We start from the raw sequence: 72,089 nt of genomic DNA, 5'->3' as shown, positions 1-72,089 counted from the left end.
AAACTGAGGCATAATATTATTAAAATTACACTTATTTTTTCAGTTTATTCATGTTATTCACATCTTTTGAAAGGGTAGTTTGTAGATGTAAACCTTTTCATAATGTAAATTTACTTTTTTTTGCTTTAAAACATAGTGAAAAGTTTGGAGTTGACTTTATTATATATATATACTATTATGTTATTATTTTACAGGTTCGCCCACTGCTGATCAAATTTGGATGAATGTGGCCCCTGAACTAAAATGAGTTTGACGCCCCTGCTCTACAGTGTTCAAAAGATAAGAAAGCCCTTCATGTATTGCCTTTAACCCTTTCGTGCATGAATTACGTGAATCTTAGTCAAGATTTTTTCTTGAGTGTTGTTATTCCTCCTTAGGCATGAAAAAAACAATGCAATTGAGTTTTTTTTTTAATGGTTACAAAAAGATCCACTCAGCTACACATGCATTGAATTTTTGAAGCAAAAAAACATGTATTTAAAAACCAAAATTTAGAAAGAGACATTAAAACAATGAAAAAAAAAATTTTTTTAAAGCTGCTAATCGGATGTTTTTTCACATTTTAGCGTATTTTATAACTAGTTATTACTGACTTCATGGAGATAATATACAAAAAACCCTTTTTGTTTAAAAAGCAAACAAACAAAAAAAATTTAATTACAGTCTAAAAATTAGCAATTGATTTACACTCAAACATGTTACTGCAGATCAGGTTTATCAAGAACAGCAAAGTTACCGTAATGGTATAAATTGCAGTGTATGGGATGATGCATAAGCGTCCACTGTGTTGGCTGATATGGAACTAAAATGATAAAATTCATGAATACTGTATATGAGAGAACAGCTGTAGACTAACTGTCCACTGTAGTGAGCAATATGCACGAAAGGGTTAATTTCTGTTTAAGATGAACCCCTGTTTTTTTTGTTTTTTTTTTCATTCTTAATTCCTATATACTCATGCCTCTATGGGAATTCTGACATAGTGACATATATGCCATGTTTGTTAACTTTCAATAAAAAAAAAACAAAAAACAAAAAACAAAACACTTTTTTCATCCACTAGATGGCAGCAGGTTACAAACACGGGTCAGTTCTGCCATAAATGAAGAAGTGCACCTCGGCTCCAGTGCGCTGCTGCCTCTCAGCGTACAGAGCAGCATCCAGTGGACCGGTCTGTCCTCAAGATTGGTCTATTTAGTTTTATGTTAAGGTCTATGAATTCATGTCACAGTAAGATTAGTCAACATTTTCTACGGATAACACACAGAACCCGTTTGAGAAAAGCCAAGACGAATCGAGGGCGAGTGGGAGTTGAGAGTTTTGACAACGATCCCTCTGGTCTGCCTTCACTCTGCTCGTTAGCTTTTGCCAAGATAGTTATTTTTCTGCTGCCGGAAGAACCATGAGCTTTCTTTTGTGAGTAACATTTCTTTAACAGACGCTTATCTAGCCCTGACATTTGGTTTTGTTTTGAAAACGTTAGTGCTAATCTGTTAGCTAATGCTAGCAGTAGCCTTGCTCGGGCTAAGACTACTTCCTGGATTCTCTATCGAATGCCTATTTTGATTAGCAGGGCTCTCTGTAGGTAATTATGAAGCTAAAGAGCATCAGTATCAGTGCACGATTCTTTACAAAGCAGTATCTTTAAAGAGTCCTCTGTATTTTGTACTTCCTCCAAAGATTAAATACCCAGCCCAGACTTGAGATCAAATGTAAAAGAAACAACCCCCACTGTGGCCAAGATATTTGCTGGCTTGAATACTTTTTCGTTACAGGCTAAAGCAGTCTAGCATTGAACAAGACGCACCATTTTGATATTTAGCGTTTTATCAATATAGTAAGAGCTTTAAAGGATTATTAATATGTTGCTTGTAACATTTAAAGCTTATTTGTCGATTACCCAAAATACAAGGCGGAGAAGAGAACCTGAATGCGACGTCTATGAGGATTGAAATGTTATTCTGTAACTGGATGAACTGTATTAAGTAAAAAAATCAATACCCAGACCCAGCAATGTATTTACGAGTAAGTCAGTATATACGAAAACTGATGTCCAAGTAATCTGATTTACAGTGGCTAACTTTTCTGTATCATTATACGACACATTTGCAAATTTAGAAACATTGTATTGATGTGTATGGTCCTGTTCATCATCATGGAGACTCCAGAGGTTCAGTTTCACAGCGGAATCCTATTGGTTTAATGCTAAGTTTTCAATTTTATTTATGTCATTAATAGTTAATGGACAACATTTACTTAAAAGTGTCTGAAGTAACAAAAATACCTCTTTGTTTCCTCTATAAATAATTAAGTAAATTACCTATCCTGAAGACATAAACTGAGCTTTGTAGATAACTGCACTCTAATTAAAGAGAGAATTGTGTTAGTGTGTAACAACATGTTATGGTGACTCGCATAAATTCTTGTTAAATGGGGCAGCAAGAAGTATTGAATCCAGTACCTCTTCAGATGGCCTCATTACACACTATAAACAGAGACACTCTGTTCTAGTCCCCCATTCTGTTTTGACCAAATCCAGCAAACCATCTGAACTTTTCCTCCAGCTTTATAAAAGCATTCTAACTTTTTGATAGCAAAAGTCTTTAATTTAGCATTTATACTAAGATTTGTCATCATATCAGACTGCTCTCATACTCATCACACCCTTTTCTTCCTCTTCGAAATGTGACTCACAGTGGAAAAAGTTCAAACAAGACATTCAAGCCCAAGAAGAATATCCCGGAGGGTTCTCATCAGTACGAGCTGTTGAAACATGCAGAGGCTACGCTGGGAAGCGGAAACCTGCGCATGGCAGTCATGCTGCCTGAGGGGGAAGACTTAAACGAGTGGGTCGCAGTCAATAGTAAGCACTGGTTTTACCTCCCTTTTCTATGATGCAGCCTTTTTGTTTTAGATTCCTGAAAGTGTGACTTTCTTTTAAAAGGCCTTAGGTTCTTATAACTTGTCATTCTTTTTCATCCTTCTCATTTTGCATGCATCTCGGTAGGCCATAAATGTCAATTAGTCCACATAAAGAATTAGATAAGAGTGAATTATCAGGGTGTAAGATCTTGGCATTGCCTCTAAAGAGCATGTGTACTAATGCTGGAAGACCACTGTGAATGTTAAATAGACGTTATTGTCCAAGCTGTGAGAGCCTGGTTTACTTTCTCCTAAATTGAGAAGAATGGCTTAAATGCTTAATTTCTCCCCGCCTCAGAGTTCCTTTAGGGTTTGAGATGTTCAGAGGTTTGCTGTGTTAACAGCTGACCAATGGTTTTATTAATAAGAGTTTCCTATAGGTATTCAGAGAATGTTGGTGCTGTTTGGGTTTTAGGTGGCGGTTGCAGCGATGAAGTTAAGAATTAAGGAAGTTATTTTAATTTTTTCTTTTTCATGTTGTCTTCAGCCACTATCTTATGATTATACTATATTATTGTAAAGCCTGCCCATGTTCGTATCAAAAATACACGGAGGCAAACTGAAAGAGGGAAAAATTTTCAGTTAAAATAATACGATTTCAAATCACTGGACCATTACTATCTGTTAGATATCTGTTATATTGTCATATCTATGTTAGCTAGTGTAGGTAATTAGAAAGTAAACAACAAATAAAAACTTTAAAGTAAAACAAGTTGAAGAGGTCCACTGGGGCCAACATCAAGAATTATTTCTGGGAAAAGTCATTCAGTGATTTGATACACTCTGCTTTGACTTTACATTAATTTGGCTTATGTGGTCCCCAGATTGGCTTGGCAGCTGCATGTCTTATAATGGTAGTGAAAACCCTGCACAGCTTTTGCCATTTCACACTGTAAAATGAGGAGGATTAAAACTTTATGTGGAACTCTTACTTTGCAACGTGATTACATTTTTCAGTTTAGCGTTCGCTTTAATTGAATTTTAGTTAGCTGAACGACAGCATTTTCACAGAAATTCAGCGCGTTATAGACCACCTTTCTAGCACAAAATAATGAGCTATTAAAGCTCTTATTAAAATGCTGTTTTGTTGTTTCTTAGGTTGTTGGGACAGTGTGTGTAGTGTTTGCATAAAAGGAAAAAAGAACGAATATCACACTAATTATGTCTATAAAACTTTATTTTTTATTATTATTGTAAAAGGTATATTGCACCAGGATGGAAAATTGAAGAAAAGGCCTAGTACACAACCCCCTCTGTCCACTCCAAGTTTAAATTACTTTCCTCATGACCTTTGTTAACAAAAAGCTGTTCTCTTGAGATACAATACTAGCAGTTTATGCTTTTTCATTAGAGCCTGTGCTGCTGTACTGTGGATACACTTCTGTTTCAGTCTCAGGCATAAACAATTTTATAGCGTTGAAAATTTTCAACACATGTCATGCCAACACAAGGGATTTTTAATGAGCCACTTCTCTATGAGCAGCTGTGTGTCATTTCATAAAGAATCTGGCATTTTACTCAGTGACTTTATAGTGCAATAACACATTTGCTAAACGGTGTAAACATTATGAGGATTTTGTTTTCATATACAATATGTTTTTTCATCATTTAAAGTAATATATGTCACTGTAATGACATGTAAGTTGATGATTATTTGTCATGCATCGTATAGGCATACTTTACACACATACAGTACACTTAATGAAAAACACAATTATCATGATTATGCAAAATAATTGCATAATGATAGCTGTGACAGACCATATTTAACTGACCTATTCGTCCATCTGTTTTTCAAACATCTCCACTGTTTGCTCTGAGATACTATGAAAGGCTGTTACAACTCCAACCAGATGAATGGCTGTAAAAAGCAGCGTGGGCTCGCAGCTCTTGACTTGAAAGTGGAGAGCATGAGTACAACTTGTGGGATCCAATGTGTTTTATTTCAAGGCTTTCACTGATTGGGAGAAAATCCATGTAGGCTACAAGTGGTCCAATGTAGTTAACACAGAATGGAACTGGTATTTTTTTTTTTAGATTCTTACACAACACATACAGCACGGCTCATCAGCTGTTCAATATGTGTTTTTATTTCTGTGAAATTGCAACTGGAGCAGTAGTGCAAATGCAGCCAGCTCTTTAGTTGGATGTCTCTGTCTGTTGGGGAACCATTGTTGGCATTGTGCCTTAGGTACTGAGTGATAACACAATTTGTGCCAGATAATTAGAGGGTGCACTGGTGTGCACTATGGACTGGGTAGTGGATTGTGGTGGGTAAAACACTGTGGGGAAACTTGATGCCAGCTATTGGTGCTGGCTAATATGGTATGTGTCTCATGCACTTGTTCACACTATGTTCTTTTTTTTTAGCTGTGGATTTCTTCAACCAGATTAACATGCTATATGGCACCATCACAGACTTCTGCACTGAGGAAAGCTGCCCAGTCATGTCAGCTGGTCCCAAGTAAGTGCATTGTCAGATTTGCACAGGTTATAGTCTCTTAAAACCCTCCCCAGTGGCTTTTATTTCACTTATCATGCACTGACCAGGCTCACCAGGGGCTTGTGGGTTAGGATATTTTGTCATTTGGAATATAATGAAATAATGACTCTTTCAACTATGTTATCAGGGAGCATCACTAATAGGACTGGAATTAAACCTTTAACTTGGTTATGAACTGCAGCACACTGATAATCTCACAGTCTTACAGTTTTACTCTATCTGCGAAATTTTTTAAAATGCTATTTTGGTATTCAGTAAATGATGTCATCGGTGAATGGCACTTAGTACTTGCACTTGGTACTTAGATTAGGTTTATCTACAAACGAGCCACTCTACATAGTTCTAAAATCTCTGATCTCTGTGTGTGTAGGTATGAATATCACTGGGCTGATGGAACCAACATCAAGAAGCCAATCAAATGCTCGGCTCCCAAGTACATTGATTACCTCATGACCTGGGTGCAAGATCAGCTGGATGATGAAACACTCTTCCCTTCAAAGATTGGTATGCTCTTTGTCTGCTCTCTCTTGTCTTTAAAGGGCACTTTTTTTCTGTTTGGTTTTAATATTTCCTTACTGCTCTTTGGTCCTTCTGATAACATTGATAGACCTGCTGAATGTCCAATGATTAAGTTTATGCCGACTATTTTACTGAAATCCTTTCTCAAAGTCATTTGAGAGTCATTTGCAACTTTCATAAAGAGTTCTCACTAACAAGTAAACTTCTCTTCCCCTGAACACACCTACAGTGACAAATTAATGCCAAAATGAATAAGCTCCTAATTATGCATGTTAATTTTTAGCAGCAGAATTAATAAATGCCATAAATATACATAAATCACGTTGACTAATTTATACCTAATCAGTCTTATTTGTTTGATTGCATTCTATTGAACAGTTGATATATTAAAAGCAAAGGAAGTAAAAGAAAATAGTATAGAAAAGTAACAGAAGTGGATCAATGATTGTGTAAGTTCCAAACTATACTTGGATGCTTTAGACAATGTTAAATGCAGGTAAATTACACATACCAATAGGTACCATGTTGTCCTTAAACTAGCTGAGGCTTGTTCTGTGTAGTGTGAAGCCTTAATAGAGTTGGACGAGGGCCAGTCATGCTGTATAAAGTCTGTTCTGTCCTTCGGTACACTATTACAGAAGCAGCTAATGGGTAAATGTGTTTTGCTGAAGAAACAGGCCACCTTCATTTACTGTATGTCATCTTAGATCTGTATTTCATCCTCTCCCGGTTCCTTTGTTGCTTAAAGCTTCACAGCCAACTCGATTAAAACTGTATCTTTGGACAAAAGGTCATTGATTACCCAAAGCTTGCTCTCAAATGGACTAACAGAACTATATGAGTGAGACATGTTGATGTGTCGACAAGTCACTGAAGTCAAGGAGGACTCAGTTGTCACCAGTTTTTCCTGAACAACCATTAACTGTACCCCAGGAAACTCTCCACCAGACGTTTCTACGGTGCGTGTCGACTGACGGGCTGTTCTGTGGAAAGGAGAACTTCATGAAACGTCTGTGTTAAAGAGTATTGCTGTTGTAAAAACATGGACGTTTCCTAAGTACAGATGAACACTCGGCACATTGTTACGATTGGGCGGTTCCATGCTGCTGTCATTATTGTCTGCACTTCCCTTAAATCATGCTGCAGCCTGCCTGTAAAAACATTTGCCATCCAAGAGAACATGCTGGAGCTGCCTCTGCCTCCACTGCTCTGAGCTTTTCAAGTTTGTCCGTATTAAGATTTTAGCCATGTCTCATAATCTATCAATAGAGTTCCAGCGGGGTCTGAGAAAGCCTTAAAAGTCTTGAATTTACACATCTGTATTTAATACCTTTAAAAAAGCCTTTAAAAGGTATTAAATTTGATATGGTAGGTCTTCAGTTATGTTGCCATAAAGTTGTTCACTGTATTGTGTTTAAATGTGGCCAGGTTGTTATTGGAAATGAGAATCAGTTCTCAACTAACTTGTCTGGTTAAATAAATAAATGTGTCTGTTAAATGTCCAAGCTGCAAAGAAAGTAACAGTAGTCGACTCGGTTCCACTCATTCCAACCTGATGATTCATATTAAAATGAGGAATCGATTATCACTAACTTTCTCTGGTGAGGAGTGACTCAGAACTGGTGGGAATCAAAACGTTGGAGTAAATTAATGCATTTTCCTAAATTCTAGGAGTTGTGAATTTTTGCCAGTATGGCCATGACATGGGTATTAAATTCTGTTCTAAGTAGTCTTAAAAAGTCTTGAATTTAACTTGTAGAAACCTGTCGGAACCCTGTATGGAACTTTAGTGCTCTTCATTATGAGGGTGAATAACAGCTTCTCCTTCTCACCTTCTGTTGTCAAGGTGTCCCCTTTAAGCGCAACTTTATGTCTGTGGCGAAGACCATCCTGAAGCGTCTGTTCAGGGTCTACGCTCACATCTACCACCAGCACTTTGACTCTGTCATGCAACTGCAAGAGGAAGCCCACCTCAACACATCATTCAAACACTTCATCTTTTTTGTTCAGGTAAACTGTACTGATTAGATTCACGTTTCTCCAGTGACACACATATATATCATCACTATTGTTTAATGATGTTTGCCTCCTCTCGTTTCTTTTTAGGAGTTCAACCTCATCGACAGGAAAGAGCTGGTCCCACTACAGGAGCTGATTGAAAAACTGACAACCAAGGATAGATAAACAACAATGTTTCCTTTATTTTATTGGTCTCCTAGTTTTGCACAGATACCCACCCCACCCTGGCTGTATGTATGCAGTATATACTATATTTCCATTTGGGGAAATGTTTTTAATAAGGCCAGGACTAAGGAAGGGTCTTGATAGGTTAAGGCACCAGGACTAAGGCTATCAGGGATTACACACTTAATTGAACAAAACCACATATTAACATATTGGAGAAAAATGTTTTAGCTATATGGAGATGTTCCCAGTATTCAGCCATGACTTAGAATAAGTAGTATAGACCCATATTCTTTTGGTTTTCATTTAGACTGCACTTTTCTTTTTTTCTTCCCCCATTATGATTTATGGTGACACAAGGCTATTTCATACACTTGAAGTTTTCTGTCTTTTCTGCAGGGGGAGAGTTGCGCGTTGGCGGGGTTGCTGTATTATAATAAAAGAGTTTGGTCGGTTTTACAAGATTTAAACCAGCCTTTAAGCCTATTCATCAACAGTAGCTAGCTATCGTTTATCTGCATAGTGGGAGCTTGGTTGTGGTTTGCTATGGTTCACATCCGTTGCCCTCATCTCAGTACATTTAAAGAATCCTAAGTGCCTAGCATGGCTCATAATCACCCTATATCAACAGTGACGACTGCGAGAGGAACAAGGCCACATAATCCTTTCTTTATTAAACCACTCTTATTATTGACGCCACAGAAATTTCCACCTCCCCTCTTCTAAAGTTCCTGTGGCTCTGACTTCCTTCTTATACCCCTGTTGTACTGTAACTGTTTTTTCCCCCCTCTCATACTTGTCGCCAACTTTGTCTTTATTTAGTTAGAAAGTTTGCAAAGTGCGCCGCGCAGGTAATGATAAATGAATGTGTTGAGGCTAGAATATTGTCATGTTGTAGCAGGGGCTGAAAATGAACTAAGCTTAGTGTTTTCTAGTGACATACTCCCTGTGTATTATTTTCCTCTCCCACTAAAGCTGAGTAGCTCTGTCTTCAACAGCTCGAAAACTTTAAATTGTATATAAAAGCCCTGAAATAGAAGTAGTGAACTGTGTAATTACAAGCATTTTTTTTTTTTTTTAAAATCGGATAACACCACATCCCCTGTTATCTCACTCGCCATAAAGCACTTTGAACAATTTTCCTGACCTCTCTTGCCTTGAATGTCTCTTCTGCATAGGCCCTGCTTTGTGAGAAGCTGTTACCATGTGACCGATCATAGTTTGGTTCCTCCCTCATATCTCCCCAAATGAATGTCGAATTGCTTAACCTCCTCCCATAAAGGCACAAGTGAGATTTCTGAACGCTTTTGTACTGTCTGAGTTGTTTGCGGCGGCGCTTCAAACAGCAGATGCATGTCGTTTCCCCACGTCCGAGTGTAGGTTTCTATGCAATAATTGACACAACACTAAAAAGGGTCCCCAGTCGGCTCATTCATACTTTATCCAATGTTATTTCTTCTTTATAATGCTTACTGTCCGGTGTGTGTGCGTGTGTAAGGATCGACTTGCTTATCTTTAAGGTTTTTGGTGACATTTTATAAATCTTACTCTGAAATTTTCTGAAACACAAAAATGCACACATGTAAATACTGCGAGTTTGACCTGTCTTAAAATAAATTTCAGTGAGCATGAAGTGGTAGCTTTTGGTAAAAATGAATGCTTTGAGTCTTTTTAGAGGCTGCTTTCCCCTCCCCTCTTTTTTGGATATTAAAGTTTTGTTTGTTTTAATTGTTAAGTATTTTTCTTCCAGTTCATCAGCTAACTATTATGAATGTTACTGCTCACCAGAAAACCCCAAAAAATGTAATAGAAAACCAGTGAACCTGAACGCATCTCATCCTTTATGAAATGCCCGTCACATAGCAGATCGCCTACAGTTTTTTTTTTTTTTTTTTCCTCTCTCTCTCTCTCTCTCTCTCTCTCTCTCTCTCTTCCTCTTTGACTGTAATAATTGATGAAATGTTTGTAAATAATGGCTTGGTAGAGGTTTTCAATGCTACTGAATTGAATTATGCTGTTCACAAGGCGAATAAAGGTGGTCTTGAGTCTTTGAGAAGTGTGTGTGGTGTGTTCACTGACGCAGAGGAGCAGCTGGTTCCTGGGCGGAGTCACATCTGTGTACCCGCCACTTCCTTATGTTTCTACCGCCAAACTTTAAACGGGGAGCAAAGACTCAGCTGCTGCACAAGCTGATTATTAAAAGGCGACTTCTTTTGACTACATAAAAATGTCTTTAACTCCAAAAAGACCCCGATCCGGTGCGATGAACGATTCCATGGAGAAAAGGATAAAGCGCATTTCAATTGAGGGAAATATCGGTGAGTATGAACACAGCAAATGCATCAATATTTACTGTAAAATGAGATAAAACTGTTATTAACTTTAAACATTAAGGAATGTGTGAGAATGGGTGTCTTTGCGGAATTGGTTCTTCATCGATAGATTTTGTGGGAATTTATTTTTAGCGCCATTTTTTTTTTAATGTATTCATAGCTCGATTTTTCCCCTGTGGTTGCACTTTAAAGTACGCATGCGCAATGGCAGTACTTAACACAATATAAATAAGTGCTTCTCTGCTGTTGTGGAGCTTGAACGTGTGCATCTTTTGTGTTTAGCGGCGGGCAAGTCCACATTTGTGCGCCTTTTGGAGCAGGAGAGTGCAGACTGGGAAGTGGTGCCAGAGCCCATCGCCAGGTGGTGCAATGTTCAAACAAATGGCAGTGACTTTGAGGTACAGTAGAATCCTCCAAAACAAGAAATGATTGTAACCTGCATCTGTTATGTGAATATTTGAGTAAAGGTTGTGACTAGGGTTAAAGTCAGTCAGTGAATATGGCTGATCCTCCACTCATCTGGTCCAGTGTCCACTAAACGTGGCCTCTCTCTGCCCCTGGTTCATCCTCATGTCAAGATGACTGGGAGAGTCTTCATCTGTATTTAGAGTGCAGCTGCCATCTGTCCATATATCTGCACTGATGACCACCACACACCCACAGGAACAGATGGTCTCACTCTAGATCGCTGGGAAAAACATCTCTACCTCCCGTACAATTTGCAGGCATAGCTTCAGACCCCCAGACTCAAGTGGTTTAACACACCCAGATTTATCACCTCTGCTGCTGCTGACCTACTAAAGGTCACCAGGGTTTCATTTATATGATCTAGCCCAGGGGTGTCAAACACACGGCCCAGAGGCCAAAACCGGCCCGTCAAAAGTTCCAGTATGGCCCGCGGGATGAATTTGCAAAGTGCAAAAATTACACTTAAGATATTCACAATTAAGGGTGTCGAACTCATTTTAGTTCAGGTTCCACATACAGAACAATGTGATCTCAACTAAAATAATAGCATAATAACCTATAAATAATGACTCCAAATTTTCTTAGTTTAATGTGAAAAATATAATATTACATTACACCTCTAAATAATGACAACTCCAAATTTTTCTCTTTGTTTTAGTATAAAAACTTGAATTAAATGATGAAAATATTAACATTTACAAGCTATCCTGAATGTGAAAAACCTAAAACCTGAAAAATGAAATTTTAACATTATTTTTCTTGTTATTAAATATTTGTGCCTTTGTAGAGCCAATCCGTAATATGCATGTATAAGTGGCAAGTTGAGGTGTAATATTGTTAAAATTGTGCTTATTTTTCTCAAGAAATTTCAGTTTTTTCAGGTTATTCACATTTTTGTTTTGATAGTCTGTAAATGTACATATTTTCATAATTTAATTTTGATTGCACTAAAACAAAGAAAAAATTGGAGTCACCATTATTTACAGGTTATTATGCTATTGTTTTCCTGGTCCAGCCCACTGGAGATCAATTTGGGCTTAATGTGGCCCCTGAACTAAAATGACACCCTGATCTAGCCAGTAAATCTAAACATGCATCCGTATCACACTGTGGATGGAAGAAGTAAGGCAAGGTAGATTTATTCATACACAGGGCAATTCACAGTGCTTTACAAACATGGAAAAGAGACAGGTTAAAAACACACAATTACAAATAAAACATAAATAATCAATTAAAATAAAGTAAAACAGAAGTGTGCAGATGGAAGCCTTTCAGTTGTTCTATGCACAGTTGAACAGAGCTGTTTTCAGCCTGGACTTAAACATTGTCACAGCAGAGGCCTGTCTCGTGTCATCAGGAAGACTGTTGCAGAGTTTAGCTGCATGGAACTGAAACACAGCTTCACTCTGTTTAGTCCTGACTGTAGGCACCAGCAAAAGACCTGTCCCTGAGGTTCTCAGGGTCCCAGAGGGTTCATATGGGACCAACATGTCAGAGATGTACTTTGGCGCTAGACCATGGACAGACTTATGTTAAGTAATTTATTTTTTATTTTTCCATTCTTTGTTTATTCGGAAAAGCAAATCATGTAAAACTTCCCTTTCGGGTACAATTCAGTGTACACACCTCAAATGTGAATGAGAGAGTAGTTGTTGCTAATCCAAGTTTTTTAGTAGAATAAAGAACAATTATAATGAGTGGGCGGGAGGGGGTTTACGCTGCTTCTTCAAGATAAAACACATTAAGTCGTGTATGTTTACACTAACTTAAACAGAAATGTAGATATACCATGCAAATGATTTCACATAACCGATATATTCAATTCACAGCAGTTACGGATTTTACATAGTTTGTCCATTTTGACCAAACAGTGAAAAAAGATTCCCTTTGACCCTTAAAAGAAAATGTCAACTTCTCCAAAATGTAAATGTCCTGTACGATATCGATCCATTCTTCCATTCTGTGGGTGCTTCAGGCTTTAACCATTTTCGAGTTATAGTCTTTTTACTTGCTGCCAAAAGCATTAACAACAGTTTTTTTTATCTCCCTATTTTAAGTAATATTTTAATCATTTGTAAATGTAGGATGAACAGATTATGTTACACATGACAAGACTTTATCACAGAATTTGTTTCCTTGTAGCTAAAAAATGTAATTTTATTTTAACAGTTCATAGAGTTTTATGTGAGTATGAAGAAAGTAAACCCAAGATCATGACAAAGCTGTGAAGAGTTTCTGTACTGCACGGTGTCATGCTCAGTGCAGCTCCACACCATTTGGATGAGTGTAAAATGATATTATGGGGGTATTATCAGTATGGACAAATGTTAGGTGTCCTCTATACAGGCTCTTTTGCTGCCTCAGCTTTGTTCTCTACAGTCATTTGGTCATGCGCCCTCTGCTGATTATAGTGCTGAGCTGTCAGGTTAAAGAGTTAGTGCAGATTATAAACCCCAAAAAATCAAGTTTATGTTGTGATGTACTAATAATATACCTGCTATGTCCTTGTCATGATTGAGTAACCTTTTTGCAAATGTGTAAGTTATTGTCTTTAATTTAGGTAAATTCTGACATGACCAATTACATTTGTGAATGCAACAGGTAGGAATAAGCTTCAAATTCTTAAACGAGCAACTTTGCAGAAAACACTTGAAGTTGAGCTGAAAACATCAGGAAGGGGTTTTCTGTATGTTCAGGGTTTGTACGGGTGCTTGAAATCCTTGAAATTGCTTGAATTTCACTGTTGTGTTTTCAAGGTCTGGAAAGTGTTTGAATTTTAGTTTAAGTTTTTGAAAGTGCGAGCAATTATAACTCTGTGATATGATTTGTTTATTTATTTTTAATATTAGCTCTGCTAGGTTAAATGCAGAGCCCAAGCTACTTACAGAGAGGTGATACGTTTAGAAAGATAAAACTTTATGTCAAAAAAGAAAATTTCAGGTGTTCTCTGGTCGACTCCAGGTACATTTTTATCCTTAATCTTTTTCTCGGTGTGAGTGTGTCTGAAGAACACCAAGTAGCTTCCTTTTTTGGGGGGGGGCATAAAACTTTGTATTCTCCTTTAGTTTCTAAACACTTTGCAATTATAAACATAATTTTACATGTTTATAGCATAATACAATGTACATTGTGATAGAGAGTGAAAAAAATAATCATGAGTATATGTATTCCTGTAGATATGTATTTTACCCCAAATAACAATAATAAGGTGCTGTGCTGGAAAAATTTGAGAATGACCCTTAACTCTTTATAAGGCACTCATAGAAATACTCTGAAATTAAAAACGTCAACCATAGTGTGTTATTGGAGGATGTAAGACTTTACTACTTTTGTGAAATTAAAAAAACAAAACAAAACATGTATTGTTATATAGAAAATCAAGGTTAATGAAGTTACGATGTTTGGTCCCTTGCCCATAAGTGGCCAAAAAAAAAAAAAAAAAAAAATCCAAGAAGTATATATAAAAAATATAAGAAAAACACATGTAAGGTGAAAGGAACATGTATTTTAGAACATTAGAACATTGGTTTTAGAACATTAGACCAACATCAGTGCTGATCCAGACCCCTGTCCATATCCACATTATCCCTTTGAACATCATTCCTTACATTAGTACCATTACTTCATGGTACCTAACAAAGCAGGTACACTCACTGTTCATGCAGAGGTGGACTTTACAGACCCTGTAGACCACATTGGACCTGAGGTTATTGCCTCACTGTCATCACTGTAACTGTTGCTGTCACTGTCTTGTAATGTGTGTGGAAATGACCAAAAATAGCCACTTGTGTGATAAAGGGTTAAAAGTGCTTGAATTTGACCTTGAAAAATGTGAACAAACCCTGTCTGTTCTTTGTTTAGTCTTTGTTCAACACAGATGACAAACACTAGAAATATTATGGGATGCAAACAAATATGTGGAAAACACATAAGCCCAGATACATATAATTAAAATGGTTGTCTCTATACGCTGATTGTACCCGTTTGGTTGTTAAATCCTTCCATCCCTCGCTCCTAGGAGCTGACCACATCTCAGAGGAGTGGAGGCAACGTGCTGCAGATGATGTATGAAAAGCCAGAGAGGTGGGCCTACACCTTCCAGAGCTATGCCTGCATCAGCCGGGTACGAGCCCAGATCCGGTCTGCCAACGGGAAGCTCAGAGACGCCGAGGATCCGGTGCAGTTCTTTGAGCGCTCCATCTACAGTGACAGGTACCAGTAACAGAACTAATCCAAAGACTTGAGTGACATTTTTAAGAACAGTACTGGAACGGTGGCATGTTTTAGCCACTTAAGCACTGATATTACATCACAGATTAGGTTCAGAAGTGTTTTCTGAACTTTTAGGCTGGGTTAGGGCTGATCCACCACGGCACACACATTTGGTATATATCCCTGTCAATTGGACATTTTTATGTGGACTGTTTGATAATTTACAAAGGGTTTGTGCAGGTGCTTGAAAATGCTTGAATTTCAATGTTGTGTTTTCAACGTCTGGAAAGTGCTTGAATTTTAGTTTAAGTGCTTTAAAGGGTTTGCAATTCTAACTCTGTCATGTGATTTATCTAACTATTTTTAATATTAACTCTGCCAGGTTAGATGACAAGCCAAAGCTACTTATAGAGAGGCGATACATTTGGAAAAATGAAACTTTATGTCAAAAAAGAAAATTAGCGGGTGTTCTGAGGTTGACTCCAGGTGCATTTTTATCTTAAACTTTGGCTCGGTGCGAGTGTGACTGAAGAACGATAAGTGGCTCCTCTTTTTTTTTTTTCTGCTAAAATTTTGTATTCTTTAATTTTTAAACTTTTTGCTCTTGTGAAACAGAATTTTAGATGTTCGTAGCATAATACTATTGTTATGGCCTGGCTCAGAGGCCACAACAAAGAGGAACACACTATGAATGAAGTTTAACACAAAGATGCTTTATTAAATCAAATCAAACCTAATTAGGCCAAATTGGGAAAAGACAAACTAAGGTATATTACAGAATGTAAGTGAGTCATCAGTAAAATCAGTTGTGTAGATGTGCATGGGTGAACATGTGTTGAAAAGTGCAGAAGAGAACAAAACACTAAAACAACATGACCAAGTCAAGGGCTGAAGAACCAGGGACCTGTGAGGGCAGCACGCAGAGAGAGAGTCCTGCAGGCAAACTATTTAAGGGCAGGAACTCCTGGGTGTCACAGGTGTTCCTGATTCCCCCCCATCAGGTGCCTCTTAGAAGACAAGGGTTGATATAGTATAGCACCCCCAAGAGGACCCCAGGGGCCGTAACATAGTAGATACGTCATTGTGACAAAAAAAGTGGAAAAAATAATCATGAGTTTATGTATTTGTGTAGATGTGTATTTAACCCCAGCAATAAGGTGCTGTGCTGGAAAATTTTGAAAATGACCCTAAAAAGTGCTTGAATTTGACCTTGAAAAATGTGTACGAACCCTGTTTATACTCTTCAGACACTCGTGTGCATTTAATATTAGTATTGGAAGATCGTCTGTAATACTTCAAAGTAGTTGCAGTTTGTTTATCACTTTAAAAAGACTATAAACCCAACATCTGTTCATGCTCCCGTTTCCCTCATGTCTCAGGTACATTTTTGCCTCCAACCTCTACGAGAGCGAGTGTCTGAATGAAACGGAATGGTCTGTGTACCAGGACTGGCATGGCTGGCTCCACAGCCAGTTCGGCAAACACATCGAACTTGACGGCATCATCTACCTCAGAGCTTCACCAGAGGTACTCTACCATGTCTCCCAAGCTTCTTCTTCTGTATTCTTGTAATTTGAATTGCATCTCAATACAGGACTAAAGCTGCGACTATCGGTTATTTTTGTAATCAATTAGTATGATTATTTTCTTCAATTCGATTAAATGATTATTTGAATAGGCAAAAAAATGGTAAAAAGTGAAAAAGACATGTCTGAATTCCAGAAAAATTCCACAATCTGCTGAAAAAACAACCACAAAAAGTATAAAAGTAAAACAGGTGCTTGTGCAGGTCTTAAAAAGTATGGAATTTTGAAATGCTATTTTCCAGACCTTGAAAAGTCTGGAATTTTGTGTGAAAGTTTTAGTAAAGTATTAAAAAAAGTTTCTCTCATAGTTGAATTTTAGAGTATGCTCAAAGGCACATTATCCTGTAAAGTAAGAAATACATGAGGAAAGGATCTAGAAAACACATGATTTTGCCAACAGGTCTGTACTGGAAGGATTCTAGTGAAGCTTGTTTGTGTGACATTCATGCATTTTTTGTGATTTTCATATGTTTTGAAAATGTTTCTGTCTGTAAAACATAATTTGCTGCAAATTATTCATTCATTCATACATTTATTAAAACGAACTTTTCTAATACACACAACAGGCACAATCTCAACCAAAAAAGTAGGCATGCGGGTATACAGGGTGGGGAAGCAAAATTTACAATGAACATTTAGTTGTTTTTTCTCAGCAGGCACTACGTCAATTGTTTTGAAACCAAACATATATTGATGTCATAATCATACCTAACACTATTATCCATACCTTTTCAGAAACTTTTGCCCATATGAGTAATCAGGAAAGCAAACGTCAAAGAGTGTGTGATTTGCTGAATGCACTCGTCACACCAAAGGAGATTTCAAAAATAGTTGGAGTGTCCATAAAGACTGTTTATAATGGAAAGAAGAGAATGACTATGAGCAAAACTATTACGAGAAAGTCTGGAAGATACTATTAAAGAAGAATGGGAGAAGTTCTCACCCGAATATTTGAGGAACACTTGCGCAAGTTTCAGGAAGCGTGTGAAGGCAGTTATTGAGAAAGAAGGAGGACACATAGAATAAAAACATTTTCTTTTATGTCAATTTTCTTGTGGCAAATAAATTCTCATGACTTTCAATAAACTAATTGGTCATACACTGTCTTTCAATCCCTGCCTCAAAATATTGTCAATTTTGCTTCCCCACCCTGTAAAAGTACATAAAATCAAGGTCGTGGGGAAAATTTTTTATTTGGATGAAGAGCAAGCACCCTGTAAAAAAGATATATAAAACATATCTAGATAGAAATAACAGCAATAACTACAAATATAAAAATATCAATAAGTACGTAGAAATAATAACAACAATATCATAAAAGTATGTATGTGTTTAGTGGCAGCGAAATTAAGGAAACAAAGCTTGATTTGGGAAAATTCAAATTGAAAAACTGTTGTCAGAAATTCTGGTCGATGAATCATTTTTAATCTATACAGTACTTTTTTTTTAAATAGATTTTTAACACTTAAGCAAATAAATAATTATTACTCCACCATACAAAGATGTCATTACTTTCCTCCTATTTGTTGTGTGTTTACAGAAATGTTTAGAACGACTGCACCTAAGAGGCAGACAGGAAGAGCAAGACATCCCTCTGGAGTATCTGGAGAAGCTCCACTTTAAGCACGAGAGCTGGCTGCAGCACAAGACGATGAAGTGAGCAGCACATGCACATGCACACGCACACGCACACTGACGTTCATAGTATCTTTGCACCAGAAACTCAATCCACTGTTTGAATACAACACATGTATTTGTGTAAGGGAAATAAAGGGTCTGGGGGGAAAAAATGTCACACCATGACAATAATTATGAAAAAGACTCCTTTCATTTGGTAACCAAGGGCAAGGAACATGGTCAAACATGGCCAGATGCATGTGACCTCCATCTGCTCTACTGATGACTTATACACAAAGAAGAAAGTCTGTTACAGCTGCATTCCTGTAGAAAAAAACTTGCCATCACATTCATTCTTTCCGGTTATTGTTCACGTGCTCTGATCTTAGAAATAGACGGATTAGTTAGTTTGGGAGATTTATCAGCAACACTTTACAAAATTGGGGCCAGTAGTGGCTAAAACTAGGTGTCTTAACTGGAAATACTGATACTGACACAGAAAATACTAGCAAAAAAGATCCAAATTTATCTTATTTATACTTTATTATGTAGGTTTGTTTCAGTTCCACAGTTGTTTCTTGTGTTTTTTGTCTCAATGACGTATATGTTCACCTCACCATTTAACTAGTTTCTGATAAAGTGACAGATAGCTCATTTCAGACACATGAAAATTGTCTTTTCAATGTCACAAATTTTATGGCTGAGGTGGGAATGATATCAGTCATGTAGCTAGTGGTTGGCTTTTTCTGCTGTAATTATTATTATTATTATTATTATTATTATTATTATATCCAGGGTTCTTACAGGTGCTTGAAATCCTTGAAAATGCTTGAATTTCAACGTTGTGTTTTCAAGGTCTGAAAATAGCTTAAATTTTAGTTTAAGTGCTTGAAAGTGCTTGCTATTATAACTCTGTGATGCAATTTATTTATTTTTAATATTAACTCTGCCAAGTTAGATGACAAGCCAAAGCTACTTACAGAGAGGTGACACATTTGTAAAAATAAAACTTTATGTCAAAAAAGAAAATTAGCTCCTGCTCTCAGGTCAACTCCAGGTACATTTTTATCTTCGTCTTTGTCTTGGTGTGAGTGTGTCTGAAGAACGCCAAGTGTCTTCCCTTTTTTGGATAAAACTTTGTGTTCTTCTTGAATTTCTAAACTTTTTGCTATTATGAAACATAATTTTAGATGTTTATAGCATAATACAATGTACATCATTGTGATGAAAAGTGGGAAAAAAATCATGTGTATATGTATTCCTGTAGATATGTTTTTAACTCCAGTGATAAGGTGCTGTGATGGAAAAAATTGAAAATGACCCCTAAAAGTGCTTGAATTTGACCTTGAAAAAAGTGTACGAATCCTGTTTATCAGCCTTTAAAAATCCACCATCAGTGGATGTCTGTGCTATACTACACTACAGTACTATTTAGTATTCTAGAAACACATTTAGTATGTCCTTGTATGTGTCAGATTATGCAAGTTGTGCTCTTTTGCAGAATCCTGTGTATGTAACTGTTAGAGTTCAGTAGGTGGCAGTAAAAGATATAATATGTCCTACTTATTGTCTTACTCCATGAAATTGCACATACTTGATAAAAGAAGCTGTAGCATGTAATTAATGTAAAAAGAAAAACTATTTAATTTGGAATGCAGACAGTGTTATATGTGACTTATTGTGTGTTCATTGTCACCTCTGTCCCACAGCATGGAGTTTGAGTATCTCGGTGACGTCCCAGTCATGACAATAGATGTAAATGACGAGTTCAAGGACAATAAAAACAAGTGTGCTGACATGATTGAGAAGGTGAGTCATGGTCAAATGAGCAAAATTGTCCCGTAAGCAGAGGTAAATTATAATGTAAAGATGTTCAATAAAAGAAAGAAAAGCAAAATAAGAACTCAAAAGTAGTTCCATGCAGAACATATACTCTAATCCAACATTATATCAGTGAGTTGTCACTGTATTAAGTTGAAATATATAAAGTAATGCTTTCATTTTATGATAATATTGTCATGTGGTGTGCTATTGTCGCCTTTTCATGTAATTGAACACAGTTTGGATGTACCGATTTGCAGATTAGTCAGTGCAAGGCATTAGCTGAAGTTAATCTTATCCTTCTCAACTGAAAATACTGACTCAGATTGGAAATAATATTTTTTTACAGCTGGGTTAATGTTCATTCCAGCCTTTATTGATTAATTGCTTTGAGTTTGTTGTTTAACACATAGACCCAAACATTCACCATCGACCAAAATCATCTACTGACGTAAAATATTTAATAAGTGCTGATCCAATAATCCTATCAATCCATGTAAATAATTGGTGTAAAATACAGTTTATCATCTTTTCATGGTCATCAGATATGACCCATTTGGACGTTCAGAGTCTTCATAGTGAACGTGAAAACGCCGTTATCTTCTACAACATTGATTCACCAGTAAAACCCATGGATCAGTGACAGTGGATGGACACACTGGGTTCATGTTCAGTTAATGATATAATTGCTTAGAAAATCCCTTTTTCTTCAGTTTTCTCTGTTTCTGTTACAATAACTCTCTGCTTTAATCAGAGCTGTAAGGAACATCGACATGATCAGTAAAGTAAATACAGGAAAATAGGTGATTTTCACTGAAAAAATGTAAAATACAGAGGATAGTATAATGAATGGTGATAAATCACTTAAAAAAGGTGAAATCTAGACAGAAATTTATTTGGGAACTACCACAAAAGTAGCCCTGGGTCTTTATGGGTTAAAGATTCAGATTTATTTAGGTAATTGTTACTCTGACTTACTGTTTAGTTCAAGAGTCAGTCTGTTTTTGAGAAAGTGAAAGTAATCAATATTGGAAGTGCATTGTCATTCTCAGCTGATTACTCATTGATTACCTACAAATGTAATCAATGAGGTCTATATTGAGGTTACTGTGGGTAAAACGTGTCTCTGAAACACACTCGAAGCTGTGATTGTCATTACAGGTGAAAGAGTTCCTGACCACGTTGTGAAGATACCAAGTGGAGGAAAATACCAACGGTGACCAAACAAATCATAGAAATGAATGGAGTTTAACTCTGAAACAATGAAATGCCTTCAAGTGCAGCTGAAGTACTTACTCTGAGTGGTTTTCTGAAAACAATCTAGCCTGTAGCTTCTTTATAATCATTTTATTGCCAGCGCTTTTACTTGTTTATTTATGTATTTGTGTGAATGAGGATAAGAATGCATGTCAACTGGTGTTAACAAATGACAATAAATGGGAAAAACTTGTTTAGAATGTTTTACCTTTAATATCCATGTATATCAGTTTAATATGTTAACATGTAATTGACCCAGAACAAAGGAATATTACAGAACACGTTATGAAAAAATTCACAATATCACAACAATAAAGTAATATTTTGAGGGAGAGTTCACATTATTACAAGAATAAAATTGGAGTATTTAGAGAAAGAAGTAATTCTAAATAAAAAAATTAGTTTGTCAAAAGTAACACTTGAACAGTAGTCCAACTCCAACAGCTACAGTTTGTATTGAATCATAGATTTACTTTAAAACAATCACAGGTTTTATTAAGTTTTTGATGCTGTACGATTCCTTAATTTCACACAGACAAAACTGCAATATTCTTTTAATATCGGGACTTATTTCTCAATATAATATGACTTGCTTCTCAAAATAAAATAAAATCTGCTTTCACATGTCAGCCACAAATATCCATATTGTGAATGAAAAACAGCAGAAAGAAGAACGGACTTATATTTTTTTTGCCCTTTAACAAAATACCTGTGTTTAGGGAAAATGTAAAACAACTGAAGTAAGACCAAATTAATTTCCTGTTTCATAATTCCTTAATATACTGGATTTAATGGATTTTTTAAAGACTATTTGACCTATATTGTTTTATATCCTTGTTAAGATTGTTCCATAAATTGACTCATTTTACTGAGATACACTGTTCCATCACTGTAGTTCTGAATCTGAGTTTTGTTTTGTTTTTTTTTACCTCAGTGTGGCCCTACACTTCCATAATGAAATGATCATTGCTGTAAAAATGAAGTATTGGTGTAATCCTCCTCCAGCAGATGTCGCCACTCACTATAAGAGCAGTCCAGTCAATTGTTGACCACTGCTGATCCTGGCTGTACCTAGGATTTTCAAGAAGATTCCCGTGATAGGTGGTTTATTTTGAGTTAATGATGTATTTTAATTATAGAACACAAGAAAAAAAAACAACAGTTAAAAAAAATAAAGATAACACAAAATATATCCTGTTAAAATACTCAAGTATGAGTTTAGTTCAATTAATTTTTGTTTTTCCTTTTTCAAAGTTTAAGTTAAGGTGTATTTACAGTTTTTTTTTTTTTTTTGTTGTAGTAAATATCAAATTAAAAAGCCATCTTTACGCTTTACTTTAAAATGACACCATATTAAGTGACTCCAAATGCTGAACCTGTGTGCTATTAAAACACACGAAAGTCTAAAAACATGACATTTAAGGTGTTATTTAGTCTCTCCATGCACGGTGAAACATTTGGATAAGTAGGGGTTTGTGCGCCACCCAGGAGTAACTTTGTGACCTCCACCCCTCCGTGGCGTCACGCAGGAGGAGGGATGGCACTTTAAATATGGAAAAAGACACGCTGCGCTCCGAGTCTCCACGCGTTTGGAGCCAGACTCAAAAGCAGCCTTTTCTCTGAAGATGATATCCACGCAAGACCTGATCGAATCCAGCACGATATGAGGATTGTTTGTCCTGGGTTAAGTTTGATTTGTAGAGTCGAAGAAATTATTCCAGCGAGAGAGATAGAGCTCCAGCTCCTCGACTTCAGTTTTACTTTTTATCCACTGAAAGAAAGAAAAGGAAAAAAAAAAGAAAAGAGCGCGTCAGCTGCAGAAGGTGAACATTTTCCAAACAGAGACTACAAACAGAACCTGAGCTGAGGAAGACGAGTGGAGATCACAACCAAGACTGTCACCATGAGTTCTGAAAAGACCAAGTAAGTTATCTTTGTGTTCCTTTCATGTTAGTGCTTTTTTTACGCAGCTGTTTCCGTACTCTGCTTATGTCAATAACTCTAACGTTGGCTGCAGTTTCCAACTCATCAGTCAGATCCACCTTATGGAGAGTCCAGGTGGGGAAAAAAATATATATAATAAATATTCCCTAATGAAAACCTGACACTTTATCCTTTCATCCTCTGGTGCGTAAATGTGTCCTATCACTTATGTGTCTTTTATTTTAATCACACTTTTACTAAAACTCATGCGACATATGTATTGATTAGTCTTCTACTCGTGCTTTTGTTTTGTTTTGTTTTTTTTTTTTTGTTTCATTCATCTGAACCCATGTGACACCTTGGGTTGGATAAGCCACCGTCGCCAATGCTCGCTCTGGCACTGAACGCAGCCGATAATCTAATTTCCAAGAAGCTGTCACAGTGAATTAGACAGACGCAATGATCTCAGGTGAAGTAACTGTCTCAGCTGTGACTTTATGAATAAAGCCGTGTGTCGGGAGTGATTGCGTCACACACACACACACACACACACACCATGTGGCGTAAAAGTTGAAACTTCACAAAAAACATCTTTCAACGTGGGCCGGTTTGTGCGTCGACGTTGCGCCATGACGCAGAGCGGCAATGATAAACACGAAAACGTGTGCTGGTGTTTAACCTGGAGTTGATTTCATTTCATCTGTACTTCTAAGTGATCCCATTTGAGTGTTTTTACAGTGTCTCATACTGATACTAACACTCAACAAAGGATGTGGGAAAAGCCCAGAGTAGAGCCCTTCAGCCAGGTGTGAACCCTGCCCTCTGTTCACAATAGCAGCTGAAGCTGTAATAGTACATGATAATTCCTCATACCTCTGCCTTTTGTGAAGGTGCTGAAATCTGGTTGTGCTGGCAAAACGTATTTCTTCATCGCTTTGTGCCATCTATATTCTTGTCACTGTCCTTTTGTTTCATAATTGCACCACCTGGAAACTTGTTGCATAAAAACTCTATTGTGCCCTGCAGAAGGATTTCTAGAAAACATCCATTTCCTTATCCATTCAGAGGAAATTCCAAAAGCTAAGGTGAACCGAAAAAGGAGGCAGATCATTGCATAAGAGGAGCAGAATAACCTGGGGATGGCATTTGCATTTGATCACCTTTCTCTGTCCTGTTGAACCCATAAAGACCCAGTGCTACTTCTGTGGCAGTTTCCAAATGATTTTTTTTTCTCTATTTTTAACTTTTTTTAAGTGATTTATCACTATTCATTCTAATAATATGCTCAGTATTTTACATTTTTAAGTAAAATTCAGGTGGCTCAGTTGGTAGAGCGGGTTGTCTAATGACTGAAGGGTTGGCAGTTTGAATCCTGCCTCTGACTGTCTACATGTCAAAGTGTCCCTGGGCAAGACATTGAACCCTAAATTGCTCCCAGTAGAGCCTGGCAGCACCTTGCATGGCAGCAACCGCCTACTGGTGTGTGAATGGTTGAATGTGAGGCTTTGTAAAGCACTTTGGCCACCATAAAAGTGTGGAAAAGTGCTAGATATGTACCAACCATTTACTACTTATTTATCCTATTGTATGCTGCCTCTTGGCCAGATCATTATTGTAAATAAGAATCAGTTCTCGGCTAACATACCTAGTTAAATTAAATAAAATTTAATTTACTGATCATGTAGAGAGTCCATAAAAGCTTGCATTAAAGTTGAGGGTTATTATCAAAAATAGAGAACATTGAAGAAAAAGTGACATGTGCAGTAAAATCTATCATTAACTGAACATAAACCCAGTGTCTCCATCCACTGTCATTGATCCAACTCCATGGGTTTTACTGGTGAATCAATGTTGTAGAAGATGATGGTGTTTCCATGTTCACTACGGAGCCTCTGAACGTCCAAATGGGTCATATCTGATGACCATGAAAAGATGACAAACTATATTTTACACCAATTATTTGCATGTATTGCTAGAATTATTGGATCAACATGTATTAAACAGTTTAGATCAGTAGATTTTGGTCACTGGTGGATGTTTGGGCCTTTATGGGTTAATAGCATTAGATTGTTACAACTCCAGCTCACCTTTATCAGATATTACCTCCTACTAATATTAAATGGTTAAATGTATCCCATGGCCATCACTTGTTTCTTACAGACATGATCCATGTCTGTGAAAAATGTTTGGTTTGTGTAATGTGATAACACAGCCTTAGTGAAACCTACTTAAACTTTTCAATGCTCAAATCCACTTTAACTGCTTGAACAGAACCCCATCCAGACTCCCTTCTGCTTCCAAAAGTCTGGAGCTGCCTCACAACTCTTGACCTCAGTTCTTCTAAGTCATCTTTGTGCCGTTTCGTCATCCTGAGTTACACCGGGGCACCCTCCCTCACGCTGAACCTGGCCGGTGGGATTGGATGCGTCATTCTGTAAAGAGATGGGGATGATCCCTGATCCCGAGCAGCTGATCCCGGCTCCTCACGCACTCTCAGGTTTATCCAGCTTCATGAGGTCATCAGGAACCTAAGTGAGAAGTTAACCAGTGATACGCCTACAGCTGGACGCTCCGGCTCTCACCCGGCTTTTTTTTTTTTTATTAATCAGATGGACAGGGTCAATGTAGGAAATGAAAAAGAAGATCAAGAAGATTTTCCGTGTCTCCAATATCGAATCATCTGCCTCATGTTTTGATGCACACGTAAAAGTTACTCATGTAGCTCCATCTCCAGCTCTTTTATGTTTATGTTTATGTTTATGTTTACGCATTTGGCAGACGCTTTTTTCCAAAGCGACTTACAGGGGAAAACCAATTAAATCACTCAATCAATCAAATTTTATTTATATAGCGCCAGATCACAAGAAAGTTATCTCTTGACATTTTATATATAGAGTTGGTCAAAACCAGACTCTAAGTCAATTCTACAGAAACCCAACAGAATCCTCCAGGAGCAAACACTTGTGACTGGTGACAGTGGCGAGGAAAAACTTCCCTTTAACAGCAGAAACCTCGAGCAGACCCAGACTCCTGGAGGATGGCCGTCTGCCTTGACCAGTTGGGGTTAAAGAGAGAGAGTAGAGAAGGGGAAAAAGAGAGAGCGATAGAGATAGGGACTGGGGGAGAGGGGGAGAAGGGGGGAGTAGGGGGAGACACATGGAGGCGGTTGAGGATAAGTGAGTGGTGATGATGAGGGCAGGGAAGAGGCCGGACCACCGCAGCAGGTCCAGAGATAATCGTGAAAGAATCTGTGGTTGTCCTGGGAAAAACCTTATTAGAATATTTAAAATGGAATGTTTGAAAGTGCTAGGACAGGAGGTGCTCTCGGAAGAGCTGGGTCTTCAGGTCTTCTTTTGACTCTGTTGTGTTTTTAATTTGCTCTTCACATTTGTTCCACTTTTTACCCCGGCATCACCTCATCCTCTGCACATTCCATGTTCCATACCAGTCTACTTTCTGGATTTGGTGCGTCTTACTCCTCTTGTGTCCTGGATATGCTTTTACCACCTGTGCTATGCTCCTCATGAGGGTCTTCCTGACTCAGGTCTTGGTGTGGGATGTTTATCGTAGCTCCTTTGGCTGGGTATAGCCAGTAGTAAACATGCAACCTGAGCTTCCCTTGTTCTCCTGTGTGTGTGTGTGTGTGTGTGGCCGGTTTTCTGAAGGCCCTCTGACTGTGTGTTACTTGACCTGCCCCCATGAGACAACACTTTGGTACCTGAGTTAAATGTCACATTACTGATAGACTCCTTCGTATGCTTTCCATGAATAAGATGCAAAATATATTTGAGGACTATGGATGGAAAATAGCTCCCAGCTAAATCCAGCATATTCACACCAAGTAATGTTTTTATTTGTAGTCAGTGTTCATTAATGTGCACTGTCCTCATCAAATAAATAAATAAATAAATGCTTTGGCAAGAATTTATTGATATACTTTGCTTATTTTGGCAACTTGATGCAATAAAACTTTAATGATCGATTTAAAATTTTGCACAATCAATAGATAAGAGAATAAACATAAACAGCACTTCATTTTAATGGTTAAATTCTTGGAAATACAGAAGAAATATCTGTTTTTAGTGCTGACTGTTAACAAATTTCATTCAAATATTCGTTGTTTTCTTCAGATCACACAGCTCTTTGACAAACTTTCACCGTAGAATTTCAATCCACAATCTGAGTCACCGTTTTTGTCACTAGTATGAAATGTAAACCAGTTACAACCACACAGTACCATACCAGTGGTATGGTAGTTTTATCACATTTTTTGATTAAAAGTGCCTTATTTTTGCATTATTTAGGACAGATATTTTAGACCTGAAACAAGTTAGATCATTGATATAGTCAACACTATTCCCACATGGTCTTAATTGTACATATAGTACCCATGTCTTCTCATTCAGTGGTTTTTATTACTTTCTAAACTGTAGATTATAACTGAAGACATCTGACAGAGAGAATGCCAAGACTGTGCAAAGCAGTCGTCAAAACAAAATGTGGAAACTTTCAAGACTGTAAAATGTAAAACATACTCTGGTTTGTGTAACGCTTTTTTTAAAACCACATAATTCCACATGTTTCCCTTTAATGTCTTCAAAATTAACCCACAATGTCAAAATAAAGGAAAACCATAGAATGAGAAGGTTTTGGCTGGTACTGCACATCTGTTGCAGGTGCAGTTTTTAACACTACTCATATAAACTGTAATCTAATTTGTCCCATCTGAGTTTTATAATGAACAAAGATAATTTTGCACTTTTTCACCCTACACTGTTGCCCATAAAGTCAAAATAATTTAGTTTTTAGACTCATTCCTCTTTTTATTCCTGTTTCTACACATTAGTGATCACCTTTGACCGGGTGCAATGATTACAGACTGAGTCTTATTTACGCTTTATCTATTAAGAAATAAATCACATGGTTACTATCATTTCATGAGAAGAGGTAAAAATATTTTATCCCAACTTTGTGGGCAACAGTGTATTTTACACCATTACTTCAGTAAAAATAAAGAAGACTGTATGAGTTGCTGGTTCAGCTTCTGAACTGAGTTGATGGAATTCACTCTGAAGTCATCATTTCATCAATCTTTTTTTTTTCGTTAACTGCAGAAAAAACACACTTTACACAAAATGTGCAAGTTAAACTATCCTAAGCTAACACTGTTAGTGTGGACAGACAGTATGATGGATTTTTTTACAGCTTCTTTGACTAAATAGTTTGCACTTTTGCAGGATTTTGGAATCATGTTATTTATTTAGGCAATGACTTGCATAAACCAAGGTGGACAGCACTTATTTATTCCCTTGGAAAGCTCTAGATCACAGGTGTCAAATATACTGATGGTGGTTCCTAGAGCCAGAACAGAGTTGGGTAAGACTGCATTTCAATATGCTGCCCCCTCTGCATGGAATGTCCTGCGAAGCAGCCTAAACCTATGTGAACTTGTTACTATTGGTGAATTTAAAACTACTTTAGAGGAGCGTGAAGTCAATAAGCTTGGTCAGTGTAACTGTTTTTAAACTTGCACAACTAATTGTTTCGTAACTATTGATTGTAAGTTCTTGTATTATGTGTTGATTATGTCTTGTCTTGTCAGAAACTGTGTATTATGCTGCTTTTTTTTGGCCAGGTCACTCTTGAAAAAGAGATTTGCAATCTCAGTAGGCCTTTTTTAGCTGGTTAGATAAAGGATATATGTATATGGCCTGTGGGCCAAAACTGGACTGTCGAAGGGTCCAATCCGGCATGTGGGGTGAATCTGTGAAATGCAAAAATGACCCTGAAGACATTGAAAATCAAGGATGTTATCATTATTTTAGTTCAGGTTCCACTTACAGACCAGTTTAATCTAAAGTGGGTCAGACCAGTGAAATACTAACATAAAAATCTATAAATAATGACAAGTCTAAATGTTTATTTTTGTTTTAGTGTAAAAAAAAAAAGTAAAGTTACATGAAATTGTTTATATTTACAAACTATCCTTTCACAAAAAATGTGAATAACCTGAACAAATATGAACAACCTGAAATGTCTACAGAAAAATAAGTCCAATATTACCGATATTCTGCCTGTTGCCAAATGTTTTGTGTATTTGTAGATCCACTGTGATGTGTAAGTTGCAATGCATGTGTGTAAATGATAAACTGAGGTATAATATTGTTAAATTGCAATTTTTTTTAAAGAAATTTCAGGTTGTGCATGTTCACATTTTTAAGGAAACCTTTATAAACATTTTCACAATGTAATTTCACTTTTTTCACTCTTATTATTTTAATGCTCTGGCCCACTTCAGATCTTATTAAGGTGAATGTGATCCCTGCGCTAAAATGAGTTTGACACCCCTGCTCTGGATCATCTGTGATATAAGGTTGTCAGATTGTCCAGCTCTTGTTACATATAATACACATTCCCTATAAAAGACAGCAGTAATCTCCTAAAGCTGCTTGTATTTCTTGTACCTGTGTCCTTAAGAGAATGAAGACAGGGCACAAACTGATCAAGAAACAAAGAAGTCTGCCGCTAAATGATAGAGTGGGAACTCGACCTTTCTTTTTTTTCTTTTTGTAAATAACAGTGAGCAACAAAAAACTCTGTAAAGAGGCTAGACTTCCATCCATCCTGGTCACTCTTCATTTTGAGCTGAGAACTGGTGGTTTGACATCACGTCGGCTCTCAGTGTTATTCCGCTATCTCTCCTGCAGCTCTGATATGGTTGTATCCACATGGGAAATTCAGATGAGCATTGCAATCCGAGGAACAAGTTGTATCCTTCCTGACTTTGTTTATTCAACAGTTTGTGTACACTGCTTCCATCCCCTCATTTTGTGACCTGTGTCATTCTCAGTCTGGAATTGTTTGGTGCCAAATGGAAACTATCCTTAAGTTTATCCACATTCTTGATATGCACCATAAATGCAGTATTTATTTGTTGTAGTCGGTGACCATAAACTGTTTTATTCTGAGTCAGTGAGATTGGCCAGATGAACTCCTAATTTGACACTGACACGCTTGTGTAGTTTCCTAGATACAATGGAAAGACAATGATTCACATGCAGACTTAAACTGGCGAGTGTCAGATGACGCTTCATTGGAGATGAGATTAAAACAAATGCTGGTCTTTTGCAGCTTTCACTTTGTACTTAGGAATAACTGCATGTTTTGTTTTTTTTTGTTTTTTTTGTTTTTGTTTTTTTTTTAAATATATTTTATTTAAGGTTTTTCAATATAAAAACACTGAACAAACACCAACACCTTTACATACAGTTGTGCTCATAAGTTTACATACCCTGACAGAATGCACACGGGACGGTCTTGGATGTTCCAACATGACAATGACCCAAAATACAAGGACAAGTTGATCTGTCTTTGGTTATAGCAGAAAAAAGTGAAGGTGAAAGAGCGGCCATCTCAGTCTTCTGACCTCAGTATCATTGAGCCACTTTGGGGAGGTCTCAAACATGCAGTTCATGCAAGAAAACCCCAAATGTTAAAGGAACTGAAGGTGTTTTGCCAAGAAGAATGGGCAGCTTTACCATCTGAGAAAATAAAGAGTCTCATCCACAATTACCACAAAAGACTTGAAGCTGTCATTGATGTTAAAGAGGCCGATACAGAGGATTAAGAACAAGGGTGTGTAAACTTTAGATCAGGGTCACTTGGATAGTTTCTGTTGTGAGTAGGATTTAAAAAGAGCAAACACTTTTGTTTGATGATAAATGGCTTCATCCAACCACTAGCCACCAGTGAAGGAAAAGGTTTTGTATTATCATTCATATTCTCTGAAAAATGAACAAAGAATCATAAATTGTGCTAGGGTATGTATAGTTATGAGCACAACTGTTTACAGAATATAAAATAAGACAAAATAAACTAAACTTAAGAAAAAAAACAAAAGAAACATTCACACACAACCACATATGTATTAAAAAAATAAATATCCACAGTTTATTTTTCATTGATTGCTTTATATCGAGGCCTAAACCGTAGATTACCTTCCTTTTAGACCGAGGCTTCTGTAGCATGATCAGTTCATAGATCATGTAGGTGATCTTAGTGGACTCTTAAATAACGGCTTCTCTGCAGAGAAAACTCTCCATTATGAAGCTTTGTGCAAGTTCATCTGATTTATCCAGGCACTTACTGAAGAAAAGGCTGCTAAAGACTTTCATTTTCGTAGCACTAATGTAGGTGGAAGGGAATGTGACATTGTAGTCACAGAGTATGTGGGTGAGTGCGGCAGCATAAAAATGTTAATGCACGTAAAGGCAAGAAAATGCTTCCCAGGTGACTGACTTTGCCATCTTACTGTGTGCTTATGCAACATGTTTTTCTTTTCCACAAATAATAACCAGCTGCATTAGTATGAAAATTACATCTTGAAATTGCTGTCATTATACCTGTTCTCTCTTTTTTTTTTTTTTTTTTTTTATTTTGTCACATTGGTTGACAGTTCTAAAAAGAAACAAATGGCTTTTCAGGCTAATTTTCCACATCAGTAGATAGATGAATAAGAAGTTGCTGAATATGAGTCATCATTAAGATTGCATTCCATACAAATACATATTTGTCCATGTCAAATGGAGTTTTCAGTCAAAGCTGTAAAAGCCAAAAACACACCAGATTGTGAAAATACACACCTTCCTTCTGCTCATCTCTCCTCTCAGTCCAAATCTGATAATTACAACTGTCAGTCACTCATTAAACCCTCCTACCAGTCTGAAAAAATGTGTGCAAAATTTTTGCTTAATAACACTAAAAGAAATGTCAAGTAGTGCAGGTTTAAAACATGACAACACTGATGTTCTTCAGAACTTGATTTCCTGAAGTATTAATTTGACTAAGGATGCAGGTATGAGAGTCTGATCAGTGGATGTTGTTGAGTTTTGGTTAGTACATTCCAACATTGCAATTCATTCAGTTTAATATTATTCATTATTTGTATAATTCCTTCTTGCAGAATGGAGGATGAAGCAGTCCTGGACAGGGGGGCATCGTTTGTCAAACATATCTGCGATGATGAAGTGGAAGGTAAGACCATCTCCATGTACGTTACGTAACTGAGAGAAGATCGGTAATTGTTTCATATGTGTGTTGCCTTCTTAATCCTACGATGTTTTCCCTCTACTATCAGCACAATTAACATCTGAGAAGAAAACAGATGTAAGAACAAGAAGGCTTGTAATATTTTTGAGCAGGAGGATGTTTCTTCAAGTGTGCTGATCCTGTTCAGTGCTGGCTGCTGTCAGACTAAAGCCACAAAAGAATGTGTGTGGAGACGCCCACACTGGTTTACTCGGACAATCACATGTTTCACAAACCAACGCTTAAGGGTGCACACAAAGAGAATGACATCAGTGTTTTTGGCAATATGTCATGGTGTGTATTAAGTTGTAGCTGCGTGACCCCGTTACCTCTGTGTATGACCACTACAGGTGGATTCTGGGAAACCAAACTGACCTCAGACTGGTACGAAAGGTGTCATTTAAACCCCTGAGACATGCTGCAGTCTTAACAGGAGGACACCCGTGAAGTTTTACACAGCACTTTGTGGAATGGGTTAAATATGCAGTGGCTTCAACTCTATCTTGTTGAGTTAATCATGGTATTTGTAAGTTTTCTCTCTTTCTAATTACTTCCTGGGGACATTTACTCATCATTTCCTGTATGTACTGCTGTGTAGGAAGTACTTGACACTGATTTATCTCTCCATGTGCTTGACTGATGATGCAAAGTATCTCTTCGAGCAAATTATATCACTGACTGCTTTGGTTTTGTAGGTTTTTTATTTATTTAATAAGAGTATGGCATGTGTTCGGGTTGACTCGGCACACCCGTCCCTGCAGTTATGGTAGTAATGCAGATTACCAGCACACAGGATTAACGTCATTTTTTTTAACTTGCCTTTTACTTTTTACTCTGTTTTATTGCTTGTTTTATACTCTCCTTATTATCCGTACAGTGTCCTTGAGTGCCAAGAAAGGTGCCTATAAATAAAATGTATTAATTTCCTTTTAAATGTGAATCTAATCTGATCTGTATTCCCTGTATTCTATTGTGTTGCGGCAGGTCACCACACTGTGTATATTGGTGTGAATGTTCCCAAGAGCTACCACCGGAGGAGACGCCACAGACGCAAGTCCAGCCACAAGGACAAGAGGGATCGAGTCGAACCGAGTGTGGAGGGATACAAGTCGGATGGGGACGAGTCATCCGCGAACATCCTCAAACCTCTCAGTGAGTTTGAATAAAGCGTTGGTGGACTTCAGTAGTAAAATCCAGACATAATTCATGAGAGGCACATTAGTAATGGATAAATCACCCCTGAGATGTGTGTTTAAGTCTGCTGGGTGAGGTCCAGCAGCACTCTGTAAATCACATCCTACAGGATATCATTGCTTCTGTAGTTAAGGAGGTAGGTATTCAAGTAGAGCAGGGAGGTGTGGGTGGGGTAGCAGCAGCCAAGAAAGTAAAACAAATAATAATAAAAGGCTAAAAATTACCAGCCAGAAACCTACACTCAAGAGTTTTAATGGGAACATGTGAAGTGCTAATCTGAAAATTACACTGGATTGGCTATGATTAAGTAAATAAAAGGGTTGTATTATTATTATCTTTCGAGATGATGTTTTACAGTACGGTGAGTTTAGCACAGCAGGTAAATGAGAGAAAAGTAAAACAGATGAGCTGTAAAATATCAAGATGCGCATATAGGCATGAAGAAGTTTTATGTAAAAATGAGTGATCAGAAAAACAAGGATCCACACTGAAAATAAAATAGTGTCAGGAATACACAGATTAATATTCTCTTTCAATAGCAAAACCAAATGGATTGTAGCCTTTTATGATGAGATGAAGATGCAAAATGCACATTAATAAACACATGAAAATCCTTGTCAGGCATCTTCTTACTATAGAAAAACACACCAGATGTCTTCAAGCTTTCCTCTTAAAGTAGCAAGATAGCAACATTAATCCCAAGATTGTTTTCTCTGGATGGATGAAAGTCTTTACATATAGGTCAGACTGAACCCTGATTGTAAGGATAGAGACATTTCTCATGTGGGAAAGAATCAAACAAAGAGCTTTCAGACACTGGTGCTGTGGTTTAGCGTCAGTATACTGTAAATGAGCCTCATAATCAAATGGGAATCTCCACGTTGTATCTTTGAGCTTCAGTAAAGTCTATGTTCCGCCACATAAAGCTCTTGGAGGGGGCAATCACAAACATTACAATCAGGTTAAAAGCTATTTGCAAGACACAGAATTATCATTCACAACTCTGGAATTCACCCCAAGGTGCTGCTGCCTGGAAGCTGGTATAATGGAGAGGGTGTTTACTCTATACTTAACTGGTCCTGGAAATAACCATTAAGGAATCAGAATGGGTTAGAGATTGGCGGGGGGGGGTAGTTGGCCAGGATTTACCTTGAATCTCATCAGATCATGTGTAGACCAATGCAGCAGAGCAAGTAACCTCAAGTTTTCCCAAACTTTGTTGTTTTTTTGTCCTAACCTTAAGGCCCTGTTACAGGCATCGATATACATTCAGTTCTAATAATTGATAATGTAACAAAGTGTTGGAGTATTTTACAGATATGGTAGGCTGGAACAGAAACTACTGAAGCAAAAGTTGATATGCAACACCTTAAAAAAAACCTAAGACATATGAATTTAACAATTTGCAGCTAATGGGATATAGATAAAAAACATATTAAGGTGATAAAGCAGTAAGGCCTAGATAAGAAACCTTGGCTTTGACGCAGAGGCACCTGTATGTACTGGAGTAGTTATTGAGCAGTGACGATGAACTGACTGCAGAATCTGAAATGAAGGCTAGTTTAAAAAAAAAAAAAAAAAAAAAAAAAAAATTGAGAGAGAATATTGTCCCTTTTAGTGTACAGCAGGGCAATGACTTGTGCAAAATCAGTCAATTTAAACACCATGCTGCATTACCAAATATTTAATTGTCTAGAGAATTTGACTATTTAAAATAGATTGGGTGGAATGTATTACAGGCCTGTTTAGTACGTATCGGATACAGCGACCCGAGAATCTGTCATCAGGCGTGTTGGGAGGAATTTACATCTGTTTCTTCATATGTCAGTCTTTATTTATATGCAGCAGCTGCTACAGAATAGTGTCAAAGCATATGATTATCAGCTCTGTGTGGATCCAGATCAGTGCAGATTATTTTAAGTCAATAATGCCAACATGGGCTTTAATTTGACAGGATATGTGGACAGTACAGTAATAAGTAAAGTATGAGGAAACAAAGCAACTTTCGGTCAGTATCCTAAATGTGATCGCCTCTTTCCTGCTCATGCTGGTGTCTTGTTAAGCCGCTGGTTCATAGACTCCTTGCAACAGACAAGCACTTGAGTAATCCTCTTCATGCTGCTAGCTCCTTCGACTCTTTAATCCTCCTTTGTTACACTCTGGTGTAAACCAGCCCGTGTGCTTAGTCATTCGAAGGTGCTATGATATGATAAGAGTTTTGCTCAACATTAATCTGTGTGTAGATGTCACAAGCCCTATCTGATTACTGCATGAGTCACACAAAGTTTGCTTGTAGGGCCATTATATATGAATGTATTTGAGGACATGCGCTGCTTTACAATACACACGTTCATCAGTCACTGCTTATTCTAACGTAATAGAGGAACCAGTGTTGTAATAATGTAAGTATTTGTTGACTTGATAAAAAACTTTACAACTATTACAGTTCATTTACACAGGATTATTGCCAGTTCTTTTGCAAGTTCTATCATAAATCGCAGATTAGACGTCAATAGCAATTGGCATTACAGGTCATTTTTGCATCTCAGTGTTTTCAGTGGAACACATATTCATAATCTTCCCTGGTCAGTGCATGCTTCACCTGTTTTAATTGTTTTTTTAAACAGTTTTTATCTGTCTTACTTGCTTTCTATTTCTTAACTTCCCTTTTAATCGTATTTATTGCACCCTGCCTGTAGCACTTTGAGGTTTTTAGATAAAAATGTAAAGTGCACTACAAATAAAATTTATTATTATTATTGTTATTATTAAATATTTGAGCATTAATGTCAATGCAAACAGTGACTCATCAGTATAATCATACACAGTCAGACCACAGGTAAAGCCGAAATGTAACAGAAAAGTGGCCTTTTTAAATGCCCCCCTAAACTCAGCCCAGACGGACAAAGACTCTAGAGTTTTTTTGTTCTCATCTCTCTCATTATCTCTGTAGACGATCTGAAGTATAAACAGTCTTGTGAAGGTTGACTGAGAGGGCAAACCCTTCTGAACTATGAAGCTTTAGCTGATATTGGGATAAACATTTTTCTCCTGTTGAGCTGTAAAGCACTTTAGCAACCCCCTGGGAAGATTTTCATATTAGGTCTTTGCCCTTTTTTAATGAGAGGGCATGTTGCCTCTTGCTAGTTTACCTTTGTCCTTTACACTATTGTCCCTGTTAGCACTTTTGCTTGTGCTAGTAGCTCATAGTAAATATTTGAAGTGCATATTACTATACTTATGTCTATTTATAATGTGTTAAAATACATATCCCTACAAGCAGAATGGTAGAAGATGTCAGGGACAGTATGTGCTCCACCATCGCATACACAAATATAAGTTGACAGTCTGGCGTGGGCAGTGTTCAGGATGACATGCACCAGACGACAAAGCTCCAACTCAAAACACTCACTTGTAGACGATGCATAGAGAGCCTTCCACTTGTTGTTTTTTTTTTCCTGTTTTGCCCTCCATCTAATTCCATATAATCCTGTTTATTCTGCGCGCTCTCCTCTTAAAACTTGTGTGTGCAACCACAACAAAAGCCAGGTTTTCATTGATAACAGTGTGAGACTGAAGAGGTGAATGGTGTTGTGTACACCTGTGGCATTCAGGAAGCGTCGCGTCAAAAGTCAGGTTCTGCAAGTCGGGCTGTCGGTAAAAGGACGACAGAAAGGCCGCATGTCCATGTGGGAGGCTGAAGGAAGTCTTTGTTTTTCTGTTTTGGGTCGATGCTGATGACGTTAGTGTCTGACCTGCACAAATTTGCTGATGCACAAGATTGGGAGACACCTAATGAGCCATATCCTGGTGCTGTTTCCAGTCCTTTCAAGACACTGATCTTGACCTTTGTGTAACTTAAGGGCAGCTAGATTTTCCTGCATGCAGAAGGCCTGCTCTGACTGTACTATTTTAAAAACAACCTGCCTAAATAAAGCTAGGATGCGCTGTTGAGGATTAAAAGGTTAAAGGCGCTGTTACGTTGTTGATGTACTGACCTGTGGAAGTCTGACGAGTACAGTCAAGTACATCAAGAGAGAGCTTTACTAATAAACACCTGTGACTTAACACTTAACTTGCACTTTGCCTCATCACTTCAGAGTTGCACAACTTTCCCAGAGGTGTTAACAGGGATACTAAGTAGCTCTTCTATAATAGATAACCCATTATATATAGTTTGGAAAATTTTCAAACTCAGGGTTCCTCTTAAAACCCCAATTAGACTCACACTTTTTTTTAACATCTACAGCTGTATAATCTCTGGAAAAATGGAGAAAAAAAAAATCACATCTCATGGGTCAATATTCAGTTGTTAGTTTAGTGATGTAGATTTTGGCACAACTTTCTTAGAAGGAAGTCGAAGTTGCTCGTAATAAAAGTTTCTTCCTAAGCAGGGTGTGTTCCTATAAAGACTTACATCATCAGTGTGATTTCTCTACATTTAACTAGGTCACATTTATCGTCTATAATTAGAAATGGCAAATCTTTTTTTTTTTTTTTTTATTAAAATTATATCAGCGTGGGCTAAATAAATGGGCATCTTCTTCTGGCCTTTAAATGCAAGTTGTAGTGAAGAAAAACACACTGATACCGGTATAGCTGCATAAATGCCTGTAGTGAGGCAATATCGCCACAGTTATTTGTAAAGTTAACGTTGTAAAGTAATGTGGACTTAGACTTAAACAGACTTTATTGTCATTCAGATATACAAGCGTATACAGAATGAAATGTCATTGCGTTTGCTTGCTACAGTATAAATAACAGAATAAAAATGTAGAATATAGATAGTAAAAATGTAAGATATGTACACAGTGGAATATAGGCTGTGGAAAAGGCAAAAAACTGTGCAAAATACAGTCGTCGTCATCATCAAGGACACCTCACACCCCCACCATTGTGTAACTTACCTTCCACTGATCTTTCGTTTTCCAGTTTATTCCTGTTCAGTGTTCCTGTTCGACTTCTAGGTGGGTAATTTGAGTCTTTCATTTCAAATTCAGTTTTTGCAACCAGATTAAAGTGCGGTAAAACACTACCTTTGCTTGTTCATGCCTGCCACATACAGTATGTGACAGGATTTAGACAATTATTGCACCCATATACATTGTGATAGAATTATGAGGTGGGATGATACAATTGCTCGGTCTATTTCTAGCTTATGCTTATGTATAAGCCTATGTAAAAGCCTTAGCCCACCTCTAGGTTTGTTGTTTCTACAGGGGTGAAATGAGTATATATATTTATTTCTCATTCTCATTCTCATTCTCTTTTTTTTTTTTTTTTTTTTTTTTTTTTTTTTAAAGATGGAAAAAAAAAATTAAATATGTGCACAGGGTCAAAAGATACGCAAAAAACTGAACTACATGGGTTCTACAGGTTAAAGTCACAATTTAGTGTGACCTCTGATCCCATGACAAGAAGCATCACAAACAACTAGAAACATCTGACATGTATTGAAAGAAACCTGGTATAAAACATCAGAAAATTCATGCAATAAATCTCATATTGTCTGAACAAAATGGTTAAAGACATGTTAAGTGCAAAGGGAGGTCAGACTAAATACAACCACTTTGGTTTATAGAAGCTGTTTTTTTCCCTGATACTTGTTCTTGCTGCTGTACATATACTTATCCAGGTTGTATTTAATGCAGAGACTGATAAATGTGTGTGTGTGGTTATTATAACTTTACTAAACCAACAAAGTGGATGTTGGCCTGGGACCTTTGCACAATACTGTATGTAAAGACACCATGTAGACGTTTTATCAGTGTGCTTCCATAACAAGGTTTGTTAAAATATAATATTTCATGAGTGCTTTGAGGGTTTTTCATTGATTTGGATTCAAGGATGAACTGCTACAGGAACAGCGAACACATCTTATTGAACTCACGGCTCTTGTTACCATTATTAGTCACTTTCAATGTAGATATCAAAGCATTAACCCTTTAACAACGGCGATCTCTCCAGTGCTGCATTTTGCACTTTACAGTATTCAAACTACTGTAACTCCTGAACTGTTTGTGCCATCTACAAGATTCACACTGAGTGCTGAGATCCTTAGCTTTTCGACACTATATAACACTTTACGGCAGCAATGTGGGACTCTATTACAAGTAGAAAGGAACTGTTTCAGAGACTTCCACACAGGCTAAAAAAAAAGCCTTGAAATAACAAAAAAATATGAAGTCATAATATGGATTCTGAATGTTTAAGACCAAAAAGTATGTTTGAGCAGATGTAAAATAGTTGAAAGTTTATTTTTGCAATTTTAAAAAGTTTCATTATGGACATTTACAGTTGTTTCTGATAATGCATATGCTAAAAATGTCAAGTTCGTTTTTTCTTTTTTACTAAAACGTACTGTTTTTAGCATTTGTTATTTGCAATAATGATAATTAATGATGAAAGTTAAGTTCTTCCTGAAAACAAAAATGCAAAAAAGACATTTCCTAACACTTTTATTGCAAAGAAAACATGAAGACCCCCTAGGCAGCCTGTTATAATGGCAGTCTTAAAAGGGTTAAGATCAGGTATCTGCAGTTTACACAGACAGTATTGGAGTCTACTGTGGATTAGTGCTGTGGTCCCTAATGTGTCCCTTCTTCCTCTCAGTTTCTCCAGCAGAGAGGATCAGGTTTATCCTGGGAGAGGAGGACGATGGGCCCCCACCCCCCCAACTTTTCACAGAACTGGATGAGCTGCTTTCTGTGGACGGGCAGGAGATGGAGTGGAAAGAGACAGCCAGGTGAGCCACAGAGCTCGTATACCAAAAATCTGTCAACTTTCACCCCCATTTTTTTCCCTCATCTTTTGAAGGTTTTTGTGCTTTCAGTGACTCACGACGCCTGAGGTTAAATTCTGTAGGTGGACTTGCAGAGCACTTTCAACTTTAATTAGAAGCAGTGTGAGGGTTTATTTAAAGTTAAAAAAACAAAACAAAACAGTTTCTTGCATCTGAATTCTAGTGTAGTCAGCGGAACACAATCCCTTATGAATAATCAGGTTTTGTATGTGCAGGGAAATAGGCTGTACTCCCAGTCTGGTCTTATCTGACTGGGATCTGTAGTACCTGCTCTGTGAGACCAGGAAAAGACAGAAACACCCACATGGTCAGAACAAGAGCTAAGATTACTATTGGCCCTTGGAATGCCACATGAAATCTGGCCATCAAAGATAAAGTGAAATTTGGTTCATAGTTCCTGTGATTATGTTAAATGTTACAGTTTAAGTTATTTATGGTTATAATTAAACTTTGTATTTCTGCAGAAATAAGACATGAATGAGGAAAGTGAGTTGATGTTTGGCTCTGTGGGATGCACATTTGATTCATGCATTCAATATTGATTCATTTCTGAAGTATTTTGCACTGAAAGTAAGTAAATGTTTAAACAATGCATGCTGCTACTGCACAGGAAGTTGGAAAAATGAACACTGTAAAAACCAAAATCTTACCAAGTGCATGTGTCTCATTTCTAGTCAAAATATCTCATCACACTTAAAATAAGACATAATCACCTAAAGAGTATCTTGTAACCGAGATATAAGAACTTATTTTTAGACAATAGATCTTGAAAATCTTATTTCAGGAAATCTTACCAAGATCATTTTCACTTGTTCCACTGGCAGATTTTTTAGCTAAATTCAAGATTTTTTTTGCATAAGTCAAGCAAAAAAAAAATCTGCCAATAGAACAAGTGAAAATGATCTTAGTAAGATTTCTTGAAATAAGATTTTCAAGATCTATTGTCTAAAAATAAGTTCTTATATCTCACAAGTTACTCTTTAGGTGATTATGTCTTATTTTAAGTATGATGAGATATTTTGAGTATAAATGAGAAAAATAGACTTGGTAAGATTTTGATTTTTGCAGCGAACACAGCAAAACTATAGCTATTTTTTTTCTTTCCACCAGCAAACATTGTAGTGGTTTAGTTCATAAGATAATTTCCCAGAGGGGCATACCTTTTCTACTTTTCTTGAGTAATGTAGTAATAGCCTCAGCCGTATAGATTAATGATAAGCATTTCTTTTTTAATCACTAATTCTCTCAGTAGTACGTTCTCTTTTGAACACAGTGGGTGTTCTTTGAAAAGGCAGGTAAATGAACTCCTTGAGGTCGGTGGCGTCTCCTTGGCCCGGCTGTCCTCCCACTAAGGTGGCTGGTCACAGGCGTGTGGACCATAGCCAGGGGGATACTTTATCCTCAGAGGAAACCCCATCCACAGGCAGAGGAGAATGGGTCTTTGTGGTGGTGACATGTGAGGCATTGTTATTAAAAAGACAACTCTTATCCCTGGTTTTACCTCCGAGGCTGTTCTCTTCATGCTTTTACACTTTGTTTCCAAGCTCTAGCTACGTGTGTTTTTAAACGATGTGGATGAGTGCTGCCATTTCTGCGTGAATTATGTCACGTCTGGTGGTTTATTTTTTATTCCTACGCTCTTCTGGGTCCCTTATTCTTGCCATGTGAACTGTGGCTAAATCAAAACACACTTTGGATGTTTTGTAAAGAAAAGAAAATCCATCTTGTCGCCTTGTGTTTATTGCCCCTATGCAGTCATAAAATTATAAAGTCACACATTTGTACTTTTATTCAGCACTGACCTGTACTTTCAGGAAAAAAATTGCACACACATGCTTACTTTATGTAATCCAGGGTTGTCACTGTCCCAAAATGCAAGTGAAGTGCTGTCTGGGCTTTTTCAGAAACACCTAAGTTTACTGCGGCATTATCGATTGATTGATTGAGAAAACTTTATTTATCCCATACGGGCAATTCATTTGCAGCTTACCACAGACATCAGCCCACATCTGAAGTGCAATGTGACAAACATATATAAATCAGTGCACAAATACAATACAATACAAAAGATCATTGAAAGCAACTACAAATAAATGCATTTAAATTATCAACAATAAATAATCTATAAATACCAATGCAAACTAAAAGACCCTATTGGTTCTACTAACATTAAAAAAAAAAAAATCTCATACAAAATGACTGAAATGGCTGCTGTCACAGTTTAAAAGTATGATAGCTATTATTCTTCTTCTGCAGGACCAGGATGCAAATTTTTGTATTGCAAAACCTGTATTGTACTCATATGTGTTGGTATTTGAAATTTTGTTTTTACAGTTGCATGTTTATAATCATGTGCTACCTTTTAGGGTGACAATTTAACATCTGTCCGGGGACTGCAGATGATAAATAGTCATTAGGTTAACTCTGGTGCATTTACAGCAATGTGAATCAGTGTACAATGTCCCTGTTAAATAAATCAACTAGAAAAGCACTCGGACAGTGCAGACCTCTGCCAAGGCAGATCAGCCCCCCCGATCAGCACCAAAATGTAATCATTTGTTCCTTGTGCTAGTATCAACATTTCTGGAAAATTTCATCCAAATCCGACCATAACTTTTTGAGTTATATTGCTAACAGACAAACAAACACCTCCCCCTCAATCACCACCAAAATTTTATCATTTGTTCCTTGGGCCAGTATCAACATTTCCTGAAAATTTCATCTAAATCTGTCCATAACTTTTTGAGTTATCTTGTTCACAGACAGACAGGCAGACAGACAAACCCCGATGAAAACATAACCTCCGCCGTTCCTTGGTGGAGGTAATAAAAACAAAAATACTGCACATACATCTTAACAGTATCTCTCTATGTCCTCTCTGTCCAGATGGATCAAGTTTGAGGAGAAGGTAGAGAAAGGTGGAGAGCGCTGGAGTAAGCCTCATGTGGCCACGCTGTTCTTAAACAGCTTAGTGGAACTCAAAAAGTGCATCGAGAAGGGCACCATCATGCTGGACCTGGAGGCCACCACGCTGCCGCAGGTTGTCGGTAAGTAGGTTCGACCACCCAGAGTCCAAACCACACAGGTGTGTTTACTTTGAGGATGATGCGGTCTTAAACATCTCCTTGATCTGTCAACCTTTTTTGTCTTCTATTCATTTCTAACAGAGATGATCACAGACAACCAGATTGAGAGTGGTCAGCTGAAGGCGGACCTGAAAGAGAAGGTCATGTACACTCTTCTGAGGAAGCATCGCCATCAGACCAAAAAGTCCAACTTGCGCTCTCTTGCAGACATTGGCAAGAGTGTTTCCAGTGCTAGTAGACTGTTTTCCAACCAGGAGAATGGTAACTGCAAAAGTCTGATTAGTCCAGCCTTTACTTTTCACCTCTTCTAACCCTAACACTTTCACTTAAACACTATTTATCTTGTGCTTTCTGGTTTCTTAAATGCATCCTAACACTAACTGTTGATTCAGGGGTTTCTTTGTTGTTCTTCTTCTCATTGCAACCTTTTTGCTTGTTTCCCTTTCTGCTCTTTTTCCTCCTTTTCTTCTTCTTCGGGCCTATGCTGTTTCTGACTTCCTGCATCTTGGGTGTTACACATCTTGTAGTACGCAGCCCCCATGAGCACCCTGTGCCTTGTTTAAGCCCACACGACATAGAGGAGCCATGTGAGGAGGTCATGAGGAGCTCCAGCATGGGATACCTCTGTAAGTGAGGTCACATCACTCCTACTACCAGCAGTCCAAGCAGTCCAATGTGTTTCCAGATGGAAGCCTATAATTATGAGTAGAGCCAAGAACAAGAATACAGTGGAGCGTTCCTTCAGTCTGTTTTAGAAAGGATTTGTTTTAAAAGCATTGCACACTGAAAGATTATTTTGTTAGTTTAGAAGCTATCTTTAAATGCATCTTTCTTAAATAACAATAATATTTATTGGAACACAAAAAGCTACCATTGTTTACTCTTCCGCCATTTTATCAGTAACAGCAGATCCACAAATGGACTGTATTAAACTGAACAGTTCCTAAGTGTACACTCGCTCATTTGCCTCAGTGTGTTTCTGCTGACACTTAGTAGATCTAAGACGGCCTCAATCACAGATCTGCTCTCCCAGGAACTCACAGAATGAATGGCCATCTGGCATTGGTCCTAAAAAGCTTAAACCTTGCTACATTTAGCCCTGATGTTTCTGGCTGTCTTCATGTACTTTCTCAGTACCCTTCTTTTCTGGGATTCCTAGAACTCCCATTTCTCATTAAACCTTTCCAGAGCTTTCCAGTTTTGCTGATTCTCTGATTCTAATTGTGTCTTAACGTCTCTGCAGGTAGTCCAACTACTGCCCATCGAAACCTCACCTCCAATAGCCTGAGTGACTTTTCTGACAAACCAGAGAAGGATCAGGTAATGTGTTCCTGTCCTAATGTTGTGAGAACTCTGTAAGCCATTCTGTGACCTGACTGATACTGAAGGTTTCCACTCACAAAGAGGCACTATGCACGGTCATGCATTGACCTCTGGATTCATGAGCTTGTGAGCCTCATGGTCTGATAGATAAGACCCCGGCCTGGCCTGTTGCTCTGCGTAACAAAAGCTCACTGTCCCCCATCTGTGTCCTTTGAGTTTCTATAATCTACGCACAGTTTTCTCACTGTCATGACTCATGATGAGTAGCTGACAGTAAATTGGCTGTCACCTTTACAAGTACACTGTCCATTTAATAAAAGGTCACAGAACCTGTTAAAATGTAACAAATGGAATTGTGTTCCAGCAGCAGCTAATGAAACTGTAGATCTGTCAGAATGAACTGCCCTTTGCCGTAACACTGGGGCCTTAGTTAATCATCTCCACAACTTTTGTTTCTTTTTTTCATCCGCATCTTTTCTGTAATGTCTTGTCATAACCAGAGTGGAAAAAGTGTAGACTTTGCATTACAGTTACAAAGTTACAGGCATTGTAGACTTATTATGGCATAGTAAACCAAGCTGCAGTTCAGTACATAAGACTAGTAAAGGGTGGAACTGTACTACCTGTGCAAATATACAGACAGTAAAACACTGTGTCCCTGCCCTCCTTACAGCCACGTTGTACTTGAGTACATTCATTGTCCCATTTATTTTTGATCATATTAGCTTGTATGTACATGCTCTCAGTGTATTCTCAGTACCATAATTAACATCCTGCATTTCAGAGCTGCTTGACATAGGCATTCCCTTCTTTTTTTTGCTTTCTCTGTCGTAACAGCTGAAGAATAAATTCATGAAGAAACTTCCCCGCGATGCAGAGGCATCAAATGTACTGGTCGGGGAGGTTGATTTCCTGGAAAGTACCTTTGTGGCATTTGTTCGTCTGCAGCAGGCCGTCATGCTGGGAGCCCTAACCGAGGTCCCTGTACCCACAAGGTAAAGTGCACAACACGATCATTAACTGTAAGATGATGAAGAATTTATTGACATTATCAATATTATCTGACTTTGTCTAAGCTAACATCCTATTTCCCTGATTTTTTTTAGATTCCTCTTTGTCCTGCTGGGCCCCAAAGGGAAAGCGAAATCCTATCGTGAGATTGGAAGGGCCATCGCAACACTAATGGCAGATGAGGTACATGCAGACTGTCACTTTACTGTCTCTGATTTTAACATTCACTCCTGAGAATGTGCAGATATGTTGGACTTGCCTAGATGCACACCAGCTACAATACAGAATGCAGTGGGTTTTGTGTGCAGTAAGTCAGTAGAACTAATACCAACCTCTAAATCAGTCCTCATTACTCTAATGCAGTCGCCCTCATCCTCTTTAATCTCTGATTGTACTAATTATGCCCTGATTTGTTGGACACTGTGAGACAATGATCCTCCAGAGTTATCTTTTAAGATTTTATTTACCTGTCTAGAAATTAACAACTTGTATTTTGCATTTCTCTTATTAATCTAGTTGACTGTCCACCTACACCTCTTCCCAGTGTTCTGCATTTCTAGTGAGAGCTCCATTTCAGTTTGTTTTTAATATTGTGCCAGAAGAAATCATTTATTTCTATGTACTTTTGTTTTTTTTATTATGCCTATTGGCCTATTCTCTTCTTAGTGTAGTTATACTGATACTCATACTCCCCCATTTCCTGTCCTCTCTTTTCAATTCTTCTAACTTTACTTTCTCGACAGTAAGGGGAGGTTAACAGACTGCTCATAATGTTCTTAAGCGTGAGAGCACCTGGCATGTAAATTCCCACAGGCCTCTGCTCTTCTGGGTATATCTCATATGTCAACACTGCAGGATAAGAAGTGGTTTGCCAGGATTTCCTCAAGTTAAACTTTACCCCATTGGTTCTCCTGTGACAGTGGTGTCAGAGGTTTATCAGATGTTTGTGTTTTTGAGTCATCATACTTCTGCTCCAGTAGTACTCTATCTACTTGTCCCAATGGCACTGGGGTACAAACACAAATGACTCAATATTTGTGTAAATTTACAATAGTTAAGCAATTTTTTTTGCTTGTTTTCATGTCCTTGTGTTCAGGCAATCGTAAACATCACAGCAGTTGCACATTTTCTGCTTTTTTTACCGTACATCTGCTTCATGTGAATGGTGCTGTGTAAGTATGCTGTGTGTTGCATTATTGCAGTTATCTTTGTTTGCTCTCAGGTGTTCCATGATATTGCCTACAAAGCAAAGGACAGGCAGGACCTGCTGGCTGGCATCGAGGAGTTCATGGATGAGGTCATTGTCCTACCTCCTGGAGAATGGGATCCTGAAATCAGAATAGAGCCACCCAAAACTCTGCCCTCCTCTGACAAGAGGTTGGTGTTAATCCACATCAATTAATCCCAATACATTTTATCCAGCGAGAGCATAAACATATACTGAGCACAAACGCACCATGTACAGTATTTGTGTAACTCCTGACGCACGGCCCAAAATGAGTTCATGATGTCTTATAATTGTAAAACATGGTTAATTCTCTTAGCTTATAAACAAACTTTGTGTCCATCTCTGCGAGTCAGCACTTACTCAGTGGTCTAGTGATTCCACCCACAACACAGGTGTAGCATGTCCAGACGCCGCTCTATCAGCATTAACAGTATTCGGGCCCTCCTTATACTGGGGACAATAAAAGGACACCTCAAAAGGTCACATTTCCTCAGATGTCACCATGCCACAGATGTCGCAAATCATGATGGAATGGTTCCGGATAGTATCCCATAGCTCCATGTGGCTCTCAAAGAGGAGTGGAATAACATTCCACAGGCCACAATTGACAATATTGTCAACTTGATGAGAAGACAATGTGCTGCTCTACGGGAGCCAATGGTGGACAAACAAGATATGGAGCTGTGATTTCTCCCCCCCCCCCCGCGTCCACATGAATGTCCCTGAATACCAGACACCGCTATCATGTTCTAACAGACGGTAATCTGTACCACATTGGTTAACAGAATAAACTGTGTGCGATTTAATATATTGTGCAACACCTATTGCTATTAAAAAGTTAAAGTGTCATGTGGTGCGTTTATGTTTTTCCTCAGTGTACATTCAACACCACTGAAAGGGATTCGCTGCATTTTAGCATTAAACAAAACGCACTAGTCAGATATGGATGAGATTAACCATATATGTTTATCCCCAACAAAGACATGAAAGATCTATCCTTGTACCATGTTAGGCTGCCATTTTATACCTGATGCATGTTTTCTTTATAGTTTAACTAATCTTTTTATGAATCATAGGATGTTTTTAATTAACCTTCTGCAAGACATCTGATTTGACATATTCTTTTGCTGACAAAGCTCCAGATCTCATGCTAGTTTGTGCTTTCTCTGGCTCTGCTGATGGCTGATGACTTTGACATTTTGTTTAAAGGAAGAACATGTATGCTGGATTAGAGCCACCTCAGATGAATGGAGACACTCCACATGATGCAGGGGGCGGCGGAGGAGGAGGACACCAGGTCGGAGAGGAACTTCAGCGCACAAGAAAGTAACTACATCTTCACTTTGTGTTTATTAAGTGATTGTAGATAAACACAGGCTGTGATATATCAAAACGCTTTTGATGGTTCCAAACGATAAACTGAGATTAAGTCATTTTCCATGTGAAGAAATGTTCCACACACAACTGAAGAACAATGGGAGCAAAACCGGGACTTTGTGTTTGGGTTTTCCTTTACTGAGAAACTGGAGACAACTGATAAACTTATCCACTCTAACTCTGAGCAGATTGGATCAGTGATATAGCTGAAGTGAACCATGTGTCATGACATGAATAAATGATGCACTCGTGTTGTGATGTCTTTAAGGTTTTGTGGAGGACTTATATTGGATATCAAACGCAAGCTGCCATTTTTCGCCAGTGACTTCTATGATGCATTGCATATCCAGTCTCTGTCGGCCATCTTGTTCATCTACCTGGGCACAGTCACCAATGCAATCACATTTGGAGGCTTACTGGGAGATGCTACAGAAAACATGCAGGTGAGGCTATTTGAAGGAATTTGGGTTCATTATAACTACAGTAAGTTGGGTTATGTAATCTGTTTTAGCTGACTATTCCAGGCCATTGAAAAAGTCTTCTATTAAAACAAGTTGTGTTACTGAGCTAATGTCTTAAGTTATGTGGCGCAGTACCTGCCACAGAATATCATTATTTAATCAGATATCACATGATCCCTGATGTAATATCTCTTATTCATTTATTTATTTACCTTTATTTAACCAGGAAAACCTCACTGACATTAAAAATCTCTTTTTCAAGAGTGTCCTGGCCATGACTGGCAGCAGTACATTAAATAGTTAGAGACACAAACTTTCATACATAAAAAAAAAAAAAAAAGCACAAAATCAAGTCAAACCTTCCAAAGTCAACTTTGCTAAAAGTGTCCACGAGATGAAGATAAATAACATGCAACCATATTAATGCAAAAGCAGTTATTGGATTAGGCCTAAGTAAGCTGTGTTTTCCCAGTGCACACCCCAGTTTGATTACAGTCTAACAAAATAAAATAGCTCTCATTAAATATCCAATTCTCACATATGACATGTTTTTTGCAGGTAATTTTTAAATAAATATGCCACAGTGTATTTGTAGCATTCTCCTCTGCTCCTTGAGTTTATTCAGAATATAATGCAGAACAAAAAGAGTTCACTTCAGCTGATAAGCCAGGCTAATTTTTAAGCTCAAAGGCTCATACAGCATCCATCTGTTGTACCTGCTGTTGACAGGGCATGTCTGATGACTCCTTTATAAATAATGTCCACTAATAGGAGCGCCAACAGGTTTGACTGCATGTGCTAAATGTACAGTACAAGGCTGTCCAGTGATTACGGTGCTTCCTTTGGATTCTCTCCTGATGAAGAGCTGCATCCTCATAGACCTGCACAGCACCGGCCTCAGGGATTTGCCCAGGCTGTAAATAACCACAGATCCAGATTACTCAGCCAGTGCAGCCTTGCCATGACTGTATTTCCATGACCTCCTCCTCCCCCCCAACCAGTGCTCCTCAATCCTGCATCACTCCTTATTCCAGTGGGAGTGCAGCAAAGGGAATCCCTGCCCTCCTCTGACCTTTTGGTGAAAGCCTGACAAGAGATTTAGAAATGCAGCTTAGAAATCAGTTACTGTATCTTGCATTTTACACTAGGCAGGTGAAATGCATAGTATGAAAAATCTGTTTGTGAATTGATTGTATGATTATGCATGTATGATTGCAAATTTAAAAGGCCTGTCAGATGATTTTGCAGTATTATGTCATCAATGTTTAGAAGTGGTGCTTGTGATGAATGTGCTCTCTCATCTCAAATATTTCTGGGCTTAACCTACAGGTGATCTCTGTGTAAATCTGTGTGCGCTGTGTTGTAGGGGGTGTTGGAAAGTTTCCTGGGTACAGCACTGACAGGAGCAGTGTTCTGTCTGCTCTCTGGTCAGCCCCTGACTATTCTCAGCAGTACAGGCCCAGTGCTCGTCTTTGAAAGACTCCTCTTTAACTTCAGCAAGTGAGTGTGCACTCCTCCTCGTCTGCATTCCTCACACCAACAAAGTTCCAAAACAGCAGCAGAATAAGAGGAAAGGAAATGTGCAGGTTGTTTGTGTGTGTAAATTCTTTATCTCTAAGCCAGGGGTTCCCACTTTTCTCCGTGGGAACCAAAAAAAAAAAAACAACAAAAAAAACAATGGGTTTTAAATGCCATGGAGGATAACTTTTTGACTGAAACTTTCAGTCAAAATAAGGCTGAAAGAATAAATTTATATCCGTATATAAATACAAATGTTACCTTTTGTAACATGACATCAAACATTTTTAAACTGTAAGTTTGTTTGTTTGTTTTTTTAAATTTAATCTAATGTTAGCTAATGAGCTAAGTGCAGCTAGCATTAGGTATCAAGCTACAGTTAGCTAAAGCTAACACTTGCTAGTGAACAACGGGTAGCCTACATACAGTCACCCTGAGGGGAAACGGGACAAAAAAGTTGTTTTAAAGGCTTAAAGGACTTTAAGAAACTTTGGTGGCTAGTCTTCTAGTTTATTTATTAATGTAAGAAAATGTAGGTTGTTTCATTTACTCCTACCGCATACTGGTCAGTCTCTAGAACTTAGCTTTCTGTTTCATTAATTTCATTTAATCTAGAACAAGTTTCCTTTTTAAATAGTAGTAAGCAAGAGTAGGTTTACAGTATGAATCGGCCTGAAGTATATCTACATTTCTTATGTTGATAATATTGGTTAGCTAGCACACCAGTCTCCAACTAACAGACACCTGAAACAAGCAATTCAAATGCACAACATTTACCATTTGCAACTTCTTTAGGTTTGTTCATTTAAAACAAATAAAAATTAAATTTCCAGTTATCTCTAGGGACTTTTGCACTTGCTCTAAGTCTCTTGGCAGTAACAGATTGTCTTGGGTGCAGTTGCCAGCCGATTGTTAATTTCGCATATGTTTTTGCCATCAACTTCCTGCTGTGAATGACTTCGGGACATGACCCTGATCATGACAACACCCCACATATCCTCTTGTACAACCTGAGCACTTTTTTTTCAAAAGATACTACATCCTGTAATGCTGCAGGTTGTGGACGAACTAGAAGTGCATACTTTTTATTAACATCTACTGTATGAACTTTATTCAGGGGACGCTGTCATAGTTAACATGTCATTTCAGGCTAAATGTTGGGTATTAAATGATTTCTCCCTCATGCCTCACCTCTACTCCTTTCCTCTCCCAGAGAGAGTCTTCTAACATTACCAAACACCATGCTGATTATGTTCCATTATCAATAATTCACTCTCATTTAATTTTACACTGTGAGTGAAGAATGTTGTGGCTTCTGTGTCCTCTGAATGTTTCCATGCCTAGAGTCAGTGGTTGCTGAGTCAGTAGCAGCTGTTCGACTGTCCACAGCTGGTGGATACTCAGACCACTGAGGCATATTTTCCATTTTGAGGCCATTTGTCTGTTCAGCCAATATTCTTTTAGATAAAATGAAAACAAAATACAACAGCCCTTTGAGCTATTGTAGGGGGATCTAGTGTTCAGCATGTCTGTCTGTCTTTGTTTTTTTCTGGAGCATAACTGTAAACCCAGTCACTATTTTCCACCAGATTTGTTTATGTGTTGGAGTGGTTCCTTTTGCCATATTGTGTGTGAGTCTTCCATCACACAGTTTGTCATAATTTAATTTCTGAGGCAAAATGGAAAAGCATTCAAAATTTTTCCAGTAAACACTACAATTTGTCAAATTTACTCGTCAATATTTCACATTATTTTTTGACTTCTACAGCCAGTTGTATACACTTGTTGTGTTCAGACTGCCACTTTCTCAAACTCCTGTCAAAAGAACTAACATCAGTAACAAGTACCACTCTTTAAGTTTGTGAGGGGCAGGGGATTCACTATTGTCTGATGGGTCTTGATGAAAAACAATCCAGGTATTTCCACAGCTAACCTCTCCCGCTGTCTGAACCCACAGAGACAACGGCTTCAACTACCTAGAGTTCCGGCTGTGGATCGGCCTGTGGTCGGGCATATTCTGTCTGATGTTGGTTGCCACAGACGCCAGCTTCCTAGTGCAGTACTTCACACGTTTCACTGAGGAAGGCTTCTCCGCTCTCATCAGCTTCATCTTCATCTATGATGCATTCAAGAAGATGATAAAACTGTCCCACCACAACCCAATTCACTCCTATTATGACCCTAACCTCGTCACTCAATACAATTGCCACTGTGTACCAGGTATGTAACTCACGCCCTATTGTAACAAGTTAAGGAAAGTTTCTTTAGGCAAGGTGTGCATCCGGATTTCAGAACAAGATTCTCTTTGTCTCTTTACATAGACACCATCTGGTAATCTTTAATGCAACCTCTCTTTCGTTTCCAACTTCCTTGTTGTTGACTGTTTGGACCAACACCAAATCTCTGTATCAATGATGGCTCTAAACAATGAAAGCTGAATTTTGGTGTGTGCCTTATTTGGCAATAATGTCACTATTGTGTGTTAAATAAAGGTTTAAGCTCATTTTTACTTCGTTTACACAGGAGATAACAAATGATACTAGTATGTGTCCGCCTGTAGATATTACTGTTTACTTTTTCAACAGCTCTATCAGTTTCTGTGTCGCAAGTGACTTGACAGGATTGTTTGGGAAAGAGACTATGACACAGGTTCAAAATAGCAAGAAATGAAACTTCAAATAACCAACATATCCAGTGACAAGATGATATTATTTTTCTTTACAAGGCAACTCATCAGAACTCGTTGATCTTGCTGCCTGGACAAACGGTACTGATCTGGTATGTAGTGTCCTGGTTATGGAGACTTTTACAAACTTAGCAAGTCATGGAAATGCATTTGAACGCACCAGTGATTCATCCCAGCAGTGTTACTTGTTGGTTAAAATAAGAGCCTCTTTGTCCTTGTTTTTTTGCAGCCAGTGAATGCCACCTGGGCATCCCTGACCAGAAAGCAGTGTCTGGAATATGGAGGCCTGCTGGTGGGAGATGCCTGTGGTTATGTGCCTGACATCACCCTGATGTCCCTCATCTTGTTCTTTGGGACCTACACCTGCTCCATGGGTCTGAAGAAGTTCAAGACAAGCCGCTTCTTCCCCACCAGAGTGAGTGACAATGAATGAGTCTGTGTTCGAAGGTCAGGTTTCATGATGCTGCCTGTTTGAGGAAAAGACAGTGGCCTCTGGGTTGCAAAGCTGGATGAGCTGGTATCCCCAGTACAGGTCTGTACTGCCTCGAGCCATTTTGTACCAATTTTATACAGCACCTGTTCTGAAGATAATAAATGTTTGTGTTTATTCTTGGGTGCACTGAAGAAGAATTGTAAATTAAAACATATTTCTGCAGAGTTTATATTTTTTCCCCTCAGCGTTTTAGCGTACATTTGAAATTGGGTAACAATTACCAAACTTAGTTCTCTTTTTTTCCACTTGGTTTTAATTCCAAATAATTGAATTTGCATTCAACCATTGGTTTGTTCTTCCTTCTTTTTATAAATCGGTTCAGTATGCTTTGGGGCCAAACTGCTGTATGATTATGTTTCCATTCCATAAATGACCAGTGTCACTGCACTAGTTGCATTTCCAGTATAAAAGCGCACACTCAGCAGGGCAGAATGAGCCTGTATTTGTTTATATAAACATGGTCAACAGGATGCCATTCCACACAAAGATAACGCATGAGGAGACATTACTGTAAGCTTAAAAAGCTGACATGATTGTTTTCTTCAAGGTGAGGAAGCTCATCAGTGACTTTGCGATCATCTTGACCATCCTCGTCTTCTGTGGTGTGGATGCCTTTGTCGGGGTTGACACTCCAAAGCTCATTGTGCCAAGTGAATTCAAGGTATTTACCCAAAAGAAGAGAGGTGGCTTTGTGTATAACTGCAAGAAAGTTAGTTTAGATTGGAATCGCTGCACCCAAATGTTGTAGTTTGTGACAATGGGCAGCCAGGTGCAGTTTCTTCTGATTACACTGGCAAAGATCCATGTTTCAGGTAGAAAGCCTCTGTAATTCTTTAAAATCCCACTATAATGCTTTCTTTGTAGTTTGCCCAGTGAGCACCACATATTACCTGAAACTAAGACAGTCATTTCTTTGAGATTGCTCAGCTCAAATGTTTCTCATCTGAATTTAAGACCACCTTTAGATGTAGAGGAAGGGAATGTGCATCAAATAACAACTTGATTATAGGTGATGTGAGAACACAGTCAGTCTCATAGTTGCTGGTACAGACCAAGCTTTGTTTGACCACAGAGTCTTATTCACAGATTTCTCTCATGTAATGATGCAGCAGTAATTTCAGCCTCTGTGCTGACTAAAGGTGTAATGGAGCGACTACTTCAAATTAAGGATTTTTATCCATGTTATCCATGAGGTTTGGACTTTGAACATGCAAGAAATATAATGAGACACTGGTCATGCCTGTTTTGGCTCATTGCAACATGATGTTTAATTTGTGTTTAGCCCACGAGTCCTCTGAGGGGCTGGTTTGTTCCTCCTTTTGGAGGAAACCCGTGGTGGGTGTACCTGGCAGCCTCACTCCCTGCTTTGCTGGTCACCATTCTGATATTTATGGACCAGCAGATCACTGCTGTCATTGTCAACAGGAAAGAGCACAAACTAAAGGTTGGTCCCAAAACGTGAGGTGCAATATTTTTTGACAGTGAATAATTATTTCCTTTCCTTGTTTTTCAAGCACCATTTCTTTCCTCTGTTGTCTTTGTCTTGTCAGAAAGGGGCAGGCTATCACTTGGACTTGTTCTGGGTGGCTATCCTGATGATCGTCTGCTCCTTCATGGGTCTGCCTTGGTACGTGGCTGCCACTGTCATCTCCATCGCTCACATCGACTCTCTTAAAATGGAAACTGAGACATCAGCCCCCGGGGAGCAGCCTAAATTCCTGGGAGTCAGGTAAGTTAAGGTCAACCTCATCTACACACATGAACTCTTTCAAGACAGTCCACAGGCTTCTGCTCATTGTACTGCTCCTCAAACCATTTTGTTGGATGTGAAAAGATGATGATTGCATTCATTTGGTGTGGAATATTAACCCATAAAGACCCAGTGTGACTTTTGTGTCAGTTCCCAAATGAATTTTTCTTTCTTTTTAACCTTTCTTAAGTGATTTATCACCATTTGTTGTAATATTATCCTCTGTATTTTGCAAATTTTCAGTGAAAATCAAGTATTTTCTTATATTTAATTCACTGATCATGTAAACTTTCATTAAAGCTCGGATTAAAATAGAGGGTTATTATATCAGAAACAGACAAACCTGAAGAAAAAGTGACTTTTTCTGTAAAATCTCTCATTAACTGAACATAAACCCAGTGTGTCCATCCACTGCCATTGATCCAACTCCATGGGTTTTACAGGTGAATTAATGTTGTAGAAGATGACTGTGTTTCCACGGTAACCACAGAGCCTCTGAACATCCAAATGGGTCATATCTGATGACCATGAAAAGACGACAAACTGTATTTTACACCAATTATTTACATGGATTGATAGGATTAGTGGATCAGCAGGTATTAAACAGTTTATATCAGTAGATGGGTTTGGTCGACAGTGTATATTTGGGTCTTTATGGTTTAATTTTATGGCTAAAAAGCAGCCAGTGACAAGGAGATTTAAGAAGTTAAAAAACCAAATTTTGTATTTATAGATTTATGAACCCGCGCATTCACATGGTTTTTACTTAACGTGTCAATTCGGCTTTTGCGGACAAGTTTTCTTATCTGTGGCTATACTCTAAAGATGAATGAACAGTCAAATCATGGACAAAGACTCACACACATCTTACCTACTGTGGAATAAAAGTAAAGATAGATGTTAGGACACCGTTTCATGCCACTGTGGGGAACGCTAAACCAAAATATCACAGTTAGGAAATCTCCCCTAGATAAGTAATTAGAGCTGTCAGTCATGTAGTAACCTTCTACCTGTCTGAAAACACTTGCAATTAACCATCTACAGACAGATGATCACAGGATAGATTTTCTACAGCCTGTAAATGGAGCCACGTGGATCTGTTTAAGAGTCATTTCCTCTCAGACCACTTGACAATTACAATATACTTAAAGGTAATTATGGAATTTTTGTCCAACAATGCCAAAAAATGTCACGCACTGAAGCTTTAACCCTGTATGGTCGATGTGGAGTCTTCATTAATTCTTTAGAGAGATGGGCTACACTGAAAAACATGAGTGTAAAGGCAACACAAAACAAATTTGCAGGCAAGTTGATGGACATGGAAATTGTTAGTTCCTAGTAGGTCACTACTGTTCACTGTTATTTGTATAGCTGATGATGATGATTTTGTTATTGGGTTGATAGGGATATGAATTACACTCATTCTTCATTGTTTTATAGTTTGGAGCTTACATTTCTATACATATCACAGTTTTTGTGACTGCAGCAGCTCCTCAAGTCAGCCTTAGATCTGCAATAAAACATGTTTATACTGACTGTTTTCAATTATTTCTTGTTTTCCAGAGAGCAAAGAGTCACCGGGATCTTTGTGTTTCTCCTCACAGGACTCTCTGTATTCATGGCCCCCATCCTCAAGGTGCTTTTTCTAAATCTTCCATGGAAATATGGATTACTGTCCACCTGTTTTAGGACAAATTCCTGTCACGGCCTTTCAATTTAAAACAATTTTACGTCTTTGATTCATCTGATTACAAACTCCCATAGCTGAAGTAATGTGAAGTGAAATAAGCATGTTCATCAGGGTTTAAGCTCCGATTGCAACTGAGTGCCTTCTTAAGTTTCCATTCCCTCATTAAGCTGCATGACAAAAAAAAAGTGAAGTCAGAGTTGAGATTGTTGAGGTTGGAGCTCCCCCTTGTGGGCATTAGAAATACTCAGTTTACAGCATTCTATAGCATAATTGAATGACTTTTTAAAAACCTGGTTAAAGAAAAATGTTTGATTCTATTCTCAATATTAGGCTTATTCTTATAAAATATTTAAAGGAATATCTTTCATATTGCACTTTTATAAATGGAAAAAAAAAAAAAAATCTGTGCCAAGTTGAGCACAAAGGTGTTACAGGACTCTGTGTCCATACAGCTTTAACAACAACTTATCCAGCCTGTTTTAAACAGCAGCTAAGTGTCACATTGATGTGTCTGGTAAAGGAATGTTCTTAGAAAAGCTGCTTGTGGACTATTTTTAAGTATGCAATGGTGCTAAAAATAAACACTTCTCTTGCCGAGAGGGAAATCCTGCTGAGTAAAGCATTTGGTAATTCAGGGGTAGACGTTAAATTCATCCCGTGTTTGCAAAAACTGAAGGCAATGACACATTAGGTTAACAAGCTTTTATGTCCTTCGTGTGCAGTTTATCCCCATGCCTGTGCTCTATGGTGTGTTCCTTTATATGGGTGTAGCATCTCTCAACGGTGTCCAGGTGAGTTTGTCTCTAGTACTTTTTTATGAAGTAAAGCCTTAATTTCATTCAGTTTAAAACCACAAACTTGACCTGATGGTTTATCGTCTTTTTCCTGTAGTTTATGGATCGTCTGCAGCTACTCCTGATGCCAGCCAAGCACCAGCCTGACCTGATCTACCTGCGCCATGTCCCCCAGAGACGCATCCACCTGTTCACCTTCATCCAAGGCCTTTGTTTGGCTCTCCTCTGGATCCTCAAGTCTACTGTAGCAGCCATCATCTTCCCCGTCATGGTTAGAGACCGCTGAAGTCACCAATGTGGCCAAGCACTTAATACTTCCAGAGTTCCCATGGGGTCTCAAAAAGTCTTAAAAGTCTTGAATTTACAAATCTGCATTTAATACCTTAAAAAAGGTCTTTAAAAGGTATTAAATTTGATATGGTAGGTCTTAAGTTATGTTGCCATATACTGCCATAAATGTGATTAAATATGTCTAGGAAATGTCCAAACTGCAAAGAAAGTAACATTACTCTATTCAGTTCCAACCCGGCAATTTATATTGAAATAAGGAGGTCTTAAAAAGTCTTAAATTTAATGTATAGAAACTTGTAGGAACCCTATACTTAATGAAAATGAGTAAAAGTTAATGAAACCATTTCCCTCTCGGCAGATCTTGGCATTGGTCGCTGTCCGCAAAGCCATGGATTACATCTTCTCCCAGCATGACCTCAGCTACCTCGACGATGTCATCCCAGAGAAAGACAAAAAGAAGAAAGAAGATGAAAAGAAAAAGAAAAACAAGAAGAAAGGAAGCATCGACAGTGAAATGGAATTTGTAAGTCTTTTTTTAAGAACAATCCCCAAAACGTATCAGTTTCCCCATATATATAAAATAATAATGTCAAAGTCCTGGCAGCTGTTGTCATATGTCTGTAGTTGTTGTTGTTGTTATTGTGTAGAGTTTCCTGTAGATCCTTACTGAAGTGATGATGTTGTCCCTCCCTCCTCCCACAGTCTGACTATCCCTACCATGAAAATATCCCCAGTATAAAAATCTCTATGGATATGATGGAGCAGGAGCCCATGTTGGGGGATAAATCTTTGGATAGTGAGTACTAGACAGTGTTTGTTTTGCTGTAGCTCCTCGTGGCTGTTTTCTGCAAATTTTGTATATGATGAATGTTTTCTGCCTTTTAACATAACTTGCACATGTTGATACTTAACAACTTGCAGGGTGCTTGTGCAGGTCTTGAAAATCTTAAAAAGTATGGAATTTTGAAACTCTGTTTTCCAGACCTTGAAAAGTCTGAAATTTTGTGTGAAAGTCTTAATACAGCATGAAAAACAGTTTCTCTCTTAGTCAAATTTTAGAGTATGATCAAAGGCACATAATCTTTTAAGATAAGGAATACATGAGGAAAGGATATAACTAGTCAGTACTGGAACGATTCTAGTCAAACTTGTTTGTGTGATTCATGCATTTTTGGGATTTTCATATGTTTTGAAAATGTTTCTGTCAGTAAAATATAATTTACTGTGAATTATGCATTTATTTATTCATACATTTAATAAACTTAACTTTTCTACTACACACAACAGGTGTAATCTCAACCAAACAAGTAGGCACACAAGTGTAAAAGTACATAAAGCCAAGGTTTTGGGGTAAAAATAGCAGTTTTGATAAAGTCTGGGAATTTTATGTGGAAAAAAAGCAAGCACCCTGATTTGACATGCTTCATCTTGATGCTGCTTTAACTGCTTCTAATGATTTCTTGTTGGATTCTAATATTAATTAATATTGTCATCCTCATATGTGCACCAGCTATGCCACGCTACTGAAGCTTCTACTGCTTTTTTTGCTGATTTGTTGAAAAATTTCTGGATGATTATGAAGCATTTTTTGATTAAATGGTGCTGTTGTTTCTACTCTACAGGAGATCAATCCCCGATTTTCCTTAAGTCGCATTCGGCGTGCTGAACACTACTTCGAGGCTCCAACAGTGGCCAAGTAAGTGAGTACCAACTGTCATTCTCATATTATGACAACAAACATGGAAGTAAAGCAGACTTGATGGCTCCATGTGACATTTTATGTATTTTTTTTGCCTTTCAGGCTTGACAGAGGTTCATACACCAAAGGTTCGCCTCAGATTCGTATCAACCGTGGCTCAGAGGACAATGGCTTCTTTTTGAGGAAAGACTCTGAGACAGATCTGTGAATGAATTATCCAAAGACAGAGCATATCTGGTTTAGTATAATACTGCTTTATGAAACTAATCTTATTTATTTATTCATGGTCATTTTTTCTGAATTGTGATTTTCATTACTCAGTCACTATGCAACTTCAGAAAACGTAGTGTACATTATACACAGAAGGATAACTCCTATCCCCTTCCCACCAAACACAGAATAAATCTACAGTAAATGCAAAAGAAAACAGAAAGAGGTGGAAATAATAATAATAAGAAAAGAAAAGATGGGTGTGTAAATGTTCCTCGTCTAAGGAGTTGGATCCAGACGAAAATCTCAAAGAAGTGTTCAAGTTTTAATAAGAAATGGCAGAGGATTTTCTCGGTCAGTCTTCATCTGTATGAGTGCTTCCGAAAAACAAAAGTACAACTCAAGGTCAGCCGTCTGCATTTTTTACAGGGGAGTTAATAACTTATTCATGCATATTAAAAATGCATTTTAATACAAAGTGTGCAGGAAGAGTTTAGAGAATACAGACCAGCTTTATTATTCTATGCGTGAGAAGATCTGAAGCTTTTTGTGTTTTTTGTTTTGTTCCAGCCTCTCTCCTCTCCTCTCTTCTCCTCTCCTTCTATTCTGACAGACCTACTTCTCATGTTCTGTGTAGGATTTAAGTTATCGTGGAGGTACTGCAGTTCAGGGGATCATGAGTCCAAACACACATGAGAAATACTCCTCCCGTAGTGAACAAAAAGGGCTGCAAAAGGTCATGAGCTAGCATTATTTTGCTATATAATAGACGTGTGAATTATTTATGGAGCTACCATCCAAGGTTGGGTATTCACAAAACAAACATAACATGTTACAGCTATATTTGTGATCATTAGTAAAGAACAGCTGAACACTACTGGACTGTAACAATTCCAGATTTTATTTCTCTCTTTTTGTTCCTTTTCTGTCTTTCTGTGCTCATTTTTATATTTAAAGTCTCAGCAGTATGTTTTGCTGTTTAAATCTAAGTATGGTTTTACCATTTCTGTTCCCAATCTGGGCAAATCTTAATTTTTTCTTCATCCACTCAGCTGTTTTTGCCCTGTTACGGAGATAGAGATTTATTAAACCTGCATGTAGCTCTACCTCTTATTTCTGTAGGTGCCAGGCATTAAATATTAAAATTATCTCACGCAGTATTTTTTGATCAAACACTGACTTTCCAAACGGCACTACATAGCAGCTCTAAATCTTTTCACTCCGTATCACTTAAATATTGTACTTTTTAAAAAAATCTTTTTTTATGGAAAAATTGTTATGCACAATTAAATCTACCAAAATCACATTTAAGCCCCCTCCCCTAAACTCTACTTTGAAATTATAGCTGTTTTAATGTAAAAATCTCCAGATACAGCAATAATAAACCTCCAACTGCATTATCTGATTGTGAAAATCACATCAATTTTTAAATTTTATTTTCCCTTTATGTGCAATGCAGTTTAATGTTCTCACATGTTTGATCATAAACCTAAGAGTCTATTTGTGTCTCCTCTTCCTTGAAGCTGTGATCATATTTAACAGCCATTACTGTGAGAAACTTATTCTTTGTGTGTGTTGTTTTTTTTGTTTGTTTGTTTTATTGTCTTTTTATGCAAATCAACGCTCACTGTGAGGCAATGTAATGTTATAACTTCCAGATCTGGAAGAATTACAACAACGTAGTATACAGATTGAAAAACTTTGCAATGGACATTTTGGTTGAGACCATATCCATAACACATAATCATGTGAATTCCACGTAGTGACAGTTTTATGAACAATGAAATGCACCAGATTAAATTGTTGAAATGACTTGATCATGCTCTTGCTGACTGAAGTAATCATTGTTTCAATTTCAGTCACTTTAGGATATTAATGCATATCTTTGAATGTATTACACGCTGGCATTTACTTCATGTGATTGAAGGAAAGCATCAGTTCTGTTTAGTGCAAATAAGGGTTTGAAATGAATGAATGATCTCAATCACCATCAATGCATCAGTCAAAATGTGAAGCACAAGACTGTTAAAAACGCTGTAAACCAAAACAGGAAACCCCAGTCTTCCACTTTGATCGTGTATCTGTATATGTTGATTATTTTCTTTTTTGGTTCTGATTCCATAAGTAATGTAATATTTTTGATGTTTAAATCATTTTATACAATCATATGTGCTCATTAAGCAAATGTTACTGAGGAAGGAACAGGACAGTGTTTTTTTTTTTTTGTTTGTTTTTTAATGGAATTGAGCATTTTGAAGGTGAGCAATTAAACAGTCTAAATGATTCTTAAATGCATGGGTGTGTGTTTCTTTGAAATGTTCCTCATGAAATATTTAAATAAGTAGAACGTGCAGCTCACAAAATAATGGATGTGGTGTGAAGTGTAGAGAAAGGGAAGTAAATCAGCTACATTCTGCATACATTAACTACTGCACCTTCTGATTTTTACTATTTGTGCAAACATATGACACAAAAATGAGATGTCTGTAAGCCTGTAAGTGGAGTAACTGGGTTACAGCCTGAATTTGGGTCGATATTTATACAGACGAGGTACTTACTAACAGGATGTGATGTGCATGTGCTTTCAGGGAGTTAGCTGAGTTCATATGAAGCGCAGAATGGAGATGTAGGCAGTAGTTAACTATTCCAGCTCACATTGCACAAAGGAAATGAGGACTGTAGGGTTTCCATGATCACAGGACAACGGTCCGCTGTAATGAAACTAATTGACTCTTATATCTTGCTGTGTGCTCATTACTGCCTGGAGAATAGAAATGCCTAATAATAAACTCCTTCATTGTTGCAGAGGACTTCAATAGCTTTCCCTGACAACTGCTCATGTAAATGTCAGTGTATATCAAAGGTGTGAACCAAGAGAATGGATAGGAAATGAACATGGTGGAGTCAGTTTGCAATGTTCTTTAAGTCATAAACATACTACTTGTGCCTATATAGACATGCTACATATTGAACTTTATTATTATTATTTTTTTTTTAAAGGGACGGCATATTAGTAAATGCAATATGTGCCAATACACCAGACTATAGCTAAGGCTAACTTCTATCTTTAGTCCCTACATAAAACAACATAGTTCACTTAAAATAGTACAATCCAGTGTACTCATTCAACAGACAAGTAAAACACATTTTACATTTTTGCTACATTCTACACAACATACCTAGACACACCATTTCAGGGTGCCAGATTACTTTATATGAGATTGTGGAGGCAGGTTTGGTTGTCCAATAACTATGATTTTAAATGTTTAGTGAATATCATTAGAGTGCTTGGACTTAGATTCCTCATATTTTTCTATTTGGGTATTCTCTTGGAAATCATGAGCACTAAAGAACAATTCGTTTTAAGTCTAGACATGTATGGGAATATTCATGTTCCATTAGTCCAGGGGTGGTTAATTATGATTTAAGGAGGCCCGGATTAAGAAAATGTCCTCATGTACAGGTCCGCAGCATCATGGTGTTTAAGTTGCATTATAATTTTGTAAAAAGTAAGTAAGTAAATTTTATTTATAGAGCACTTTTCACAGACAGAGTCACAAAGTGCTTTATCAATTCAAATCAGAATCAAATTAAATTTACAGAGACCCAACAGAATCCTTCAGGAGCAAACACTTGTGATTGGTGACAGTGGCGAGGAAAAACTTCCCTTTAACGGGCAGAAACCTCGAGCAGACCCAGACTCCTGAAGGATGGCTGTCTGCCTTGACCAGTTGGGGTTAAAGAGAGAGAGAGAGAGTAAAGGAGGAGAAAAGAGAGAGCGATAGAGATATGGAGAGACTTGGGGGGGGGATGACACATGGAGTACGTTATGATGAATACATAGAGTGTAATCAGTTTGTGGTGGCCCTGGGTCAGGTGGGAGACTAAAAAGCCTTTTTGAACAGGAGGGTTTTGAGGTGTTTCTTAAAGCTCTCTACAGAGTCCATGGACCGTAGATGTAGAGGCAGGTCACTCCATTCGTAGACGTGGTAATAAATTAATTCATTTCCATATATTGAAGTAGCATTGTCATTGTATCACTATCTGAACTGAGTGAAGTCAACTACTCAAATCGATCAGAAAGCTAGAATTCAATGTCATTTCAACAATATTTATTTTTAGTACAACTCTGAAAAACTGAAGGATTGATGCTTATCTTTTAATTCATTATGTCAAAGATTTAATGTATTCGAATAAAAGCATGTGCAGTCAGGTCTGTTTAGTGCAAATGGGAGTTAGAATTGAATGAAAACACTCACAACTGACTATGAGGATTACACTTTGTCCTTAAATCACTCCAAACATAGCATGACCGTTTGCAAACCTGCAATGAATGCAATTGCAGCTCATGAATCCAATAATGGATGCTGACTCAAGGGGGCAGTCGTGTTCCTTTCAGAAAGACACATGCACATTGAACAGGAAAAACGGGAATCATGGGAAACGGGAAAACGTCATATAACCCATCTGTTTTTAGAACAGTCGATGCCGTAGGTTGTTAAGGGATTGTAGCAGGGAGTTATACCATAATAAAACCTTTTCTTGTGTTGGAACATTGTGTTGAAATTGCTGGTATTATTATAATATTTGTACTTCTTGATATTTTCAAGACCAGAACGCACCTCTTTTTAACAGTAGCCTGAGGCTGAGAGAAAAGAAACAGACAACAGCTGACTGTCTGACTTCATTATCCGTGCTGATGTGCAGTGAAGTGCAATGTTAAAAGCACACAAGTATCAGGTTTTTTCTGTAAAAGGTTACGTAATTAACCCTTTCATGTATACTGGTCACTACAGTGGACAGTTATTCTCCAGCTGTTCTCTTATATATTCATGGTTTTTGTTGTTTTAGTTCCATATCAGCCAACACAGTGGACGCTTATGCACCATCCCATAATACACTGTAATTCATACCATTAGTATAACTTTGCTGTTCTTGATAAACCTGATCTGCAGTAACATGTTAAATCAATTGCTAATTGTTATTAGACTGTAATTAACAGTTTTCTTAATCAAAAAGTATTTTTTTCATATTATCTGCATGAAGTTACTAATAACTAGTATTAGAGTATGTTAAAATGTGAGAAAACATCATATTAGCCACATGAAAAATGTTTTTATTTCATAGTTTTCACACAGTTTATCACTTTCTGATGATGGCTTTTAAATACATGGGGGTTTTTTGCTTCAAAAATTAAACGTATGGTGTCTAGCTGACTGGACCTTTTTGTAACTCCATGAAAAATAGGTTCAAAAAAAATTTCAATCACATTGTTTTTTTTTTTTGTTTTTTTTTCATGCCTAAACAGGAATAAAAACACTCAGGAGAAAAATCTCGAATAAAGTTCTCATAATTCATGCATGAAAGGGTTTTAATATAATTGTACACAACATGCAACTATTGGATCAATGAACCTGGTGAAATTATGACAAATATGTTCATGTAATGTGTTTATGTGCTGACCTTGAGTTATTCCTTTGTTGTAAGTGTAAATATATCTTTCACTCTCTGCATATGAATATTTCTGTTCTTGTATAGTGGTCATAGATAGACTGTTATGAATGCACTGACATGCACAAATACTGTTGTCTACCTGCAAAAAGCTGTTCAATTTATCTGCAGGAAATTGCAAAGCATTTGTTATGTTTAGGTACTTCGTTTAGAAGCTAGACAGAAATTAGATAGTAGTTATCTCCTTATGCAAATCTGTGTGCATTTAATATGGTTGGATATTTATGATATGCACATTCTCTGGATACAGATCTAGTTGGAAGTAAAATCAAAGAAAGTTTGATTTTCCTCTAAAATAACTCAGATCAATTCTGTGGAAGTGGAAGATGTGAGTGTTTTGATACTCAAAGTTTGAAAGGCAGTCATGTTTTAACCAAGAGGGTGGATATTCCTCCATGGGAGCTTTAATAATGCTCTTAATAAACAGACTGTACACCTGCCGGCTCTGCACCACAAACTGCACATCCCTCCCATGACGTGTTCTCCAGGGTCCACAACCACGTCCTGAGACTTGAGCCACTGCTCCATGTGTCATTTCTCATTTGAGAGTAGCCATTAGTGTGTTTTCCCCCTGGGTGTGAACAAAACCTGTCATTTTTTTCTCAGTAAAATGTCCTTTACTAAGCCAATCTATATTTCTTACATAATTTGGTGGATTTCTGTCACCCTTTGTCATGGTGTGTGTGTTAGTTTTCTGTTATAAATTGAGGAACAGTAACATAGATGAGGATGACCCTCAGGAACCTGCCTTGTGCTGTGTGTTGTTCTGCCTCGGTGATTGTCGAACAGTGTAACTGAAATGTGTGTTGTGAAGAGGCTTTAGGCAATTTGATCATGCGCCAAAAACAAGCATCCCCTTGTGAAATGAATCAGCTTTTTGACTCAGGAAACCTGTGATTATTATTCTTCTTTTAAAAACTGAGCATATTACTGTGATAGTGTAGTTTTAATTGTTTGGAAATATTTCACAATGATTGCACCATCTTTCTTTAGAAAAATAATTAGCATATTTGTAATTTTGGGTAAAATATGACTAATTGTTACAATGAGAACAAAAGGTCAGGATGATGTAGATGTAAATGATGGACAGTGTGTGGGATTCATAGCTTTAATTTTCATTTCGTGAAATGTTTATCCTACACACTTGTCACGAAGACTTTATGTATTGTTCAAGAACTTCCAAATACACTGTGGTCACATTTGCATTCAGAATCAAATCTCAACTATTAACTATCAGCCCATGCAATACTGGAAGGATACTTTCCACTGAAGCAACAGTTACATCATAGATTGAAATTTTCTCAAACAATACACATGAAAAAACAACCTCCAAGATATAGATGGGAATGTATGGAAAATACCAACATTCTCATCTGTTTGTTGATCCTTCACCAATTATGTTTTTTATGAGGGACATCATATTTCCTGGATGCTGCTATTGAACTCAAACATGATGTGTTATTAGGTGTAAACTGCCCTGTCTCATCTTCTTTTTGTGAATATTACAGCCTAAATGTGTGGAATGGATGTATATTTAATAATAAAGTGAAGCTGACCAGACAAAACATGGAATATGCTGTTTATAATATCTACAACGAAACAGAAAATTTTAATATCACTGCCTTCTGTTTTTAATCTACAATTTCCTTAACATTCCAACTCCTTTTTATTTGTAGCTGCAAGTTATGGTGCATTTTTATTGATTAAGCCACTCAACAGTAAGTTAACCATTAAAAACAAGCTTCATATCATTATTTAAGTTATATTCTAACTGATTATCAACCCATAAAGTGTGACTTTTGTGGCAGTCACCAAATGATTTTTTTCTATGTTTTAACATTTCTTAAGTGATTTCTCACCATTTATTATTATATTTTCCTCTGTATTTTGTGTTTTTTCAGTGAAAATCCCATATTTTCCTATATTTAATTTGCTGATCATGTAGATGTTCATCAAGGCTCTGATTAAAGTTGTTGGTTATTAAATCAGAAACAATGAAAGAAAAAATTATGTTTTCAGCAAAGATTTAAATAACAATGCAAAAACAAGAGTCTCCATCCACTGTTATTGATCAAACTCCATGGGGTTTACTGGTAAATCAGTGTTTTAGAAGATGATGGTGTTCCCACATTCACTACAGAGCCTCTGAACGTCCAAATGGGTCATATCTGATGAACAGGAAAAAATGAGAGACATATTTTACCTGAATTATTTCAACGTATTGATTGGCTTAGTGGTTCATAAGTTATTAGACATTTTAGATCAGTAGATTATTTTGTTTGCCAGTGGCTGTTTGGGTCCTTGAGGGTTAAAATAAATTCCCACTGAACAATATTGGACCACCTTTAACTCTGATTACAGGACATATTCACCCATAGCATCACTTATGTTATACAGTTTTTCTGCAGTGTCACAATGAATGTCTCAACCATTTTTTGTCTGTAATTCCCAAAGATTCTCAGTGGGGTTCAGGTCTGGACTCTGTGGTGGCCAATCCATGTGTGAAAATGATGTCTCGTGCTCCCTGAACTACAGGGGTTGGACAAAATAATGGAAACACCATAAAAATCAACAAAATATAATTTAATATGGTGTAGGTCCGCCTTTTGCGGCAATTACAGCCTCAATTCTCCGAGGTATTGATTCATACAACTTGTGAATTGTTTCCAAAGGAATTTTAAGCCATTCTTCAGTTAGAATACCCTCCAACTCTTTTAGAGACGATGGCGGTGGAAATCGACGTCTTACTTGAATCTCTAAAACTGACCATAAATGCTCAATAATGTTGAGGTCTGGGGACTGTGCCGGCCATACGAGATGCTCAACTTCATTAGAATGTTCCTCATGCCATTCTTTAACAATTCTAGCTGTATGGATTGGGGCATTATCATCTTGAGGTGAAGGTGTTTCCATTATTTTGTCCAACCCCTGTATGAGACCGATGATTCCTCACACTGTCTACTCTAGTCTATACGCTCTCTATCAAACCGATGGTTGTTTATGAAATAAGAAGCTTCTCACTGCATCAGTTAGGGTCAAAGAACTTGTTGCAGCTAGAACATATTAATCACTGTCATAACTATTTAAACTCTTGTAAAATCCAGGCTGAGACTTTTATTTTTTTTGGCTGGGCAGTATGTTCTATAATGGGCTAAATGCACCAGAACGTGCAGTGTTTACATTCCCATTAACATTTTCACAGAGCTACTGTCTGTTTGAATGGTGAGAAGAAACCCCCGCAGACACCAGAACCATGAACAGACACTGCCAGGTGTCGCAGACAAGCACATGGCTTTGACGTAATCATTGTACGTACATGACAATAATATAATATTATGCATCCATAAATACAAGTCTGGAAAAGATGAAGAGGCCTTTGCAATTTCCTCTGAAATCAGCATGTCTGCATGTATGACAGCCATTTCATTCATGTGTCTGATGAATTCCAACACAAGCACACCTTATTCTACTTAATAAACACCTGATCCATGTCTTATTTAAGAAGAAGTATAAAAACCACTACTGTGGCCATCACTACGTTCTTGCAATAGGCAAAAACAGTGCTGTTAGTACCGCAAAAGCTATTGGAATCTACTCAACTTCTTCTCTGACAATGTTCCCAAACTCTGAGGACTGGTTTTTCTATCAGGACAATGCTCCTGGCCTCAGCTAGGTCAGTAGAGGTGTGGATGACGGACCACCAGATGAGGACCCTGTCATGGCCAGCCCAATCTCCAGACCTGAACCCACTTTGAAAACTTCTGAAGGAAGATGGATGGTCACAAGCCATGGAACATTGCGGAGCTTCTTGAATTTCAAGGAAGTTTTTCCTCGCCACTGTCACCAGTCACAAGTGTTTGCTCCTGGAGGATTCTGTTGGGTTTCTGTAAATTGGCTTAGAGTCTGGTTTTGACCAATTCGATATACAAAGAGTCATAAGATAACTTTTGTTATAATTTGGCGCTATATAAATAAAATTTGATTTGATTTGATAATGCAGGAGCTGCATAAAGTCATCCAACAGCAATGATGGAGAGCCAAGACACGTGAAAGCTGTCATTGAAAATCAGGGTTATTCCACCAAATACTGATGTCTGAACTTTTCCCAAGTTACAACATTAGTATTGTGTTGTTTAGAAATGAATGTGAGCGCATCTTTGTCAAAATAACAAAGATGCGGTGTTTTCAGACCTCAAATACAAAGAAAATAAGTTCACATTCATTTCTAAACAACACAATGAATGTGAACTTCTTTTCTTTGCATTATTTGAGGTCTGAAAACACTGCATTTTTGCTATTTTGACCATGTGTCATGTTCTGCAAATACATGCTCTAAATAACAATATTTTTATTTGAAATTTGGGAGAAATGATGTCGATACATTAGAGAATAAAACAAAAATGTTCATTTTACTCAAACACATACCTATAAATGGTGAAATCAGAGACAGTGATAATTTTGCAGAGGTCTGTTATTTTTTTCCAGAGCTGTAAGCGTATGTGATTAAATGCAAGTAGATTTTGCGTATGTTTGGAGTATCTGTTTGTGTTACAGTTTGGGCTTGACTAACATACAGTAAATAGAAATACATCACTTCTCTTTTAAACTACACAAATTACATCAGCTCTTTGAAAATTACAGCAGACCCATTGCAAATACGGTCGGTTTTCACCCATGATATATGCAGAGCACTGCATTTCTATCCCAAAAGGTTGTTAAAAGGCTAATGCATGTTTTACCATCAGCGAGGTGATGAACTCCTTTCTATTCTAAAAAGACAAGACTCAGCTAGATCCTGTTCAAACGTAGCAGTGAGAGGTTTGACAAAAAGATCAGACGAAGAGGGTATTTTTTTCCCCTCTGATGTTATTCCATTATCTGGCTTTCTCTGGTCTCGCTTTACCTTGTTTCACAATTATAGTTCTTATTAAACTAATTACAGCAACAGTAGGAATAGATGTTGGTAGAAATAAAGGGCAACAGTATTTTTCTGTAAGCATGCAGGAGACAATTATAATTTGAAATATAATTATTTTTTGGAAACGATTGAATACAAAACATCAGTTTTCTCTACAACCGGGTCTGAACCAGTTGCGCACTGGGACCCACATTTTCTCATCAAGTTGCAAATTGCTTTTTCCAGAAATTAAAGTGAGGGTTTGTATGACTGAGCACATTCACATAAATGCGCATCACTGCATTTAGACACAAAACACCGAAAATAGAGTGAAAAATCGCAATTGTACACATTACGCACAAAATAAATAAAATTAAAACCGATTTAACATTTTAATTGTGACATGTCACACACTTGTTTTTTTTTTCTATCTCTGTGGTGTTCCGTCCTCAACAGGGTTGGATACCACGGTTCTCCTGTCACTGTAGTCTCTTACCTTGATGTAGGCGAGGCCAGTGAGGAATGAAAGTACGTTTAATAATGAAGTGAAGTTGACCAGATGAAATATGCTGCATTTGTGAACCCTACATAATGTCTACAATGGCTGAGGTTAGCCCATGTCATTCTTCTACAGGCCTTCCTCTCTGGGCTGTTATCTACTTGTGCTCTTCATAGTGTGATGTATGGATGGAGAGTTTTGGACCTAAAATGTGGAACAAGGAGCAGAAGTTGATTTAAAGAACACAAATAGGTTTTATTGAAGTCTCAACGGCAAGTGTGGAAGAGGAAGTAGTGTGGTGGGTGATGTGGAAGTCCTGCTGGGTGGCAGGGTTGATCTTACACTAATGTTAGATTAGTTGCAGTTGGTTGGCATAGGCAGTTGCAGTAGGTGAATAACGGCTTTAGCATAGCAGTAGGTTAGCAGTTCGTGAACAATGGCTTTAGTGTAGCAGTTGCAGTAGTAAAAGAACAAAGGTTTAGCATGGGCAGTTGCAGTGGCTTAGCTAAAGGCGAGCAGTGGCTTAGTAAAGGCAGTGGTTGCCTTCCTCTGCGGTGTGCTCCCACAGTGTGCACAGTGCAAGGTGGAGTCTCACAGATAGACTGGAATCATCTGGCAATCTGCATCAGTCTGGGAAAGTGTTTAATACAGTGTAAATTGCAGATCGCCTACAGGTGTGGACCAGCTCCAGGGAGCCCCGCCTGTAGAGGGAAGCATAGAAAATACTATTGCACAGCAAAAATCAAAATCTTACCAAGTGTATTTTTCTTATTTCTAGTCCAAATATCTGATCACACTTAAAATAAGACATAATCACCTAGAGAACAGCTTGAAAGTGAGATATAAGAACTTATTTTTAGACAATAGATCTTGAAAATCTTATTTCAAGAAATCTTACCAAGAGAATTTTCACTTGTTCCATTGACAGATTTTTTGCTTAATTCAATTATCTTACTGAGATAACAATACGATAACAATACCCCTTCGGCCAGAAGTTGGCGGAGGGGGTATTGTAATCGTTTTGTAGTCTGTCTGTCTGTCCCTCTGTCCATTTGACTGTCTGTCTGTCCATTCAACAACATAATTCCATTATCTGAAGAAGGCATTGAGATATCTGCACCAAATTTATACTGTGGA

The 72,089-nt window shown here is 37.7% G+C and overlaps 3 protein-coding genes across 8 annotated transcripts; all 3 read left to right on the top strand.

Moving 5' to 3' along the window:
* The first annotated feature begins 1,112 nt into the window (after positions 1-1,112).
* Positions 1,113-9,856, top strand: LOC115429625 (MOB kinase activator 1B). The gene is made up of 6 exons (XM_030149238.1): positions 1,113-1,416; positions 2,697-2,863; positions 5,293-5,386; positions 5,796-5,929; positions 7,791-7,954; positions 8,051-9,856. Exons 1-6 carry the CDS (start codon positions 1,403-1,405, stop codon positions 8,126-8,128), a joined length of 651 nt encoding a protein of 216 aa, XP_030005098.1. The 5' UTR covers positions 1,113-1,402; the 3' UTR covers positions 8,129-9,856.
* Positions 9,857-10,055: 199 nt separating this feature from the next.
* On the top strand, positions 10,056-21,619 carry dck (deoxycytidine kinase). The gene is made up of 7 exons (XM_030149237.1): positions 10,056-10,446; positions 10,744-10,859; positions 14,948-15,141; positions 16,521-16,668; positions 18,268-18,383; positions 20,054-20,153; positions 21,327-21,619. The coding sequence occupies exons 1-7, from the start codon at positions 10,356-10,358 to the stop codon at positions 21,351-21,353; spliced, it is 792 nt and encodes a 263-aa protein (XP_030005097.1). The 5' UTR covers positions 10,056-10,355; the 3' UTR covers positions 21,354-21,619.
* Positions 21,620-22,958: 1,339 nt separating this feature from the next.
* Positions 22,959-62,330, top strand: LOC115429500 (electrogenic sodium bicarbonate cotransporter 1-like). 6 transcript variants are annotated; one of them, XM_030148999.1, is made up of 27 exons: positions 22,959-23,345; positions 32,308-32,378; positions 33,417-33,584; positions 40,239-40,371; positions 43,315-43,475; positions 43,596-43,775; positions 44,042-44,140; positions 44,758-44,834; positions 45,675-45,832; positions 45,944-46,031; positions 47,071-47,225; positions 48,286-48,402; positions 48,722-48,896; positions 50,281-50,414; positions 52,390-52,652; positions 53,158-53,210; positions 53,348-53,533; positions 54,159-54,272; positions 54,894-55,055; positions 55,162-55,340; positions 56,925-56,997; positions 57,774-57,842; positions 57,943-58,116; positions 58,495-58,659; positions 58,839-58,932; positions 59,759-59,836; positions 59,938-62,330. In XM_030148999.1, the coding sequence occupies exons 1-26, from the start codon at positions 23,326-23,328 to the stop codon at positions 59,800-59,802; spliced, it is 3,312 nt and encodes a 1,103-aa protein (XP_030004859.1). In that variant the 5' UTR covers positions 22,959-23,325; the 3' UTR covers positions 59,803-59,836; positions 59,938-62,330. The 6 variants fall into 6 exon arrangements, with proteins under 6 accessions (XP_030004859.1, XP_030004857.1, XP_030004861.1 ...); XM_030148998.1 differs by having other exon boundaries at positions 22,960-23,345; positions 59,759-59,832; XM_030148997.1 differs by lacking the exon at positions 58,839-58,932 and having other exon boundaries at positions 59,759-59,832.
* Positions 62,331-72,089: the final 9,759 nt, after the last annotated feature.

Source organism: Sphaeramia orbicularis, chromosome 12 (assembly GCF_902148855.1).
Source record: "Sphaeramia orbicularis chromosome 12, fSphaOr1.1, whole genome shotgun sequence".
NCBI classification, from domain to species: domain Eukaryota; kingdom Metazoa; phylum Chordata; class Actinopteri; order Kurtiformes; family Apogonidae; genus Sphaeramia; species Sphaeramia orbicularis.
This window is presented reverse-complemented; position numbering and strand designations above follow the sequence as displayed.

Bases quoted from the DNA above. Each gene is read 5' to 3' on its own strand.
- LOC115429625 (XM_030149238.1), top strand. The intron at 5,930-7,790 runs GTATGCTCTTTG...TCTGTTGTCAAG, and splicing joins ACTCTTCCCTTCAAAGATTG to GTGTCCCCTTTAAGCGCAAC. The intron at 7,955-8,050 runs GTAAACTGTACT...GTTTCTTTTTAG, and splicing joins ACTTCATCTTTTTTGTTCAG to GAGTTCAACCTCATCGACAG.
- dck (XM_030149237.1), top strand. From the start codon at position 10,356: ATGTCTTTAACTCCAAAAAGACCCCGATCCGGTGCGATGAACGATTCC. The intron at 10,860-14,947 runs GTACAGTAGAAT...CCTCGCTCCTAG, and splicing joins CAAATGGCAGTGACTTTGAG to GAGCTGACCACATCTCAGAG. The intron at 16,669-18,267 runs GTACTCTACCAT...GTGTGTTTACAG, and splicing joins ACCTCAGAGCTTCACCAGAG to AAATGTTTAGAACGACTGCA.
- LOC115429500 (XM_030148997.1), top strand. From the start codon at position 23,326: ATGAGTTCTGAAAAGACCAA. The intron at 40,372-43,314 runs GTGAGCCACAGA...CTCTCTGTCCAG, and splicing joins GAGTGGAAAGAGACAGCCAG to ATGGATCAAGTTTGAGGAGA. The intron at 53,534-54,158 runs GTGAGTGACAAT...GTTTTCTTCAAG, and splicing joins GCCGCTTCTTCCCCACCAGA to GTGAGGAAGCTCATCAGTGA.